Source organism: Pogona vitticeps, chromosome 4 (genome assembly GCF_051106095.1).
Source record: "Pogona vitticeps strain Pit_001003342236 chromosome 4, PviZW2.1, whole genome shotgun sequence".
In the NCBI taxonomy this organism is placed as follows: Eukaryota; Metazoa; Chordata; class Lepidosauria; order Squamata; family Agamidae; genus Pogona; species Pogona vitticeps.
The window spans coordinates 189,791,378-189,863,466 of NC_135786.1; the positions used below are offsets into that span (position 1 = coordinate 189,791,378).

The following is a 72,089-nucleotide window of genomic DNA, read 5'->3' on the forward strand; positions in this document are numbered from 1 at the left end:
GCAATTCATTACAAAGCTGGATGTGATATTTAACGTTAAAGGCAAAAGCTTCTCTAATTTATTAAAAGGAAATCATTAGCTTGATTATTCTCCACATATATCAGAAGGCAAAGAAACTACAGTAGTCTACACTGATGTTCTAGATAAATAGTGGAGTGTTGGCATATATAATTGGCCAAATTATCCTTGTTCAGTTTTCAAAACTAAAATGCTGGGCAAAAAAAACACTCCCATTTCCCTCTTTTGTTATATTTTGTTGATGCTTCAGAGATGACATGATGGGGTTGGACTTTGCTTTTCATGCATTTTCTTCTGAAAAGGCATCCATCACTTCATCATTCAGCAACCAACAAAGCACACAGTGCATTACAGTCTGTCATGGGCTGTCTTATAACAAGAAGAATGAAACACAGTGGTGGAAAACAAGCTCTTAAATAAAGTCTGTGATGGCAAAATGATTTTAATTGAGATCCAAACAGAAGCTGGTTGATGAATTGTGTGGCCTGCTGAGGAAGGGGAGCGTCTCACAATAATCTTTTGTCTCTGCATCTGCATTAAAGTAATTTTGCCATAATAAATGACATCATATATAAAGACGGATAGCAAAAGTTTGTGATTTACACTGACACTGGTAAAATAAAATTAACTAGAAGGCTTACAGTTTCTGCAAAGGAATATATCTATTAGAAGCTGAGACCTATTGTGAATATGAGCCTAGTAAACAAGGCATTAGTTTGTTAACTAAATAGTAATCTAGTTCCCATGCTGAGTTTCAGTCAGGCTTAATCATAAACTTCTTCATTTTAGTGTATCTGTTCTAAACATAAGTTAAGCTAGATCCAGCCCAATGAACCCATCCAAGTACATGCATACAGTGTAGGATAAGGTTGGTCCCTATGGATTTGGGATAGGAAAGACCTACAAAAAGATCAAAGCTTGAACCATTGGGAAGAGTTAAAATTAGTGAAGATTTTTTTTAAAAAAAAACCCTTGCTATTGTTATTTTTAATGAAATCATAGGCAGTGTGTACACCACAGCTCCTGTGCCATGCAATGCCAATCCAATCTGCAAACCATCGTTATTATCTCTTCATGAGAGTTCTGGCTCTATGCAAAATCGTTTACATTTGCAAACAAGGACTCTAGCTGCATTTAAAATCTTGCCAGTCTGTAAATGAGAGCTCCTATTGCATGTATAGGAGTCAATCTGATGTCAATATTTAGAAACCAGAGGTCCTACTTCATGCAAAATGTCCTCTGAAGATGTCAGCCACAGAGACTGGTGAAACGTTAGGAAAAATAACCTTCAGAACATGGCCAAAGAGCCCGAAAAACCCACAACAGCCATTAGATCCCAGCCGTGAAAGCCTTCGCAAATACAAGATCTGATTTATTGTTGTGGGTTTTTTCAGGCTGTTTGGCTACATTCTGAAGAACAGCCCCAAACACTCACAACAACCATCGGATGCCGACTGTGAAAGCCTTCGAGAACACAAGATCTGATTTCATTGCCAAACTTTTCAGGGCTTTAAATAACTCCTTGTTACAGATCACACAGCAAAATATTGATACAATGCAGAAACATATTGAAATAATGAATTAAAGCCCACTATTTTTAATGTCAAAATTGTAATGATCATGGGCTTCATTAAATTAAGTTTTTTAATGTGCATTTGTTCCCCTCATTATTAATTTTATAAAACCCTCAATGATTGGACGTAAGATCTTAACCTTAAAATGCAGAGGAAGATCAAACTGATAATGTAATCAGTCTGTTTAAGCAACCTCTCACCCGAAGTAGCTATTTTCAGTTGTAACTAACTCCTGTGGGCTAACTGGTTTATCAAGGGGGTGAGGAACCTTGAGCTGTACTTGTCACCCTTGTTGGGTTGAAGATTTTTCCCATGAGAGTTCTGACAATGCCATTCAATTTGATAAAAAAGAAATTCCCTTTGAAAAGAATTATGAATTATTATTAATTTCAAAGGAGTAAGCCAGAAAAACGGAAGCTTGTTCCATGCGGAAATGAAAATTTAGAGAAATCTAACAAAAATTGTTTTGATAGACATTAGCCTCAGCTTCTTCCATGAGCTAGACATGATGCTGCCCTTCCTCCCTACAGGTCTTACAGGGAAGGAGCTGTAATGTAATACACAGACAACATGAAGCTGCAAATACATCTCCAAAATATGACATTGCCAAATAGAGTGGTCTATTGACTAGATAGGCAGGATATAAATAAAATAAATAAAAAATAAATAAAAATAAATTTGAAGACTGGCCCAAAATTTCTCAAAAGATATTTTTTCTGATAAATATTCTGAGACTTTCTTTTTTTTTTTTACTTTCCTAGAAAGGAAAGGTTACTTTGCAGAATTATTTTAAATATTTCTCCATATTTTCCAGGGTTCTGATCCACACATAGAGCCCATATGAAAAAAATTAATCTCTAGTCTTCAAACAGATAGGTCCTACTGTATGTGAAGAAAACTGCAACAGAGGAAGCACAGCTAGGAGCTCTCCTCTAAGCATGTCTACAGTGCTGGATTCTATAACACATTAGCAGGGCTCATGTTAGGCATCCCTTGAAATGGTTGCACTTGGTAGCCAGTTGTACCACCATGTTCATGCTTTGTTGAGTGATGCTATGTCAAGTCACTGAGGACATTTTTTAAAACAAACAATAGTGATATATTGTTCGTCCCTCTACTCTTTTCAAAACAAGTTTTTTTTTCATGTTCTCCATTTTCTTCATCTACCCAGTCCTTTTGAGTAGGTGAACATGGAGGGAGGAAATATACGCACACAGAGACCTTCAAAATGAAGGCTTCAGAATAATGCTAAAAATATTTCTTTGCACCTTCTACTAACACTGTAAATGTAGCTTTGCCAGTCTTGCTTATTTTGCAACTTTATAATTGAAATGTCTGTGTGACTATACCAGTTGTTCAGCTCTATTTACTGAATAAAATCCTGAATGTTTCTGCTGCACAACTAGAGGAATTTAACCAAAAATTCAAATCTCTGCAACAGGATCTTGTCCATCTGAACACAGTATGTTGTGATAACTGACATAATTGTAACCTCAGTTCATTTCCTGGAAACTATCTGGTTGTTGACAACAGTGTCTATGAAATCATCATTTTAATTGACCCTTACTGTTGTTAACAATGGCATTGTTATTTTTAAGGAACATTACCAATGTAACTGTCATCCTCTTTTTCTCATCCCACTTGGTCCTACCCGCTAGCTTGTACTCTGTCCATATAATCCTGTTGCCTGCCTATTGTTCTTCAGGTGAAACAAATCTCTCAGCCTGCAAAGATCCACAAATCTTTTTTTGTTGTTACATATGGTGAAACAGACTAACACAGCTGCCTCTTTGAAAACTGAAGTAGTTCAAAACATATTTAATTCAATTAACAATTAGATTGGGCATCCTTCAGTTTCGAGAGACTATGGTAACGTGCTCTGTACGGAGGATTTGGAACAGCGTCTACTGTAGCTAAGAAGGACAGTTTGAGAGTGACAATCCCTTCCACACTCAAGACAAATACAATCTGTCCCCTGTCCAGCTGCCTGGTTTTGCTGCTTTTGGGACTGCCTCTTTGCCTCGGCCTGCTGGACAAGTGTCTCTTCAAAATGGGAGAGGCCATGATGCACCACCTGCCTCCAGGCTGAACACTCAGATGTTAAGGTTTCCCATCTGTTGAGGTCCAATTCTAAGGCCTTCAGATCCCACTTGTAGATATCCTTCTATCACAGCTGTGGTCTCCTTCTGGAGCGATTTCCCTGCACTAATTTCCCATGCAGAGCTTTTGGAATCTTACTTTCAGCCATTCTCACAATATGCCCAAGCCAAAGTAGCTGTCGCTGTTCCAGTAATGTATAGATGCTAAAAATTCCAGATTGTTCTAGGGCTATTCTGTTTGGAACTTTGGAACAATTAACAATAAAACAATATTGATATGTAACATTTTAAAGTACAACATTAAATTGTATCATTCTAAAAACACACCTTTTAGATGCAAAGAATCTCACTATTTCTCATTCACTGCAAGCCATAAGCTTCCCAAGTTCCAGTATGAGAAGAGAATGTCTCTGTCTTTCCCCGCTTTGAGGCAAAGCACAGAATGACAAGTTAAGTTATCAAAAAGATACAAATAACCTATCCAATGCTTCTAATTTTAGACGTCCAGGCAACAAAGCATGAACTACCATGGTTATGCACAATTGCACAAATTGCTCACAATTGTCCATGCATATGCAAGAATTCCTTCTTCAAAACACCTGACAGAAAATATGACAGAACATATCTGTTCTGTCATATTTTACAGAACAAAATGTTCTATCATATGACAGAACAAAATGTCCCTCTGTCTCACATGGAAAATATACTGGCTTGTTCTTCCACAAAAAAACAAGCAAGCAAAGATTTACAATCCTGCTTCGGGTTAATGACTCAGTCATCCTTGTCATGAGCCTGTATAGGAGTTCAGAATTATTTCAGATGTAGTTGAGAGACTGTGGCTTCTCCTATGCCACTTACAGACTTCATAGCTAAGGCAAGATTTGATCCAAGAGACCTCCTGACTGGTTTCTAAGAGTAAGATTACATATTAAGGCAAGAGATACGTCCTTTTGTGTTATCCTTTTCTGCATAGAAATCTTTCACTGCTTCTTGCCTGGGAGATCAGCCGTGAAAACAAAGTCATGCTGTCTCACAGGTGACCAACTACAAAAGCAGCTAATTTGCCAAATGTGGATTGAGGTAGGCTCATGTTTGCCGGGGAAATTCTTTCCCAGTAACATATTGTGCTACAGGACACTTTTCCCAGAGCAACTCTGGCTTGTTTTCTGCTGTCAGAAAGACTGTTAATCAGGCTGGTAAAACTGATCCAAAGCTCACATTCAAACACTCTGGCGACACGGAGGGAAACTGGTGTTCATCACTGAATTCTGGAGAATGGGTTGCCCTTGTAAGATATTCGTGGGGAAACAAAAGGAAAGACCTTTTCTGAAAATATAAATAATTTAAGAGAAAAGGTAGCACTGAAGATTTCTAGAAAGAAGGAAGAGTGGAGAAGAGGGCAGAAAAACAGAGATGAGTAAAAGAGGGAGTTGTTGCTGAGTGAATGACATGATTCTGTGAAAAGGCTATTAACTTCAGGGAAGAAGGAGAAAAGAGAGGAAATTGTGATAAGACTGAGGAAAAGCAGAATAAGAGACTTAAAGACAGGAATTGAAAAGAGACTTTATACCCTGTCCTTCTGCATTGTTTAGTCTGGAACCAGAAAAGGGAAAGATTGTTGTAGGGATAAATTTGTTCTACTTTGGATACCCAGGTGTCTTTGGACTCCAACTCCCAGAAACCCCAGCCAGCACTTGGGTTACCCAAGACTGGGTTAAAAAATGTGTTTTTTTCCTCTCAAGGGAGGTCTGCTTCTAATGATGTGTTAGCTGTTAGCTTGGCCCTTAGCCCCAACTGCTCTGTTGAAAATGAAGTCAATGGCAGTACCTCTGGTGAAAACCAGGTACATGCTGCAGCTATGTTGCTGACACTAAGAATATAAGCAAATATGATTTAGATGCCCTTTTCTTTAATACATATACAGACTGGGGGTTTGTCAATATGCTTCTAGGCTCCTTTGAACGTTTATCAGTCAGGACTGACAGGGGTGACAGAGAAGCTGCTTTGCTTGTTGAATACCAAATGCAGCCACACAAAGCTGCAATCATAAGCAGGTTATTTCTTTGAAATGAGTATTATTTGATATAAGTTTCCTACATACATTTATTTCAGACCTTCTGCCATCTACAACGTCTTGTGGATGTGAAGTACTTTGATGTAAATTGTATCTGTAAGCTCTACATGTAATATTAATGCTTTTCTAGAAGTGCATCTTTGTACTGGAGAAGGAATTTTTATTATTATTATGTGTAAAGCCTTAAGGTATGGGGACATGTCTGTTTACACCACTGTGACTGTGTAAATATTTTGAATATAAACTTCCACAAAACAGAAGTGTGTATTCAAATTGATATATGGAGATTTTCCACCCAATTCACTTCTTTTGTTTTGCAAATTAAAGAAATCCATGCCATTTTTCCTTGTTCTGTCTTCTTTCTATTCTGTATTTGTTCCTTTTATATATCTATTTATGTTCTAAAAGTATATGCATAATAAAAGGATTATTCACTTTCACTGTGCAACAATGTCACTGGGTGCTAAGGTGCAAGGAAATACATCAGTTTATCTTCATAATAAATCTTCAAGGTAGATGAGGCTGAAGAGGGAGTGTCTAGCTCATCCAGTCGACATCACTGTAGACTGCAGATATGAATCCTTTTTATGGAGTTCTTTTTATTGTGGCAAAGCTGTTGAAGGGAGGCAGTTTTTTATTTCTAAAAATCTTCACTGGAAGTAAAGTCATCCCAGTGGTAGGAATTTCGCCCCCATCCCACAACCCCCTCAGTGGCTTATCCATGATGAAAGAGATCCCACAACAGCATTGGGATCTTTGGGGAGGAGATCAGAAATGTTTTGTTCCAAAGGAATTACAGCAGCTGATGTGGTGTAGCTGCACAAACAGGATTTTGGTCCATATATTTTTCAGTTGTATGCATTTTAGTTGGTCACAATTCAATGTGTGTGCATAGTTTACATTATGTTCTCCAAAATGTCCCTCTAAGCTTTGCAAATGGGTGAGCAGTTGAGGCAAGGAGTGTTACTTCACACACTGTTTCTGGAAAGGTGAAAATGCTGCATACGCCAACACTGCTGAATCCCAGGAAATGGCTTTCCATTTCCTACTGAAAATAGTGCATACAACTGTGATTAAACATGAAGGGGATGCTCCCTAACAGGCTGTTCTCACTCTCCCCTGGTGGGCCCAACAGAAACTCCAGCAGCTGAGCACCAGGAGGGTACAGAGAGGGAAATGGAGGGTCCAGGTGGAGGAAAGAAGCCTGAGGCAGATGATCCTCACTTGTGTGAGCGCTATCCAAGGTTGTGAACCACAGTGATAGACTGTCCTCGGAAAAGTATCATGTCTTGCACAACAGAACACTGTGTTCTATGCCACAAACATTTTGGGCCCAGGTGGTATCTCCCCATATGGTCTTTCCCAGCTTTTAAGATCTTCCAAGGAAGCCCTTCTCTCAGTCCCACCGACTCCAGAGAAACATCTGATGGGAAGGTGAGGGAGGTCCTTTGCTGTGTCTGCTCCCAGGTTGTGGAATGCCCTCCCCTGAAACACTAGGTCTTCTTGCTCCCTCTTTCCTTTCTAGTGACAGATGGAGACCATGTTTAGACTGGCTTTTAACAACTAATTAGGCAGTTTTTAATATTATGTGCTAAATATTTTTGTTATTTCATGTGTTTTTGCTGTGTTTAACGGTTTTTTCTTTAGAGTTTTAACTAAATGTTTTAATACTGTTATACGCTTAATTGTTATTTTGTGTCATAATTTGTTGTAGGTTCAGTCAGCTTCCTTTTTTAATTGTGAGCTGTCTTGGGTCCCTTATTTAGAAGGAAGGTGGCATAGAAGTGTAAACGAACAAACAAATAACAACCACAGATTATAGGACCAAACAAATACATATATTAAAAACCTAGTGTGGAACTCTATATGATTTTTCCAAAGCTTGGAAACATGTCTTTTCAACTCCAGTCCTCAGAACCCACCATCCAGAATGATGGAGCATAGGAGTTACACTCCAGAAAAAGCACGTTTTTAAGCTGGGAGATGTTGTTTGCTTGCCTAAAGAGGGGAATGGCAATTTCCTTCTAAGTACTATATACCAGAAAAACCCTGGAAAGGATCACCATAACTCAGAATCAACTTGGTGGCATATCATTGTTAACTAGTTGAGAGAGGGGAGCTTGTGGGTATAAAGGTCATATTCTGATTAATACTTTTCCAGGAGAGCAGACATTTTGATTCCAGGAGGGCTCTTTTGCCTCCAGAGTTGGATAGCAAGAGCAAAAGTAGTTGAAAGCAGTTCCCCTCCTTTGCAAGTAAAGTCCTGTAGAAAGCCTTGTCTGCAGAAATGTCCTCCCGTTAAAAGCACAAAAACCCTTGCCAGCAGAGAAGGGAAAACCTGGCAATTTAGCAGTTATTCCAATATACACTGTGGTTTTAGACACTGCAAAAAAAAAATGTTGTAATAAAATCCCACTCGGAAGATTAATGATGGCAGTTATTGTTAATGCTACTACTGTTGCTTTAACACTGTGGCCATGTTTACCAGGAAGGGAATTGTCCTAAAGGTATATCCGCGATAACATATTGAGACAAATAAATTTCAATATGCTGCTGCTTAATTTTTCACCTGAGGTTATCCGTCTTCACTGTATGACATGTTTCTGGGTGTTAAAGTGCAACTAAAGATGCCTCGGGCAGTGTTAGCGCAGCATTAGACTATGTGAACATACCCTCAGCAATGAGTGGCCTCCTGCATCTTGTTACTAAATTGTCTCATAAATATGCTAAGTATGGCTTAAAAAAAACAGTGGAGCCTGTAGAATTATTTACAATTTAAATACTGTCACCCAAATGCATATTAAAATTAATGACTTCTGGCTAATGCTAATGAATGAGAAATAATCCTTTTTTAACAAAAGAGGGGTGGGAGAAACATCCTAAAGTCTTTGCACTCCTACATCCATAATGGATTACTGTGACTTACCAAACTAAATGGCTTCATCCTTTCTAGCTAGAATGTAGACATCAGTTAGCTAGGCAAAATTACCTCTCATTATAAGTGTCATTGCATACAAACTGCAGCATGCCAGTTATAGCCGTTTGCTTGTTTGCTTACTCGTTTGCTTGCTTTCCTCCAGGCCTAATGAGCATTGTTTTTGGACTTCGTTTGTTAAAAACAACAGAAAGGCTACATTCTGTTTCAGAAGCAAAATGCATGCAGGTCTTTGGAAGAAGTACTTCCTAGTGATAAGAATATTAAAAAGGTATAGCAGAAGGAATGTCAGTACTTTTTTAACTACATTTTCATGGGTAACACTTTCTTTAAAGCTTCTAATTAGCCACTCTTCAGTAATAACCTGTACAAGAAAGTCTGATGATAGCATTCAGCACTTTAAAAATAAGTGCAGGAACAGGTAAGTTCTCATCTGTCAGGTTTTTCTCTTTATCATAATGAATGGCTAAAAGTGCACATTCAGTATTATTGTTTTATAGCAGAGGATTAAATTGCCATAATATGTGTTTGAAATAGAAATGCTTTAAAATACATTAAACATATAGATAGATGCACTAATATTGTTTGTAATCCTTGCCATTTTCTCATCAGCACTGTACAGGTTAGGGTCGCCAACTTTTAAAATAATGCCTGCTGATATTTGTTATTTTTTATTATTTATTTAATTAAAATATTGATACCCCACCTTTCTCCTCAAGAGGACAAAAGGAGGCTTACAATATTAAAACAAACAATATTAAAAATGTAAATTTTTAAAAATCAAATTTTTAGGAACCTTCCTCAAAAGCAGCCATTTACAGGGGAAAGGCCTGCCTGAAATCAAAAGCCTGCTTGTTGAAGGACAGCAAAGGCTGCTCATCAACCCCATGAGAGGGAATTCCACAGCTTGGGAGCAATGGGAGCTTGTATCTTCACCAAATATGCCTGAAGGGGCAGTCAAACTGAGAGAAGAGTCTCCACTTAAGATCTTAAAAGCCAAGGAGGACCATATGAGGAGATACAGTCCTTCAGATAGCCTTTACCCAAGCTGCATCAGACTTTACAGAACATAAGTAGAATTAGGCCCAGAAATTAATCTGCAGACAATTAAGCTGTTGTAACAGGGGAGGTAAATTCACTGTAACTAGCCCCCATCAGCATTTTGAACTGGATGAAGTCTCCAAACTGCCTTCAAAGGCAGCCCTCCACAGAGCATATTAGAGTAATCTAAGTGGAAGGTAACTAAGGCATGTATCACTGTAGCTAAATCGTGCATCTCCAGGAAGGTGTGAAGCTGGTGCACCAGCTTTAGCTGTAAAAATCCACTCCTAGTCACTGCCAACACCCAAGCATCTAGGCACAAAGATGAGTCGAGGAGAACACCCAGGCTGCTAACCTATGTTTACAGGGGGAGTGTAATCCTATCAAGCAGAGGCTGAAATCCTAGTCCCTGATCTACCTTTTGACTGAGGAAGGGAACTACTATCTTTTTTGGATTAAACTTTAGTTTATTCATAACTTACCTGTTACTGACAACAAACATTGATTTAGAACTGAAATAACTTATTTGGAATTAAATGTAAAGAGAGATGGAGTTGGATACTATCTTCATACTGAGAGGGCAATGTACTAGAGATGAGCACAAATTTTAAAAAACTAAATTTGCTCAAAAATTTCTAATTCATTCATTCATATTCATACAAATCAATGCCCCCAATAAATATGAATCAATTATTTTTTAATGATTTTTGATTTGTTGATTCATTTAGCCAGCTGCTAAAGGGCACTTTCTTGGGGGGACCCAATTTGGAGATGTATAACGTGGATTCCTAAAACTGAATAAAACCTGGAGGTCTTCTAGAGGAGGGTCAGTGGAAGCTTCTCTGTGACTTTAGTATGTCTAGTTGCCTGGTAGGAACTTTCTTGAGGGGCCCTCTTTGTGGGTGTATAACACAGATGTACAACATCCTATCTTCACCATACTTGCAGAACCTGTAGAAAAAAGTCAGGGGACACTTCCATTTGAATTTGCTGCCTCTAGGTGTTTGAGGACCTCTTTTATAGGGCTTTAAATAAAAATGAATTGACAAATTGATTTGTTGATTCATTAGAAAAAATCATAATTTGTGATCTGTTGATGTTAATGATGTTGGCTAGTTGGCAAACTTGATGTAAATTTCAAGATATGGAAGGAAGGGCCTCCATCACAGACTAACTTGTTTGCTTGTTTGTTTGCATGCTAACTAATCAGAGGGGCTTGGTTTTGCCAGGCTAGAGAAACTCTGCCCTTGTTTCTTCCCTTCTCCTCCTCATGCGTTTTGAGAGACTCTATTTTGTCTCAGACACTTTTTCACCTTGGAAGATGGTAGATCTCCAGGCTGGATCTCTGAATCCTAGAGATTGTCCCAGCCACATGGGCTGAGAAAAAATAACACCTTATTTTTACTATTTTTCTTTCTATCAACTTTAAGCCTAATGTGTGCCTGTTTTAGAAATGGACTTTAAGTGAGTAAAGTACTTAAAGATTGTCTCCTGAGTCTTATTTCCTGCTGTGCTAGGCTTTGGTGAGGGTAGATACAAAGAACAGTTGGGTAGAAGGAAACCTATACAGCTAATTCTAACCTTAAAGAGTTGCCCTTCCACTGTGCATTTTACTGGAACTTAAGCAAGTTCCCAGAACTCTCAACAGGTTATGAGGCCCAGAGACTAACCAAAAACAGCCAGCTAAAAAGTAAAAGATTAGCTAAGAAGTATTTTTGGGCTTTGTTGTTTTCTGAGTGTATCTGTGTTGTTGTTGTTTTGTCTTCCCCTCCCCCTCAACCAAAACCAAACCTAGCTGAAGAGATTTTGCTGTTGTTTGCTTGCTTGTTGCTTTTGCTTAGAAGGAGGCAAGATTCAGCATGAAAGCAAGGAAGGAAATTCTAGGGAAATTGCCAGTATTTACTTCAGTGAATTTCGAAAGATGGAAGAAAAGATTATTAGTTGATCTAGCAGCTCTTGGTCTTGATGATTGGTTAAATTCAAACCTGAAGAAGGAAGAGCTAGCATAAATTGGGAAAAGAAAGATAGAAATGCAAAATCAATAATTTACCACAGTCTAACAGATGCATAACTAGCCTATGTTAAAGGTTGTGAAACAACAAACCAAATGATTACAATTCTAGAGGACTTTTTTGGGGTTGCAAGTCGTCAGTCTGAAGCAGCCCTGATTAAAGAATTAACAAGAATTCGAATAAACAACAAGAACGATTGTGAAAAGCATACATCTGAATTTTTAAATATCATCACATTCATCACTCATTAGGCCCATCAGGAAGAAACCAAGTTTGGCGGCGGACGAAACTGGCAATTATAGGCTCGTCGCCAATGTTTCTTTCCTAAGTAAGGTGGTGGAGAGGGTGGTGGCGGACCAGCTTCAGGCGCACCTGGGCGAAACAGATGCCCTGGATCCATTTCAGTCGGGCTTCAGGCCGCGCCATGGCACAGAAACGGCATTGGTCGCCCTGTGTGATGACCTACTGAGAGAGGCCGACAGGGGCAACGTGTCCCTGCTGGTCCTCCTCGACATCTCAGCGGCCTTTGATACCATTGACCACGGTATCCTCCTGGGGAGGCTCTCCGAGTTGGGAATTGGGGGCCTTGCACTGGCCTGGCTCCGCTCCTTCTTGGAGGACCGTCCCCAGAGAGTGCAGCTTGGGGAGAGCGTCTCGGCCCCGTGGAATCTCAATTGTGGGGTTCCACAGGGGTCGATCATCTCCCCAATGCTGTTTAACATCTATATGAGGCCGCTGGGTGGGGTCATCAAGGGGTGTGGAGCCCGGTGTCATCAGTACGCTGATGATACTCAGCTCTACATCTCATTTCCACCTTCCGCAGGAGATGCCGTTCTGTCCCTTCAGCGCTGCCTGGGGACCATACTGCAATGGATGCAGGAGAACAGGCTGAGGCTGAACCCGGACAAGACGGAGGTACTAAGGGTGGGCACCCCCACAGTCGGGAGCTTGGGAAACTCCCTCTCTTTTGGGGGGTGACCCTTCCTGCTAAGGATGGGGTCCGCAGCTTGGGGATCCATCTCGACCTGGCACTCACTATGGAATCCCAGGTGGCGTCGGTGGTCCGAACCGCCTTCTACCATCTTAGGCGGGTAGCCCAGCTGCGGCCCTATCTCGATGTCGGGGCGCTCACCACTTTGGTGCATGCGCTCGTAATCTCAAAATTAGACTACTGTAATGCGCTCTACGTGGGGCTGCCTTTGAGGCTGCTGTGGAAACTTCAGGTGGTGCAGAATGTGGCGGCCAGACTCCTTAGTGGGGTGAAAAAATTCCAACACATTTCACCCACTCTGGCCGCATTGCATTGGCTGCCCATCCGATTCCGCATCAACTTCAAAGTGTTGATGCTTACGTACAAACCCCTAAACGGTTTAGGGCCTCGATACTTGGCGGAACGCCTTCTACCACCAAGATCTACCCGTGTCACTCGCGCGAGTCAGGAGGTGAGGCTGAGGAGCCTAACGCCGAGGGAGGCCCGGAAGGAAAAGACAAGAAATCGGGCCTTCTCGGCAGTGGCTCCTCGCCTCTGGAACAACCTTCCCCCTGATATTCGTGCGGCCCGCTCGCTGGGTATTTTCAAAAAGCAATTAAAAACATTGATGTTTTGGCAGACCTTCCCCCCTAGTTAATTCCTGATCCCCTCTTCTTTTCTTTCCTAATGTTTAACCCAATTGTCGAAAGTTTTCTTTTATGTAATTCTGTTGTTTTTATTGTTGCATCCCTTGCTGTAAGCCGCCTAGAGTGGTCTATCGACTAGATAGGCGGGATATAAATAAAATAAATAAAATAAATATAAATAAATAAATTGACAGTTTAGATACTTTTGTTGTTGTTGTTGTTTAGCCATTAAGTTGTGTCCGACTCTTTGTGACCCCATGGACCAGAGCATGCCAGGCCCTCCGGTCTTCCACTGCCTCCTGAAGTTTGGCCAAATTCATGTTGGTAGTTTCGATGATACTGTCCAACAATCTTGTCCTCTGATGTCCGCTTCTCCTCTTGCCTTCACACTTTCCCAACATCAGGGTCTTTTCCAGGGAGTTTTCTCTTCTCATGAGATGGCCAAAGTATTGGAGCCTCGGCTTAAGGATCTGTCCTTCCAGTGAGCACTCAGGGTTGATTTCCTTCAAAATGGATAGGTTTGTTCTCCTTGCAGTCCAGGGAACTCTCAAGAGCTTCCTCAGCACCACAATTCAAAAGCATCAATTCTTCAGTGGTCAGCCTTCTTTATGGTCCAGCTCTCACTTCCATACATTGCTGCTAGAAAAACCATAGCTTTGATTATGCTGAGCTTTGTCGGCAAGGTGATGTCTCTGCTTTTTAAGATGTTGTCTAGGTATGTCATCAGTTTCCTCCCAAGAGCTGTTAACTAGAAGGGAAAAAATCTTTAACTAATAAAAACAACCGAGTGCCACAGCAGACATTTCTGTCACCTCTATGTGTATGGGAACAAGTGCACTTTGTTTGGTGATTGGCCTTCAGAACTTAAGCACAGAATCCATTGCCCCCTTACCCTGGAATAAATACGCAAGACCAGAAATATGGATTAAACATGGGCCAACACTTTATTGAATATAGTCATTGTTACCAATCATTTGGCAAAGGCGGGTCCTGCCATAGTATGGATTCAGGTTTCAAAATGTATAACTAAATGGACCCTGGCCCAAATACTCCCATCCATGAAGACAGTGAGAAACTCTGCTGGCCCAAATTTGACCACCCCGGACCTCGAGCCAGTCTCTCCTTGTTGACTGTTGGTCTGGGTGTGTCCTCAGCGCATCTTTCCCCCCAAGCATTGTAATTGCACGATCCGCAGTGCTGGGAGTTCAGAAGAGCTATAATTGCCTGCTATTGCTATGAGACTCCCCAAAACACCTGTTTAATCCACACTAACCACCAGTGTGACCTAATTTCCACCTCAATTGCCAGCGCAACTTCTCTAGTGTGGGATAGGCAAAAAATCCCCGCCTCCAAGAGCCAATTAGGAGACAGGTCAAAAATTACTATCCAGCCCCAAAGGCGACCAGATAAACTCACGCTAGAATAAAGGGCGGGCAGGTGGGATGCCAGTAAGAAAGAGGAAGTGAAGAGGGGGGAACAGCCCTTAAATAGCCTATTGTTCCCCCCTCTTCTAAAGCTGCTCATGTGAGACTTGACAGAGATCTCGTGTCCTCTTGGGAAGACGGCAAAGGTAAGCTATGCTGCTGAAGCCAAGGCTCAGCAGCAGCTTCTTCATTTGCGGTCTAATTTCAAAAACCCAAAATGACTGTTTCCATCCCTTCTCTGGGACATTATTTGCGTTCTAATTAGAGGTTACCTCTAGCATCTGCTTTTGGCCTAACACAGCTACCCCACTGTTCTTCACTACTTACTTTCCTCTCAGCTGTTGTAGTCAAATCTCCCCTTGCCCCTTTTCCAAAAAACAATAGATAGGAGAGCCATTTCAAAATAAAAAGAATGTATACTTCCTTTGGCTCTCCTGTACATAAAGCAGTGTTTGAATTGGTTGCATTACAGCTGGAAACTGTTTCTGTCTGTTTTTTTCCCTTGGAGCTCATGCAAGAAAAGGCAGACTGGATAGATAGTGTTAAAAGGAAAGGAACAGATTCTATATTCCTTTGTTGTCCAGCCTGATTGTACTGAAAGGCAACAGCAGTAGCATACCCATGCATAACACTTTTATTTATTCTCCGTAACATCCTCTGTTGTGCCAAACTAATTGAAGTATTGCCCATCCATCTCATCTTAAAGCCTATCCCACAGCAAAAGACCCCATGTAGCCCAGTCAGCTATCCGTTATGTGCTTTCCCTGATCCTCTGTGGAGGGACAGGGAAAACGTGTCCTTGTCCTCTTTTCCCATGTTACAGATCCATACAAAGCAAGGTTCACCTGGTTTCCTCATGAATAAGGAGACAGTAGCAACAGCAGCTGAAGACAGCTGCAGTACAAGAGGAGAACATTGTGGTGAATGTTGGGAGACAGAAGTGAGGTAACCTTCCCCTTTTCCTTGCCTTTCTCCTCAGCGGAGGGCTCTGTTGGAGCTGTGCTGCCTTGTTTGGGGGGAGCCCGTTGAGTCATCATAGCCCCTTTCTCTGATTTTTCTCTCAGATTTCATTCAGGAGGCTGGGGTGATTTCTGTGATGTTTGTTTGGTTGGTTGGTTAAAAACTTAGTGGCATATTGAAATGACAAGGCATCAACCTAGCATGATTTCAGAATATCACTGTGTTGGTTAGGGAAACAATGAAAATAAAAGAAGACAAAAAAGAGGAATGGGTTTCTGCAGTCTCCTTTTTAATGAAACAACACACCTAATACAACACAGGGTTGTCTCCTCAGTAAACATTGCCTCCAGTGTCATTTTCATGAAAGTAGCTATCAACAAAGGTGAAAGAGATATTTTGCATCTCAATGAAACATGCCAAAAAAGACTGAGCCTTAGCCTTGTACCAGGTTGATGTGGGACAGCTCTTAAATAGGGAGGATGTATTGTTCTAAGCAGAAACACAAGTGAATGAAGTCATTTCTTTCGTGCCAAAGAGGGTTTCACTTTTCATAACCATAAGGCAGTGTGGACAGGCTCTTAGATGTAAAATGACTTATTTTCCAAAAGAGAAAAATAAAGACCCTTACTTCAACCTTCTGTCATATTGTTAGGGGTTTGGATATTGCCTTAGATACTATATGTGGTGAATATAATTAGTATTGCATATTTGGCATTCTATATTTGGTGAATATAACTTGTTAAGCCAATGTAAAGCAGAAACAATGAAAATAAAAACAATGTGTATCAATTTGGAATATGACAAAATTCACACAGCAACAAATTCCACAGTCCACATAATATTTCATTGTGCAATCTGTCAGTGACTTGTCTGTTGCTATTTTATAACTTACTGAGTACTTCAGATTCTTCTATGTCCTGCAATACTTTTTAAAGATTACTGAAGCACTTTATCACCAACCAAATCAAATTCAAAAGCTTGGTTATCTTTCCCATAAGTTGGCAAGTAGCTCTACAGTAGTTTACAGATATTTATTTTCATTTCCAAAGACTGCACTCTCCCCAGTCAGTTTTTTACTACATCATTTTGAAGGATTGTAATTTCCCTCTTAAGAACTTAACAGAAGTTTTAAGCAGATGTCTGTTCTTTCCTCACAGGAAGAATGAATAGATCCTAAGACAGAGAAATTTCCTAATCTAAAACCTTGCTGGACTTGGAGGAGGAGGGAAAAGAAGGAGGATTTGTATTTACCTTTCTATCCCTTCCTGTTGCCCACCCAGCCTGGAGTGATGAGGCTTGACACAGGAGATGGATTAAACATGGGCCACACTTTATTGAACATTAATACATTAACACAAAATTCCCCTTTCAAAGGGAGGCCTAATATAGGGTGGAGTCATGCTGTCTGCCTGGGGCCAGCCTTGCCCCAGATACAGGCCTTAACTGTTGCATTCCGGAAGCCCCCCAAGATGCAGCCCAAATGAGCCTCGGGACTCAATATGATCCATGCCCCAGGGGACCCCCACCTCCTCCCTGTCCCAGCACTGAAACCAGCGGGCATTCAACGCTGTGAGGTGGGACAGCTCACACCCCTATTGGGTGCCCGCTTGAACGCACCTTCAGACTCATGATTTCCTCTGCTACCCGCCAATGTGACCATAATATAAACCTCGCCTCGCCTCGCCCTTAACAATAACGAAAAGTTAAGAATGTGATGGGTGAAAACACTCCAGCTCCTAAGTGCCAATCAAGAACAGGCCAAAAATTCCCATCTCGCCCTGAAGCAATCAGCAAAGCTCACTCTTAACAAAGGGTGAGTGGGTCAACGACTTCTGGTGAAAGGTAAGATGGCAGGGGCAAGCAGCCTCTTAAAGGCTTGCCTTAGTCCCCTCCCCATCACACCACTCTGGGCACTCTCCTACATGTGCCTTACCAGAGCAAGTGGGCAAAAAGCTCCCGCAGATGCAAAAGTGGTCGAGAAAGGAGCATTCCTTTAAGAAAGAAAAATCCTATTAGGACCAAGATGTGGTATTATGTATGCCGGCTCCATACTTTTCTTTCCATGTTAAAGAAATAGCTTGGGAAGAGGGAGCTATGAATCCTGTGAATCCAAAGACTTTTCCAACTGTCCATTGCTTATATTGACATTATTTTGAGGGTGGCTAGATATACAAAAGGGTCACTGTCTCTGGGGGCAGAACCTTTGACATGTTACTTTGGATAACTTACCTGATGCTCTATTGGTTGATTTTTTAACATGATAAGTCATATCTGCATATCAACACTTTAAAAGAAAATGTTACAGAACTTCAAGAATCTAGTTCTGCTGAACTAAATATTCAAAGTCTCCCTACCAGCACTGAAGTCTAAAAATGGAGTTTTTCCACCTCTGATTTGTCAGGGAATGTTATGACCTTTGTATGCACTTCTTTCACTCTCTCAGTCTTTCTTCTCTCCCCCAATTCTTCATCTTCAAAACTGTCTTCAAAAAATCTGGGCAGGCTCTCAAACAGAGAAGATCTTCAAATAAAGAACCATTATCTGAGAGCCTCTCAAACAAGACTCTATTCTGTCAGGGGGACATGCGGCCACCCTATTGAAATCCAACACCATTCTTCTGCACAGGTAACATTTCACTGTTGTTTACATTTAATCTGTCTGAAACAGTATTTTCATGATCCAAGAGCTGGAAATTAATTGTTCATGGAAAGCCAGCAATCAAAACTAATAAATGGAGAGAGGCACTGAGAAGTTAATGAACATGCAGATAGGTTTACAGCTGTGCAAAAAAGAAAAAAGTGTGCACAGTATGATTTATTGCACTGTTAAGCCTCATGCAGGTAAATAAATGCTGTCTTCCCATCCCTTGGGGATCAATTAAAATGTTTCCCAAATTATCAAATGAAGTTCTTTCATAATGAGTTCAGACTCATACAACATTGTCATTACATATGAGTGCTTTAGATGCTACAAAATGAATGAGAAAGCATATTAAAACTGGTAAGTATGTTTGTTTCTTTGTGAGTGTGTGGGAGGGAGAGAGAGAGAGAAAGCACTTATCTACACTGAGCTAGGTGTATGACTCTAAATGCTTCTTGGTTCCACACCTTTCTATGTGACTTTTCTGCTTTTTTCTTTCCTTCCTTCTCCAAGATTTCCCAACCAGAAGGATGCTCTCAATTTATTCGCGAATGCTTTCACGGCCGGGATCTAATGGTTGTTCTGGATTTTTCGGGCTCTTTGGCCGTGTTCTGAAGGTTGTTCTTCCTGACGTTTTGCCAGTCTCTGTGGCTGGCATCTTCAGAGGACAGCAACCTGGTACAGGTTGCTGTCCTCTGAAGATGCCGGCCACAGAGACTGGCGAGATGTCAGGAAAAACAACCTTCAGAACACGGCCAAAGAGCCCAAAAAACCCAGAACAACCATATGCTCTCAGTTTCTTCCTGTTCTACCTATATACCTTTTTCCAGGCCATTCTGTGGTAAGGATGGGGGAGAGGAGAAACAGCAGATATTCAAATATAGCTCTCTGTTGGTGCTGAATTGCAGTAGGAAATAGCTAATCTTTGGACTGAGATCAAAGAAATGAGGAAAATTTAGATCCTCCATTGCTGCAAAAAAAAAATCCAGCTGTGACTTTTTTCCTATTTCTGTCCTACTTGAAGCTCATAGCTCCTTGTTAGAGGGAAATCAGGCAGAGAGGGAGATGGGCAAACTCCATATTAACAAGCCTGGAGAAAGTGTAAAACATTGCACTAGATAGGAAAAAAGTCAATAGGTCAAATTACATGCTGTTACTTAGTGATTAAAGTCTCAGCTCCCAGCACTCTTCCCCGTGCCAGGACTGACAAATTACTAATACCTTCACGACTGGACAGGGAACAAATTGCAAATATCTAGTTATGATAATGAACTCCTTCCATGTGAGTAGCAACCACTAACAAGCCTGAGATCAGTCAATGGCTGTATAATAATTATGTAAGAGCTCTGGAAATTGTGTCCATCCCACAGCTGAATTGGGACATCTGAAAGATGTGTCACCAATTGCTGCAACAGAAATGGAGAGGCAGAAGGGAGTTCTCAGACAGAGGTTCCTGTCCCCAAGGATAGTTTGACAGCTGAAGAGGAAGATGAGGAGAAAATATGGAGTGGAAGAGACACAAGGTGTTCCCAGTTTAGTGGTCGGTAGAGGCACATTGATTTTGTTGAAATGGGGGGCTGGAAGCAAGCTTTGTGTATACCCTGGGCTGCCAAAAGGATGAACAAGTGGGTCCTACAGCAAATCAAGTCTGAACTACCTCTGGAGGCAAAAATGTTGAAATTGAGGCTGTCCTATTTTGAGAACATCCTTGAGAAGGCAAGAAGCTTTAGAAAAAGCAATAATGCTGGGAAAGGTTAAAGGCAGCAGGAAAAGAGGAAGATCACATATGAGATGGACTGAATTCCTAAAGGAATCCATAGCCTTCAGTTTACAAGAGCCGAGCAAGGTTACTAAGAGCAGAACATTTTGGAGATTGTTTGTTCATAGATTCACCATGATTCAGGGGACAACTTGATGACACATAAAAACAAGAGAGGCACACCAGTAAATATAGTTTCATGTCCGACTCTTTGTGATCCCATGGACACCAGGCCCTCCTGTCTTCCACTGCCTCCTGGAGTTGGGTCAAATTCATGTAGGTAGCTTCAGTGACACTATCCAACCATCTCATCCTTCTCCTCTTGCCTTCACACTTTCCCAACATCAGGGTCTTATCCAGGGAGTCTTCTCTTCTCATGAGATGGCCAAAGTATTGGAGCCTCAGCTTTAGGATCTGTCCTTCCAGTCAGCACTCAGGGTTGATTTCCTTCAAAATAGATAGGTTTGTTCTCTTTGCAGTCTCAAGAGTCTCCTCCAGCACCACAATTCAAAAGCATCAATTCTTTGGTGGTCAGCTTTCTTTATGGTCCAGCTCTCACTTACGTACATCACTACAGGAAAAACCATACCTTTCACTATGTGGACTTGTGTCGGCAAGGTGATGTCTCTGCTTTTTAAGATGCTGTCAAGGTTTGTCATCGCTTTCCTCCCAAGAAGCAGGCATCTTTTAATTTTGTGGCTGCTGTCACCATCTGCAGTGATCATGGAGCCCAAGAAAGTAAAATCTGTCACTGCCTCCATATCTTCCCCTTCTATTTGCCAGGAGGTGATGGGAACAATGGCTGTCATCTTAGTTTTCTTGATGTTGAGCTTCAGGCCATTTTGGAGCTCTCCTCTTAACCTCCATTAAGAGGTTCTTTAATTCCTCATCACTTTCTGCCAACAGAGTGGTATCATCTGCATATCGAAGGTTGTTGATATTTCTTCCGGCAATCTTAATTCCATTGTGGGATTCATTCAGTCCGGCCTTTCGCATGATGTATTCTGCATATAAGTTAAATAAACAGGGAGACAATATACAGCCTTGTCATACTCCTTTCCCAATTTTGAACCAATCAGTTGTTCCATATCCAGTTCTAACTGTTGCTTCCTGTCTCGTATATAGATTTCTCAGGAGATAAATAAGGTGGTCAGGCACTCTCATTGCTTTAAGGATTTGCCATGTTTGTTGTGGTCGACACAGTCAATGGCTTTTGCATAGTCAATGTAGCAGAAGTAGATGTTTTTCTGGAACTCTCTGGCTTTCTCCATAATCCAGCACATGTTAGCAATTTGGTCTCTAGTTCCTCTGCCCCTTCGAAATCCAGCTTGGACTTCTGGGAGTTCGCGGTCCACATACTGCTGAAGCCTACCTTGTAGGATTTTAAGCATAACCTTGCTAGCATGAGAAATGACTGCAACTGTGCGGTAGTTGGAACATTCTTTGGCACTGCCCTTCTTTGGGATTGGGATGTAGACTGATCTTTTCCAATCCTCTGGCCACTGCTGAGTTTTCCAAACTTGCTGGCATATTGAGTGCAGCACCTTAACAGCATCATCTTTTAAGATGTTAAATAGTTCCACTGGAATGCCATCACCTCCACTGGCCTTGTTATTAGCCATGCTTTCTAAGGCCCACTTGACTTCACTCTCCAGGATGTCTGGCTCAAGGTCAGCAGCCACACTATCTGGGTTATCTGTGACATCCAGATCTTTCTGGTATAATTTCTCTAAATATTCTTGCCACCTCTTCTTGATGTCTTCTGCTCCTGTATGGTCCATACCATTTTGTCCTTTATCCTCTTTGCACAAAATGTTCCTATAATATCTCCAATTTTCTTGAACAGATCTCTGGTTTTTCCCTTTTCTGTTATTTTTCTCTTTTTCTTTGCATTGTTCATTTAAGAAGGCCCTTTTGTCTCTCCTTGCTATTCTTTGGAAGTCTGCATTCATTTTTTTGTAACTTTCCCTATCTCCCTTGCATTTTGCTTCCCTTCTCCTCTCTGCTATTTCTAAGGCTCGTTGGACAGCCACTTTGCTTTCTTGCATTTCCTTTTCTTTGGGATGGTTTTTGTTGCTGCCTCCTGTACAGTGTTACAAGCCCCCATCCAAAGTTCTTCAGGCACTCTGTCCACCAAATCTAGTTCCTTAAATCTGTTCTTCACTTCCACTGTGTATTCATAAGGGATTTAGTTTAGATTATACCTGAGTAGCCCAGTGGTTTTTCCTACTCTCTTCAGTTTAAGCTTGAATTTTGCTATGAGAAGCTGATGATCAGAGCCGCAGTCAGCTCCAGGTCTTGTTTTTGCTGACTGTATAGAGCGTCTCCATCTTTGGCTGCAGAGAATATAATCAATTTGATTTCGATATTGCCCATCTGGTGATTTCCATGTATAGAGTCGACTCTTGTGTTGTTGGAAAAGAGTGTTTGTGATGACCAGCTTGTTCTCTTGGCAAAACTCTATTAGCCTTTGCCCTGCTTCATTTTGAACTCCAAGGCCAAACTTGCCTGTTGTTCCTTTTACTCTTGACTCCCTACTTTAGAATTCCAGTCCCCTATAATGAGAAGAAAATCTTTCAGCAAATATTACTAAGCATCTAATTCTAAAAACGGGGCAATTGGAATGGTGAACAATGACACGACGACTAATTTGCCACTTGGTAGTGCACAGTATCCCTTGTCATACTGCTGCTGGAGGAATTTTGCACAAGGAAGACAAATCTAGACTTTGTGTTAAAAAGGAAGCCTTGGCACACTCTCCAGAAGGGTGAAGAGGGACAGCAGAAGTGCTTAAATATCACAAACTGTTGAATACTCCAGAAAAGCAAAAAATATAAATTACAAAATGTATAACATGGAAACATTGCAGGTGAAAAAAAAGAAAAGAAAGAAAGCTAACATAACTAGGCAGCTGATCAGAAAGGGTGGGGTGGAAGTACCACTTCAATCCCCTGATCATACTTACTGATCTAAGCTTGCTGTTGAAACAGAGATATGAAGCCAGCTAACCTTATGGATATAAAAAAACATCAAAAGTAGGGAAAGGTCATGCCAAGTTCCAAGGAATGCTTCATCTGATGTTAACAAAAGAGAAACTCAGAAAGCTTAATTCTTCTGCATGACTATCTTGGAAATAAGCTTTCAAAATAAGCCAAACATTGAAAGAAGGGCTTCAAAGGCAGAAAGTCAGTCAGTTAAAAATCAGATTGAAACAATGTAATGAATTAAATTCATCCCTTAATTAAATACGGGAAGATGGGTCAAGCTGCAATTTTATACATCTCTCTCTCTCTCTCTCTCTCTCTCTCTCTCTCTCTCTCTCTCTCTGTGAGTAAATGCATATCTACAAGAAGAAGGGTGGGTAGTTTAAAAAAGTGGGAACGACTCCATAGATGTTGACATCAAACATAAGTATAGGGATTTGGAAAACAATTTCATGTAGAGATGCAGTTTTACCAGCAAAAATATATTAAATGCTGGCACAAGGAAAAGAAAAAAGCTCATTATCACAGAGAAGCTTTGAAGTACGGGACTGTGACAGAGGTACTAAAGTGGATGAAAGAAAATTACATTCACTGCTTAATAATGAGCATGTCTCTGCAAAGCACTCTATAAAGACGTATTGATCAAAATAATTTTTTTTTATTTAGAAAAAGGGCTACAGATGTGTGGGAAGAGTCCAAACGTGTAGCTGGCAGAGGCTATGAAGAAAAGACAAAAACTATGAGTCACTGCTATGAAAAGAAGTTCTTGTCTCTTTAAACATGGTCATTCAATGCATATGACACACTCAAGTTTAATTATACTTGCAAAATGAAAGTGGGAGGTAGGGTTTATTAGTATTCTTTTATTATTAACTATTGGATCCACATTGCCTTCTGCTTATTACTCTGGATTTTGATGGAAATGGTTGTTGGACAGAAGCAAATATAGTTTTGAAGGCCATGCCAAGGGCACCCACTTTTTGTTATATGCACATACATTAGCAATATAAACAATGCATAAACCCTATCATCCATATAGATACAACACATGAGGAGGGGAACACCCTCAGTTCCATACTTTCCTCTACAGGGAGGACAATCAGCCTGAAAAGAGACAGCCTCCACTATCCATGACAGCTGTCCATATGAGTCATACCCCTGGAAAAATTTATTTTCTGAAAAACAGAAACCTCTCTTCTGAAAGTATTATTTGTAGTTTCTAAGAAAAGTGGGGAAAATGAATTGATTGATTGATTGATTCATTCATTCATTCAATCGCCCGATTAGTGTGATGCACTATTCTGGGTGGTTTATAGCATGATGAAATAAATAGACATGGAAAAATAAAACTATAAATAAACATTAAAATAAATAAAATAGATGTCACCAAAAGACACATTATCTCTGTAACAGCCAGGACATGAGGCATGAAGTCAAGAAAGGTCATGTGGAAGGACTCCTCAAAAAGCAATGTTTTGATATGCCTTCTGAACATTAGTAGGGAGAGGGGCCAGGTGCAGCTCCACTGGAAGCTGGTTCCACAGTGTTGGTGCCACCATTAATGTTCTCTGACTCATCTGGTGACAAGGCCAAGAAGCTGGGTACAGGCACCACAATTTATATTTCCCAGAATGCCTTCTGGTGGCATCAACTTCAGGCACCGTGGAGAAATACAGTGGCAGCAGCTCTGTTTGCAGTGAATGGAATGGAATGGAGAGTGGATGCATGTGACCCTGAGTCACTTGAAGGACACTAAAATCACAAATGCACATCCATCTTTGATCATCAGTATTGGTGGTCATGGAACAAAGGAAAGGCTAATTGCCCTGGAGAGTCGACAGCGGATGTCTGAGCCAGCAGAGCCTACTGGCAACACTCTGAGGGCTGTTTTTATTGACTTAGCATGATTACATAGTATGTTATGAGAGAAACAGATAGGATACTAGTTACCTAATTGTAACTAGGATTGGCTAAAATAACCCTTTGATCTTATGCTCTACCTCCAAGCAAAAGGGCAGAAGAAGGGGCTACCCCGCCTGCTGGCAGCTGCCCATCCTGCCAGGAGTGTATGCACGTCACTGAAACAGAATGCAGCTACAACCTTTAGGCAGACACACATCAGCACCTTTAAGGATTTGGGAAAAGAGAGACAAAGGCATATACCAATAAGGCCTCCCCTGATGTTCTTAACACATAGAGGGAAATGTGGTCTTTTAAATAACTCGAACCCAAGCCACTTAAGGTTTTATAGGTTAAAAACAGGGCTTTTCCAGAAAAGAATAGAGTCAGGTTGTATACCCTGCTCTTAAATGAATATTTTCCTTTAGGAATGTGAACCTCTTGGTCTTTGACTCCCAGTGAGAAACTGGAAGTGGGGTGGGCGTGTCTTTTCTCCTCATACTGTATTGACACTGCTCTAAGCAGTTTCTTGTGCAAGAGAAAAGGTGAAAAACAATCAGGAAAAACAATTTGTGAGTGTGTTATTTTCATGGGATGCTATGAAATCCTGCTAGTGGGAGAGGAAGTCTTGATGTGACAAAACCTAGAAGATTGTTAAGAACTAGATTTTTAAAACTTTCTTTCTTTATTTTTTATTATTATTTAGTATTCAGCCCCATTCCTAACTTTCTTTATTCAACTTTCTTTTGCAGATGGTTTTAGAATTCACCAATATTTGGAATATTATTTTAGTAAGAAAAGATAATTTAAGCAATTGTCTGAAATTCATGTTTTGAATGTGATTTTTAAAAAACAACAACAGGAGTCTCATTGAATCATGTAGTGCAGACCTATGCAAGTATATAGAAAAGTGAGTTGCTTTAGGGAGTCCGTCCATCTTGTATTTGGTCTTCCTCTTTTCCTGATACCTGCCACCTTTCCCAGCAATATTATCTTGTTCCAGAAAATTCTGCTTCCTCATTATGTGCCCAAAGTAGGACAGTGCCACTAGCGAATTATCACTAATTAAAGTCTTCTCTTTGGCAACAGTAAGGTGCATGTGACTTTGTCACATTGTGTTTAGGTGACACACACCCCAAAATCAATGAAAGGAAGCCTTTAAGTCACAATTTTCCTCTATTGATGACATCATTCTTGTTGCACATGCAGACCTGTGCAATAGGATTTCAGCCAGTATGTGTAGGTGGGTATGCATGTGTGTACATGTGGGGATATGATTGCAGCAATCCAATGCATAAATATGCAAGCCTCTGGACTGTGTTCCTGTGTGCAGTCTTCAATCACTCATTGAGCCTTCTATCAAAGACAAAATATTAATTCCGGCAGAACAGAAATTGAGAGGTTTTCCTTAATTGACATGAAGAGGCAACCAGAATCCACTATGAGTCAGCCAGAAATTGCTAGCATATTAATCTTAACAACAGATGACTAGAGAATCCATGCGGAGACTATACAATGGCCATAGGTGAATGATGGCTAATGGGGACACTAGAGAGATGAATAAAGTCAATGACTTATGATTAGTTCCTTTGGGAGGAGCAGGAGGAGAAGGAAAGGCAGAATGCAGAGGAGGAATATTCAAGGGTTGTTTTCTGGTCTTTTGTTCTTGTACAAGAAAACTTGGAGCATGTGACAGTTCATTAAATATAAAGCATTCAATGAAATATAGATGTGAAACAAGTAGTACTGTAGCTACCATCTTGCCTTACCTAACATTAGACTCTGATTAATTTTAATAGTGCCTGTTTCTGTGCAAGAAAGGTTATTAAAGCTGCTTCAAAGCCCAACAATGGGTACACAGAATGGAAAGGTGGCAGGTGATCCTGTAACTCCAACTTGAACCTGAAGTTAGGTACATGAGTGTTCATTAAAACCAACCTCCTGTTGCTGAATTATATATCCCTACATGATTTTTTTTTTCTTATGCCAGATTTCTGATGTTGACGCTGCAGGAGCAACATAACAGCAGTGACTTTGCCTTCTGCCTGTCACACTAAGAAATCCCCATTACATAGGATTCTTCTTTCACCCAAAACAAAACAAAACCTGAAGAGCCTCATCTAATGAGTCACTGTGCAGCTTAGTAAGAGTTGTACTCAGACAAACTGGCTGCCATGCCTACATGGCACTGTGCCCCTATTCTGTATTGTAATGGAAATACCACCCCAGGGCAGATCTACCATGTTTTTTGAGCCAGATTTACTGATCAAACTGGATTTGGCAAGGGTGAAGGATTTCTGTCTCTATTTTTGTACCCTTTTCGTCTAGTTCCAATAAATATGCATTAGGACAAATCAATGTGCTTTTTGCTCGAGTCCCCAGAGGAGGTCAAGGAGTGGGAAAGAATGTATCTTGTATGCTATGATCAAAGTATATTAAAATAATTGTGTGCATTTGTGCGTCAGCCTTCTCTCTCTCCATCCCTCCCTCCTCTCTCATGATCCCTTTTTAAAATTTATGTTAGCACTACTTGCTTTTTCTTTATTTTTTTAAAATCTGATTTTCCTGAAAGAACAGGGTTTTTTTTTATTCCTCTAGAGGGAAATTCAGCACCTCCTTCCCTGAAACATAAAGTGCTTTAGAATTATTCGCAGGTACATTCCGATGGCCATTTCATCAAAATAATACTTTCTCTTCTTAACAGATTTATTTTTTTAAGAAGATTATATGTCTTAGGTTTTATAGGTATACATTTCTCCTGAAGCCTGCTAATGCTCTTAGAATACTTGGCTATCTGCTCTTTGTGACAGGCAAACTTCCTTTAACAGCTTAACCTCTTCCCCCTCTTTTTTAAAGGAAGGAAACAGTGCAATCCCATCCATGCAAATCCCCCTTCCAGATGCAACACTGCCTGTCATACTACCTGGAGTTCTCCTGATGATTGTCAACTTTTACCAATAGAAGACATTGGTAAAAGTTGGAGCCATTTTCCTTGCTCTCATTAAACTTTCTCCTGAGCAGCCTGTAGCACTGCAGGTAACAAGTTCCACCTGTGTGTCACCATCCTCATTGACATAGCAAAAGGAGTCAGGTGACTGAAGCAAGATTCAACTTTTGAGGGCTCTGAATTTCTGGCTAAAAATAGCCCCTCTGTATTTTGAGTAGCAAGCACAGCTTTGCTATAGCCTCAGATGAAGTCTTGTTACAAACAGAAAATGATATCTAGCAACAGATAATCCTAGTTAGATAACAGAGATAAATTGGGAACATGTTTATATAGGGCTTCCTTTCCATTAGTCCTGAAATTGCCTATTCTATAGTGTAGTAGCAGTTAGTTATACTGCCAAGAGAATTTAGTTTGTGTGCATTGAACAGGAATTAATTATTGAAACAGAAGGTTCATACAATCAACTGAGAAGTAACAGTTGCCTTTACAGCAAACACAGGAGCCCACGTCTGTTGTGTTTTCATATTTTAAAGGCTTTTAACAATTTTCTGAGTAAGCAGATAAAGAGTTCAATGGATCATACAAATTAAGTCAAAACTGCTTGAGTTTAACAACTGTAGCTCTGAGTGCAATAACTCCCATTCTTATCTATAATGATGTTTCAGAAGATCCACTTTACAACTTTGGAAAATCCTTGCCTCTCATGTTTGATTAATATTCTGGGTCTCTTTTACAATTTGTTGTTGGGCTTTCTGAGAGCTGATTTCAGGTGACTTGTTTGGTGATCTGTTGGCTAACAGCTCCTCATACTTCAGACCCAAATCCTATTTGTCTTTTCAGCTTGTCATCATCATCATCATCATCATCATCATCATCATCATCTTAGAACTGCAGAGCCAGAAGGGACCCTATGTTGCACAGTGATATCTAGAACACACATTTGAAGGCCTATTCTGTGGCAGTGCTGCATCAAAGAAAAAGTTATTTGCTGATACCATTGCATATGCACAAAGTCATCCAGCAGAGTTGTTTCAAGTGGTCAGGGGCTTTGTACATGTCCCACCAAAAGAACAAAATATTGACCACTCCACAACCCACTGTGGGGAATTTGCTTGTCACTTTGCATATAAAGTTGCTTGGATCTGCTCTGGGTCCACTGTACTTTTCAATTGGTGCAGCCTGATGATGTGGACAGGATTCTTGGAAAGGTGAATGCCACTACATGTGTGCTGTACCTTTGCCCTTCCTGGCTCATAAAAGCAGCCAGATGAGAAATGGCTGATTGGGTACATTTACCTCCTCCTGCAAGGAGGTAAATGCCTCCTTGCAGCAGGGTAGATTTCTTGCTTAAAGAAGGCAGTAATAAGACTGCTGTTTAAGAAGCCCTCCCTGAATCCCAGTATACTGGATAACTACCAGCCACTCAAACATCCCATTCCTGGGCAAGGTACTGGAGTGTGTGGTGGTTTCTCAGCTCCAGGGATTCTTGGAGGAAGCAGATTATGTAAACCAATTTCAATTTGGTTTCAGGCCTGGCTATGGGAAAGAGATAACTTCGGTGGCCCTGGTGGATTACCTACTCTGAGAATTGGACAGGAAGAGTGTGTCCCTGTTGGTTCTGCTGAACCTCTCAGTGGCTTTCGATACCATCGACCATGGTATCCTTCTGGTCCATCTCTCTGGGATGGGACTTGCAGGCACTGTTTTACAATGGCTCCAGTCCTTCCTGGAGAATTCAGAAGGTGGTGTTGGGTGACTCCTGCTCAACACCCTGGCCATTGGCCTGTGCCATTCCTCAGGGTTCTGCTTTGTTACCCATGCTTTTAAATATCTACACGAAACCACTGGGAGAGATTGTCCAGAGTTTTGGGGTTCGATATGCGGATGAAGAGGGATGTGGTGGCACTGCAGGTTAAACCGCAGAAGCCTCTGTGCTGTAAGGTCTATAGATCTGCAGCTGTAAGATCAAATCCATGTGACGGAGTGAGCGCCCGTTGCTTGTCCCAGTTCCTGCCAACCTATCAGTTCAAAAGCATGCAAATGCGAGTAAATAAATAGGGACCACCTCGGTGGGAAGGTAACAGCGTTCCGTGTCTAAGTCACACTGGCCATGCGACCACGAAGATTGTCTTCAGACAAACGCTGGCTCTACGGCTTGGAAACGGAGATGAGCACCACCCCCTAGAGTCAAACACAACTGCACAAATTGTCAAGGGGAACTTTTACCTTTTATGTGGATGAAACCCAACACTATCTCTCCTTTCCACCTAATTCCAGGGAAGTTGTCTTGACTCTAAACCAGTGTTTGACATCAGAAATGGGCTGGATAAGGGCAAACAAACTGAAACTTAATCCAGACAAGATAGAAGTGCTCCTGGTTAGTCGGAAGGCAGATGAGAGAAAAGGGATATTACCTGTGTTGGATGGGTTACACTCCCCCTGAAAACTCAGGTCCGCAAATTGGGTGCACTCCTGGATTCATCTCTAAACTTGGATGCCCAGGTCTCGGCGGTGGCCAGGAGTGCATTTGCACAGCTAAAGCTGGTGTGGCAGTTGCTCCCATTCCTTGAGATGTCAGATGTGGCTACAGTGACACATGCCTTCGTTACATCCCATTTGGATTACTGTAACATGCTTTATGTGGGGCTTCCTTTGAAGATGGTTCTAAAACTTCAGTTGGTGCAAAACTCTGCAACCAGACTACTGACTGGGTCCAGCTACAGGGAGCATATAATGTACCTGTTACAAGAATTGCACTGGCTACCAGTCTGTTTCCAGCACCAATTCAAAGTGCTGGTCATTGCCTATAAAGCCCTATACAGCTTGGGTCCAGGCTACCTGAAGGACTGTATCTCCCTATATGTGCCTTCTCAGTGATTAAGATCAGCAAAGGAGGCCATCCTCTTGGTCCCATTGCCAGCACAAGAACAAGTTATGGGGACACGGAAGAGGGTCTTCTCTGTGACAGCTCCCAGGCTATGGACCGCTCTCCCTCAGGAGACCAGGATGGCCCCTTCCCTGTTATCCTTCCGAAAAAAGCTAAAGACCCATTTCTTCAGGCAGTCTTTTAACAATTACAACTGAATCCCTGAACCCCATTTTAGCAAATAGTTTTAATCTTTTCCATGTTCTAATCTTTTCGTTTAATTTTAAATCATATATTATTTAATTTTTCTTTTAATATTTAACATATTGTGTTTGTAACTGTGTGAATTTTAATGTCTTGCGCTGCTTTGGGTCCCTTGTTGGGAGAAATGTGGCATCATCATCATCATCATCATCATCATCATCATCATCATCATCATCATCATCATCATCAGAACAAGTTTTTCCCTTACAATGATGTGACTCACATTTGTCTTGCTGGACACTTCAGATTAACTGCAGTACTATCTTACTGATGGTTTTTCGAATATGCTATATATATTGGTGTGAACTAATCTTGGTGAAGCAAGAGATAGATTCTATAAACAACAGATTACTGCTTAGTCCTCTTTAGCTTTTAATAAGTCTCACTAGTTTCAGAAGGCCTTATTCAAATATGATTGGATTAGAGATGGGCATGAACCTTGGTTCAGAAGTTCATGCTGGTTCGTAGATATGACATCTTCCCCCAGTCTTTTACCAGGCAGCCTTATGCATGCCTACTCGGAGGTGAATTGTATTCAGTGGGCTACATTTGAATTTTGGTGTCAGCTAGAGTGGTCCCATTGAATAAATGGTGATTGTATGAGTAAATTGATCATTCCTTTTATTCTCATTGGGATTAACAATTCAATTTAGCTCCATTGCATTTACTTCCAGGGAAGTATTACAACTTTAAACCACATGTTGGTAACCTGCAGCCCTCCATATGTGGCTGGACTGCAAGTTCCATTAGTCCTAGTTAGCATAGCACATGGTATGGGGGAAGCTAAAGATGAACAACATCTAGTGCAAAACAAAGTACCTATCTGTGCTTTAGTTCAGTGTTCTGAAATTTGGGTCCCCAGATGTTCTTGGACTGCAACTCCAAGAAATCCTGGCCAGTACAGCAAGTGGTGAAAGCTTCTGGGAATTGCAGTCCAAGAACATCTGGGGACCCCAGTTGGGAAACCATTGCTTTAATTAATAAGAAGGATAATTCAGATAATAAATGTAACTACTGGCCACCCCAATGAAGATTGCAGCCTTAGATAATGTTGGTGCCTCCAGTTTATGGCGACTCTATGCATGAGTGATCAGTTATACAACTTTCAGTGAAAAAGGGCACTTTTTTCCCAACTGTGAGATGACCATCAGTCACCCCCTAACAAAGACCTTTTCAGAAGTCACTGGCAGAAACAATACACATTTAGATTATGGCTGAGCCAGTGACACAAAGCATAAATATATCAAATTTACTGAGTCATTAATCAGGTTCACATTGGATCTTTCATATGACTTGTTTCAATTGTCGACCCTTAGCGGTTTAAAAAAAGTTATGTTTCTCTTGTCTCTGTTCTCCATGGTTTATACCTAAAAGCCAGCAATTTTTTTCCTTTTGTAACAGTGAAGAAATATGAGTCAGAAAGAGCTTACCTAAATTCCAAGCCAAGTTTCAGCGCTGATAAGCAGAAGATGCAATAACTGTTGTAAGGGGGAGGGGGGACGCTTTTTCTGGCTCACATGTTTTCTTAGGAAACAGAGCGAGATCTGTGAAGATAAATTTTCACTTACCGAAGAACTTGAAACTGCTATACCTTCCATTTTCAACACATTTTTGTTGCAAACCATCTTCTACTTACAACATTTTTAAAGAAGTCCCATATTTCTATAACTGTTTTCCATAGCAACAGGGAATGCATAATTCTATATTAGATAAATGTATTACTTGTACCTAGGTAAAAACATACACTACCAAAGCAATAAACATTTATATCCAAATTACAAATCACAGTCTTTGAGTTGTTGCTAGATACCACACCTATCCAGCATAAACACTGTTGAGGACTGATGAGAACTGGACTCCAGCAACATCTGGAGAACTTCAGATTTCTGATTAGAGATGAGCACAAACCTCTGGTTGTTTATCAGTTGAATGGGTGTTTGGTGTTCCCCTGGGGCACAGCCCAGATAAGGTGGGGCAGGGAAGCTGCCTCTGAGTGGGCACTCACTGGAGGAGGCAGGCCTGGAAAGCAATGAACACCTGTTCAGCCAATAAACAAATCAGCAAGAATAGTAGAACCAGCATTTCATTTCCATCTCTATTCCTCACTCTTGATGTCCTAAAGGTCATAGCAACATTGTACCAACCTTATTAAAAAAAACTAGAGAATCACTGTCATACAGCTATCAGGTTGTTGTTGTTGTTTGGTTGTGTGGGTTTTTTAAATTTATTTTTTTAAGTTACAGGTGACTGGTATATATTTGTGTTGTTGTTAGGTGCCGGTGACCCTATGAATGAGTGACTGACTTCCAGAATGTTCTACCACCAACATTCCTGTTCAAATCTTGCAAACTCAAGAACACGGCCTTCTTCTAAGCAAGAAATCCTCTTGCTTAGTATAGTACATCTTCCTCTCATATGGATTCATTGCTTTTAGATATAGAACCAGTGCTTCTTCTATGAGGCCCTAGGAAGCAAAGAACAAAGATAGACAATTGTGTCAAAGTTTAAAATATTTCATGTACAAAGTGTTAAAGTAAGTAAGAAGACTGTAAAAATGCAATACTGAAAATAAATATTGTGCTTTAAAAATTAGGTTTGAACAACTGTGTAGTAAAAGTCACTGCAAAACAATCCCTTAGCCATCTCAGGAAAAGCAAGCTCAATGTAAAATAACATCTCTTTCATAGCTGAAAGTGTAAATAGCAGATAAAAAGGTAAAGGTTCCCCTTGACAATTTTTGTCCAGTCGTGTTCGACTCTAGGGGGCGGTGCTCATCCCCGTTTCCAAGCCATAGAGCCAGCGTTTTGTCCAAAGACAATCTTCTGTGGTCATATGGCCAGTGCGACTTAGACACGGAACGCCGTAGCACCACCACGTCCCTAAACAGCAGATAAGGAAATACAAAACAAAGGAGAAAATAGCTCCTAGATTGTTAAACATTGCAGTGTGTTAACATGACCAATTAAGTGTTGTTTGCCAATGTAGAAAATTGCTGGACCGATAACTTACTCCTTTGGTAATTTACACTCGCAGCATCTTGCTTAATAGAGGTATTCTCTGCTGTTTCAATTTGACTTTTTAAGACTATAAGCGCCTACATTTTTAGAATAAAATTAAAACATTATTTTTGATCTTGTTATTGCATTTTTATGCTTCTCTCTTTTGGACTGAAATCTGACTTAAGCAATTGTCTGTAACTTAAGTTTGGTATGCCTATAGTTCTTCATAGCCATAGGAATGACAGACATACATGGTTTTAACAACTTTAAAATGAACTTTTGTGCTTATGAAACATAGAATCAACATAGATGAATAAAGTTTATAGAAATACACAAGCTGATGTTGCCTGGAATCATTCCAACAATGAAGCAACTTATTTTACTTCGATAGCCAAATGAAGTTTGATATAATAAAAAAAGTATGTCACTACATATCACAACAATAAAGGTTGTAAAATATTAAGTCATGCTCACTGTAGAGAAAAACTCTTTACTGCTCACTGGATGTTAATAACAAATCTATTATAAACTACCTTCTCTTTTTTCTCTCTAGTTCTCTGGGCTTTTTTGATTATTTGTTTACTTGCTTCCTGGCTTTATATATCTATATGAAATATATATGAAATATTATTTCCTGCAGTTGTTTCCTTGCACAGTGCTGCACCAAATGAAATTCCTTCATCTGGGAACCTAAATGTTAGAATTACATGAATAGTAAATAGCGGCAGCAAGAAAACAGCAATGCAAGTGTATTTATTTGGATATAGTATTTGCCAAATCACTATATGCCACCACGACACAAATCTAACATATACATTTAGATAAAGCTATACAAATATATAAAAACCCAACCCAAGGTAACATTTGTGATACAGAACATTCATATATCAGTGTAAGAGCCTATCCACACTGATGTATAGAGCTTGTCCACACTAGCATATTGTGTAGTTGTGGTATATGTTTCCCTGACAGCAGTGTTTGGCATTGGGGAGGAGGAGACACGTTGCCTACTTCTGTTTCTATTTAAAATGATCCATTCTTCCCCTTTAGAGCTGGCCTGTATCTTTCTGGCAAAGGGCTAGGGCATGCAATCTTTTTGGCATGCTTCATCGAGGTGCAAGATAGCTCTTTGTTCTGCCTTTATGAATGGGTACCAAGAGTTAAAATAGATTGCTCCGAAGATAGTCCTATACCCTTATTGATACATTCCAACTAACCCTGTGTCCTGGGCACTATGTGTACATGTCTGCACCTGATTTTTTAAAAAGAAAGAATCATGAAAAGCTATGACCAATCAGGATCAATGCAGAGCTCTAACTGTGTTATCTATCCATTAAAAACTCACACAACAATTGCACATATACTGAAGGGAGCTGCACACACGTTCAACGTTAATAATGTCCTTAAAGTCTGACAATCTCTAGGACAGAGCATGTGATCAGGTGAGCATCTGTCCTGTGATTCAGTCTGGGCTAGAGACAGGCTGCTTCCCTATTTTCCCTAGTGACCATGTAATCCACACGCCATCACAAACCAACTTGTCTCTGATCAGTTGAAGTGGTGGGAGAGTGTATATGATTTGACACAGGAAAATTATAGAATGAATGGTCCAATTAGAAGATCAGTCTAGATCATGCTAAACAGAGCCACTTTGAGGTGTGTTGTGTCATTTAGGTCAATCCTTGCATTCACATGCAAGAATCAACCACACAGAGTCTCAGAGTGACCCTGTTTAGCATGATCTAGATTGGTCTTCTTCCCTGCAATAATTAGGCCATTGATTCCTGTGCCAAATCATAACATTCTCCCACCACCCCAAGGAGTGGCAATATAGCCTGATATGCCACAGAATATTGAGGATGTTGATTCAGACAACATATAGTACGAGCAGCATGCCAAATTACAACAAATCACATAACACAATAAGATGGCTGGGTAAGTAGGAGAATGTATAAAATCACCATAAGAATATCCTGGAGTTAAAAGAAGAGTGGTTATTTCAGTGTGGTGTAGCAGATAGATAGATGCACGAACCACTGGTTCAGTGGTTCATCCTTTGTCACTTCCCAGCCTTGCCTCCTCTGGTGGGCATCCATGTCACTACCAAGGGTTCCCTAGAGAACACCTGGAAGGTGGACAGAGAGTAATCAGGAATTTGTACACCCTTAAAAGTGCTGAGAGAGTCCTGGAACTCAGCAAGGCATGTACACAACCCCCTCTCACAAGTTTGCCCTAATAAGAACACTCTTGTACCTTAGGATATTTCAGATAGAAAACCATGTGGGTTTTGTAGTCATTAGACTTACTATGCTCCACCAGCAGGACTCATTAAGTAAGCTAGGCCGAGGCAATACCATCAGGTGACCTATGACAAGTTTACTGTTCAAGAAACCAATTGATTTTTATAATCATTATTTTATTAAAGAAAAAAGTAAATTCCATAAAGAAAAAGTCAGTTTACGCAAAAGCACGCAAATAATCATTCTGATGGCTAATTACAACATTGTAGTGAAGTAAAGAAATCATGAAAAATATACAAGTATCCAAAAATAGTAAAAAGAATTCCAAAATCCAAAAAAAAAAAAAATTAAAAACTGGTTAAGAAGGCAAATAAGAGGATGCCTCCCCTCTAATCCAATCAGGTAATCCATCAGGAAAAACAAAATGAAGAAAATAATCCAAATGAGTAAGAAAGTCCAAAGTTCAACATTATCCAGTAAAAAGCAAAATTCTGTACAAAAGAGAAATCCTGTAAAAGAAATATCCTATTCTATTAACTTAACTATTGCTAATAATTACATCTCTCTAATAACTAAGTCATCTTATTCCCACCTTCCTCTTCTTCAAAACTACCAATCAAGAAGCATGAATCCATCGGTCCTTGTCCATAGGTAAAAGTTCCTTTTTCAAGCGTAGCTGGCATATCCTTATATTCTTCTTCTCACGGTGACATCCAATCACGGCACGTTGTTAGGTAAACAGTCCTTCTGTACCACCTGACTTCCTTCCCATGGGTAACAGATGTTATTTGGGTTTCAGTGGTTTTGCCATGAGTCACAACAAAGTCCATCTATCTTTTCATGGAATGTCCTTCTCATGCCCTCAGAAAAGCATTCTCCCATCTCTTACCAGCAGCTACTTTGTCAGCATTGCAAAAATCATTTATGCAGAGAACCAAGATGGAATCCCTCTTGCATTATTTACCTACTACACAACCCATCTTCAGTACAAGATCTTAACCAAATATCCCATCTCATCATAACTCACTCAGAGGAAGTGCCGAGAGGAGTCAGGGCAGGGGGACCTGCCTCTGAGTGAGTACCTGCCAGAGGCGGCAGGGCTGGGAAATGCTAAACACCTGTTCGTCCAAAGGATAAACTGGAATGAACTGCTGAATCAGCAGTTTGTGCCCATCTCTAGGAAAGGGTAATAAACTAGGAGAGCTGGCTTTAAATCCCTACTTGGAAATTCACAGGAGATCGAAACTGGTAAAATCACTCCTTAAATATCTGACTTACTTTGAAGGCTCTATTAGGATGGCTCTAAGCTGGTTCCTTCCAACAAAGGTCCGCATAGTCAAAGCTATGTTTTTTCCAGTAGCAATGTATGGAAGTGACAGCTGGACTGTAAAGAAGGCCGATTGCCAAAGAATTGATGCTTTTGAATTGTGGAGACTCTTGAGAGTCCCCTGGACTGCAAAGAGAACAAAACTATCCATTTTGAAAGAAATCAACCCTGAGTGCTCACAGGAAGGACAGAACCTGAAGCTGAGGCTCTAATACTTTGGCCATCTCATGAGAAGAAAAGACTCCCTGGGAAAGACCCTGATCCTGGGAAAGTGTGAAGGCAAGAGGAGAAGGGGACGACAGAGGAGGAGATGGTTGGACAGTGTCATGGAAGCCACCAATATGAATTTGACCCAACTCTGGGAGGTAGTGGAATACAGAAGGGCCTGGCGTGCTCTGGTCCATGGGGTCACAAAGAGTCGAACATGACTTAAGAATTAAACAACAACAAGTTGGTTCCAGCTTGACAGCACATAATACACACACACACATGCAAGAAAAGAAGAGCTTGTCTGATCTGTAATGATTAACCAGTCTTTCTTATTCTGTCCATGCACTTACATGTACAATTGTTTATCATTTCTATAGTATTTCAGAGAAATGGTTTCCAAGAGTATGACTGAAAGTTTGAAAACAGATTCACTGAGCCATGTGCCACAAGTGATAACAGCTTCATCTATCTGTCAGATAACAGAGAAGTTGGTTTATGGGACTGATGGGGATGAGAATTATAAAACACTGGGAAAGATGCTCTGGACTACATTTCCTCAGTGATATACATCACATAGTAGTGTACCAAAACCAGTTTTAAGCATTTTAGACAGCAGGGTGTGCGGTGTTTCTTTGGTCTCATATGAACTCATATGATTATTTAAGAAATCGAAAAGCAATGTTTGGTAAAGTTTGGACACTGAAACTGCTTACATCTCTGTTATCACCAACAATGCTTGTTGGGCACCTGTGTTGTTATAAAAATTAATCAGTACCATGTACAAGCAAAACAATAGTATCCTTGTAACAAGAAATCTGGATATTGTCTTGAAATTTTGAACAGGAACAAGGATATGGAATTATAACCTGCCCAGAAAAAGAGAAAAAATGTGCCTCCAGCTACTTGGGGTGGGGGGGATAACAAATGACAATTTGTTGTCTAGTTCCCTCTTTCCTTCAAAGAAAAAAAAACTCATCCATAAAAGCAAATATTTATTTTCTTCTCAGCACCAAGTGATCTATTACTCTCTGAATGTCTAGCCAATGTACTGAAGCAAGGCCTTTTCTGATCCCACTGTTAATAGCTGGCATACAGGTTTTTATGGTCTAAAGAATGCAAATTGTAACCTAGAACTACTGTGTAAAAAGTACAGATCTAGAAGTAACTCCTTCTTAATTGTTTGTGGATAGAAGCAAAGCAAATGTTTATTATTATTATTATTATTATTATTATTATTATTATTATTATTATTATTATTATTATTATTATTATTATTATTATTATTATTAAACACAGACAAATATACAAAACAAACACAAAAACATATATACGGGGAGAATATATCCATCTAATATATAAACCTGACTACATAAACCATATTGCCCTACTAAGCATCTTTAGGCCATATCCATTTAATATATAATTCTGACTACATAAACCCTAAAGATTAACATACTTAAATTGTCTAATATATAATCTTAAGCCTGTATTGATCTTATATTCAAGCCATTCTTAGTTGCATAGATCAACTATAGTTCACAAGTTACTTAGTATCTTCATATTTCTAACTCATCCTCAATAACTTCTAAACAGTTGTGATCAGAATACGTAATCTAATTTGAGCATTACCTATATTTATCTACCATTTAAGACATTCAGCAAGTAACTTACCAATTTTTATTATATTTCTTTGCTCCATGTATAAATCAGGGATTTTTAATTATTTATAGCCTTGTGAATCTAGGAATTCATTTCTTTCATTCTTTTTACTGGCTTCTAAAGTGCTATCTATATAGTTTCTATATATTCTCTCACCTGCATTCACCTCGACCAGTATTTATCATTAGCAATTCTAATTTCATCATAAAGGTAGCTTAGCCATGCACACCTCCCCACATAGAAGCTCTAGGCCAGCTCAATATATTTCTAAAAGATCCCCACTTTTACTGGTAAAAAAACATTGTAAATCTCATCTTATCTATATAATCAATATAATGATTCAGTCATATTTAAGCTCTTTATATAAACCATAAGAGCCCAAGCATCTAGTATTATTAGTCTTCATTGATCTTTATGAAATTTTACCTTTTAGCTTCCCATCTGGCCATATTTGTTCATAATGTAATGACTCATATTGCTTTCTGTGTGAATATATATATCTCAGGACCAAGAAATTTTATCATTTAATCTGCAGGATTCTTTCCCCTCTTTTCACTTTTGCTTCTCGACTCCAGTATCAAACTTTTAAGATTAATTTCTTACTCCCCTTTTACCAGTTTTAAAATGCCATCTATAAAATTTCATTAAGACATTTTCTATGCGATTTACTAATTTCCTCTCAATATAATCCATATCTTGATTTCCAAGCAACACAGATCCATTCGACCTCTGATCATAAATTCCTGCCTCTAAATTCACCCATGTCTTCTCTTTAACATCATTTTCCATCAGGATAAAATCATGTGCTCTCCCACCTTGTCCCCGCCCCTCCTTTCCTCATTTTTAAGTGTTTTATTCTGCTTTTTAAAAAAAGAGTCTCTGTCTCTCTGGAGGCCATTGTTCGATTAGTTCAGAGTAGTCAATAATTTCATCTCCCATCTCCTCCTCAGGAACAGTGGTCTCTCCCTCTCTATCTAGCGATGATAGTTGTTCACTTGATTCAGAAGATACTGTCTGTTTGTCTCCTGCTATCATAGTGTCCAAGCCAAGAAGTATTACTTTAATATCTGTCTTCAGTTCTGAAATTTGAGCCTTAAGATGATTGATGAGATTAGATTGAAATTCCTGAAGACAGAATATCAGATCGGTTTCCATTCAAAATCTCAAAGATGTGTCTCACCCTTAGAATTTTCATTCAAAAACCATTAGAGTCCGACAGACAAAGTTGCTCAGCTTCCCTCCTCACTCCTTGGCCAAAGCTGATTCAGAGTCTAGCGGAAAGCACTCTGGTCATAAAAGTGACTATTCACTTGCTATAGTCCTCCTTTATGGCTCAAGGTAAAGTTCCTTAAATTAATCATTCACAATTCTCAAGCTTGTAATTTATAAAAAGCCAAACCTTAGGAGGGGGGGTTGGGGTGGGAAAGACAGATTGAGTTTCACTTTCTCAGTTATGGCATAGTAAGAAAAACCTCCAAAGTTTGCCAAAATTCTCTGCTGCTTAAGAGATCATCTCCACACTCAAACTTCCCAGAGAGAAACAAAACATCTGGTCTGTTACTTGCTGTAGAGATAGCCGATCAGCTTCTGTTCATGCAGTCAGATCATAAATCTTCCTTTCTCCCCCTTCTCCGAGCAGCTATGCACCAATTCATCATGCGATTTCACGAGTCAGTTGCAACTGAGGAAAGGAAACTCCTCCGAAAAAAGCAGATTGCAGTCTGGATTCTTCAGCGTCTCCGGCTCCCCTGCTATGGTCCCATGTCCCCTGTGCCCCCCCTTTTTCTTGGGGGGTCCGCTGACTCAGAATAAACCCAGGGGTTCTCAGAGCCCTGAAAATTCCCCTGTTCTCACTGCCCGTTGATCCAACCCCCCCCCCCCCCCCGAAGCAAAGCAAATGTTTTGAATCAGTTTCAACACCAGGTATTTTCTCACACATTTGAAAATGAGCATATGAATTGAGATAGGCATTCTTTCCAACATGTTTTCATTCATTCTATTCATTCACTCTGCAATTCAATAGAGGAGAAGGAAAATAAACCTTACCCCAAAATTGGAAACATTTTTACTGGCCAGTGCTTCTTTTTTGTGCCTGGTTTCAAAGCTGGGAAGTTTGCTCACTTACATCAATATTCTCATTTTCTTTATCTGCTGCCACCCTCTCGCAGAAAACTGTGGGGCTGGGGATTCATTCAGAAGGGAATATATGTGGGACCCTAACCCTCAGACAGGGAGGTTGACATCAGATCCCCCATTTTGGCCTCTCCCAGGGATTTCTGCTGTGGCCCTTCCCACCAAGAAGGTTCTCATGAATGTTAACATAATTTGCACCCACAGTATGTTGTAGTGGCACATCATATTTCTGCGTGCCTTAAGGCAATACAGAAAATTAGGATTTTGAAGGGGGCCCTGGCACCCAGACCTTCCACTCCCACTGAAACTTCAAATTTCGACAGAAGCAAAATGAGTGGGGTGGGTGTGGCGAGGAAAGGAATCTACTGGATCCACACCCTTTTCAACTGGTTCACTGGCAAAGAAATGTAAACACATCTTAAGAGTTTGTATAATTCTTTCTCATTTCCTCCCATTGCTTGTAATGGAGTATTCCCCTCCACTATAGAAATAGCAAAGCTAGCAGAAAGGGGGAAAAAGTCCAAAATAAATTCCAGCAAAACTTTCACACCACCAGCAAAAAACTAGAAAGGTTTGGCCCAGTCGGAGGCTAGAAGGCTCCCTCTTCCACCTCCCCCTTTTAGGATTGTCACCTTAATTTCTATTAAAATCTGTATTAGGGGTGGGGATGCGTGACAGTATTAATACAGTCCAATGGTCACAAAAATGCATAAGCACCAAAATGCATAAGAGGGAGATCTTTTGAAAGTTTTCCTATAGCTAACATGGCTGCATAAAGGACTCCATAATTAATTCCTTGTGAAAACATTAAAATGCATGATTCTTATTTGCTTGCTTATTTGTTTGTTTAGTATCCTAGCTTTCTACCTTGCAGGACCCAAGATAGCTGATATCATATTAAACTCTAAATTCACTTTGATACCTTAATTATTCAGATCTGGCCATTTGGTCCTTTAGAGTCTTTGTTCCCCGTTAGCCAGTGGCCTATTCAAAGTCTTGTCATAAAGTTCACCTAGTCTGCCAATTTGAAATAGCAAAAACTGTCACAGGTGTGAACTATGCTTCAGATACTTAGCTCAGTCCTAATTAGACTTTTTGTCCTTTTCTTTCTTCCCCATACCTAACCTTTCCACAGAACAATACAAAATATTTGTTTATATGTCTCTCATTGCATGCAAAGCCTTGCTGAGGGAGGGGGTTGAAAAGGGCAGAGATCCCCACAGGTATGAAGAATTTCTTATTTTGACTGACAGTTTCAATAAAGGACTTATAATTAGTTCCCTGGTTCCTTGTTATGGTGGTCTCCCTCATGTACTCAAAGAGGTAAATCTAACCATGCTTTAATGTGAATAAATAATCTAAGAGAAAAGTGTTATTACACACTTTCTACATGTTTTCCTGCAGAATTTACTGGGGCAAAAGTATAAAGAATATCATTTCTCATAATAAAGCAATTAAAATGATTCCATCATCCAGCATAGTTTTGGTTTCATAGCATGATAACAAAACAAAAAAACTGAAAAGAATGTAAGCTTTGATTCTATGTTCATTGATTAATTGCCCTGACAGTAAGCCCACTGAACTTAGTAGGGGTTATTTCTCAGTGTGCATGCATAGAAGTGTACTGTAAAGGTAAAGAAACATCAGTTTTGACAATGTGTGTATATATGTTTGTGTGCACATGTGCATTTGACTCATTGTTGAAACTAAATTTTATGAATAATTCCAATAACAAAGCAATAGGATTTCTCCCTAATTTACAAGTGAACAAGAATTTATATGCACTACCTAGGCATGACGTACAATGAATTATACTATCTTTTTGACATAAACAAAGCTGCTTAGGAGACACTAAGAAAAACCATAAATCATAACACCTTTGACATCCATTATATACTCATAAATCTGACTAGATGTACACACCTTACCACATTAAGAGCTTTTAGAGATGTCTACTGTTAAGAGTTTTATTTGCAACCTTGCACGCTGTCTGTATTTGGAGTAACTGGAAGGGATTTTTATGGGCTGGGGTGATTAGCTATCTAGCACTAACCAATGGTTTCCTCCAGTTTTTGAAATTCAAAGAGAGCCTTGCAGCTCTGCTGAATGTTCTATCCCTCTCTTTTGTCAGTTGATGGCAACTGTTTTGTTTGGTTGATTGCTAGTATATGTGCAGTAAAGAAAGCAATATAAACAAGTCTAATTTCCAGCAACTGCTAGTTAAGAAACATTTTTATTGTTTCTCTTAAAAATGTCTTAAGGGTTATTGAGACTAAGTACCAGTTAATGAGAAAGGGGTGGATTCTGGGAACTTGTAGCTATTCTTCCCTATGAATATCTGTACTTCTACTGTGTAACAAAAACAGAATATTACTAGAAATGTAAAATTCTGCAAAAGCTACAGCTGTAAATTACATGCAATACAAACCTAGATTTAAAAAATATATAAGAGCCATTCTGGAGCAGAACAAAGATCTCTCTAGTCCAATATAGTTTCTGAAAGGGCCAACATATGTCTTCTAGGAATTCCACAGACCAACATGGACATGGTTACACCCTTTGGATCACATTCCCTAGCAACTGATACTGAAAGATGGACTGCCTCAGACACAGAAATCAATATATCATCATTAAGACAAATACCCATAGATAACCAATGGATTTTGTCTCATCTCTTACCAAACCAATGTGAGTTGATGGCCATACTGTATCTTGTGGAAAATAAAATATTAAAGCTCATGGAAATGTCCTATTTGGACTGGAGAGGGGAAGCAGAGCATCAGGTGCCGATGTGAATAATAACTAATGTCATGTTGCACACACCCCGATTCAGAAACTATGGATCGGATACTGCTATTTTGGAGGGCTGATCCAATCTTCAGCTGATTAGCCTTGCATTTGGCATAGGCAGGAGGTGAGCGTGCATGTGGGAAATCATTTTGCTGTAGGATCTAGTCAGAGAAAAGATACAATTAGAAAGACAAGCATGTGGCAGCCAGGATAATTCAGACAGTAGAAAATTAAATGCCTGTTAACAGTTCCCTGACAGGCATTAACAATAAGCATGAATTAAATAATTGCAGATTGTTGTTAAAATTATTCTGCACAAAATGTGTTGTGGCATCCCTGAAGTCTTTGCTATGTAGGCATGCCTTTACTTTGTCAATATTGTGCCACGATTCATTTTGTAATAGTCACATTTGTAATTAAAAGAGGCTATGTTTTTTAGTTATCCATTTGAGTTAAGAAGAATCACTTCCTGAAAAGTATGCTTAGAATTGCCATCTTAGATATATTGGTGCCTGTTTGCATTCCATTCACACAGAGATGGCTTTCCTGACTCTCACCAAATAATCAAGTTATCACTTTGTATTAATCTTGGAATGGAAGCACTAATTGATTAAATGGTACAGCTAAACAACTAAATGGTCATAAAATATCTTCAAAATACCACCTGCTGTAAAATCAAGTAGTCTTTATGTTAAAGTGTTTATTAATCACTGGAAGCAAACTTTATACCTATTGGCAGCCCTAAACAGTTATTAATTGTACTGTAAATGCAAACTGAGTTCTGGCCTTCTTTTCTAATGCACAAAAAGTAGGGCCCAGATTTGGTCATTTACAGTAAATCTATTGAAAGTAATGGAACTGAACTTAATGATATGAACATATTTGAAACTAACCTAATTATTTTAATGAAAACATCATCCACAGATAATATCAACTGCTTGCTCAAATTCCAGATTAATTTGAAAAATTTGAAAAAGTGTGTATAAGATATCTCATGTGCCAAATCATTTCAGTATCACAATGCACTCATTCACACAGTAGATACAGAAGCAGCAGCTTTCCCTCTAGAATAATGGGATTTTCATTGTAAATGTATCCTTCTGATGCCACAAACCAATGGGATTTCTGCATAGTATCATTACATCACTAATACTAAAATAAACCTTATTAAACATACATCCTACCATGCTATTGCTATTCAGAACTGGATACAGTTTTAAAACAATACATAATATGAATCTAGGTGAAGTCGTCATCATTTAGTTGTTTAGTCGAGTCCGACTCTTCGTGACCCCATGGACCAGAGCACGCCAGGTCCTCCTATTTTCCACTGCCTCCGGGAGTGGTGTCAAATTCATATTGGTTGCTTCAATGACACTGTCCAGCCATCTGATCCTCTGTCGTCCCCTTCTCCTCTTGCCTTCACACTTTCCCAACATCAAGGTCTTTTCCAAGTAGTCTTCTCTTCTCATATAATGGCCAAAGTATTGGAGCCTCAGCTTCAGGATCCGTCCTTCCAGTGAGCAATCAGGTTTGATTTCCTTTAGAATTGATAGGTTTGTTCTCCTTGCAATCCAGGGGACTCTCAAGAGTCTCCTCCAGCACCACAATTCAAAAGCATCAGTTCTTCAGTGGTCAGCTTTCTTTATGGTGCAGCTCTCACTTCCATACATCACTACAGGAAAAACCATAGCTTTGACTATTCAGACTTTTTTTGGCAAGGTGATGTCTCTGCTTTTTAAGATGCTGTCTAGGTTTGTCATCGCTTTCCTCCCAAGAAGCAGGTGTCTTTTAATTTCGTGGTTGCTGTCTCCATCTGCAGTGATCATGGAGCCCGAGGAAGTAAAATCTGTCACTGCCTCCATATCTTCCCCTTCTATTTCCCAGGAGGTGATGGGACCAGTGGCCATGATCTTAGTTTTTTTGATGTTGAGTTTCAGACCACTTTTTCCACTCTCCTCTTTCACCCTTATTACGAGGTTCTTTAATTCCTCCTCACTTTCTTCCATCAGAGTGGTATCATCTGCATATCTGAGGTTGTTGATATTTCTTCCGGCAATCTTAATTCCGGCTTGGGATTCCTCCAGTCCAGCCTTCCGCATGATGTATTCTGCATATAAGTTAAATAAGCTGGGGGACAATATACAGCCTTGTTGTACTGCTGGCATATTGAATGTAGCACCTTAACAGCATCATCTTTTAAGATTTTAAATAGTTCAACTGGGATGCCATCACCTCCACTGGCCTTGTTGTTAGCCAGGCTTTCTAAGGCCCACTTGACTTCACTCTCCAGGATGTCTGGCTCAAGGTCAGCAACCACATTATCTGGGTTGTCCAGGATATCCAAATCTTTCTGATATAATTCCTCTGTTTATTCTTGCCACCTCTTCTTGTTGTCTTCTGCTTCTGTTAGGTCCCTCCCATTTTTGTCCTTTCTCATCTTTATCTGTCTTTGCACAAAACATTCCTCTAATATCTCCAATTTTCCTGAACAGACCTCTGGTTTTCCCTTTTCTATTATTTTCCTCTATTTCTTTACATTGTTCATGTAAGAAGGCCATCTTGTCTCTCCTTGCTATTCTTTGGAAGTCTGCATTCAGTTTTCTGTAGCTTTCCTATCTCCTTTGCATTTTGTTTCCCTTCTCCTATCTGCTATTTCTAAGGCCTCGTTGGACAGCCACATTGCTTTCTTGCATTTCCTTTTCTTTGGGATGTTTTTTGTTGCTGCCTCCTGTACAATGTTATGAGCCCCCATCCAAAGTTCTCCAGGCACTCTGTCCACCAAATCTAGTTCCTTAAATCTGTTCTTCACTTCCACTGTGTATTCATAAGGGATTTGGTTTAGATTATACCTGACTAACCCAGTGTTTTTTCCTACTCTCTTCAGTTTAAGCTTGAATTTTGCTATGGGAAGCTGATGATCAGAGCTACAATCAGCTCCAGGTCTTGTTTTTGCTGACTGTATAGAGCTTCGCCATCTTTGGCTGCAGAGAATATAATCAATCTGATTTTGATATTGCCCATCTGGTGATTTCCATGTATAGAGTCGACTCTTGTGTTGTTGGAAAAGAGTGTCTGTGATGACCAGCTTGTTCTCTTGACAAAACTCTATTAGCCTTTGCCCTGCTTCATTTTGTACTCCAAGGCCAAACTTGCCTGTTGTTCCTTTTATCTCTTGACTCCCTATTTTAGCATTCCAATCCCCTAGAATGAGAACATCTTTCTTTGGTGTCAGTTGAGAATAGTATTTTTATTTCATACATACAAACATACAGAACCGAAAACTGAAACCAAACAGAAATAACACTAAATAACAACAAAACATCAAAACTAAACATCCAGACTACACATATAGATCAGAAATTTTGCCATTGTCTAGACATCTAAATATCATCAAAGGATTCTAGTAAGCAATGATTCGAGATAATGGCTGCTTTAGGTGATATATTTTGCACCAATTCACTTTCCCACAGACTTCTGTTTGTACTAATTAGAGGTATATATGAACTTTGTACGTTTTCTTACTTTACAATCAGAATTATTTTCATATTGGAAAAAAGAAAAAGAAACAAATTTTAGCATGGAATTAGCTACTGCATCCTCCTCAATATAGTGGACAGTAAGGACAAACTGATGTGCATTCAGAGGTAAATCTATTATGGAAAAAAACCTTGGATTCCCTTAGCCTTAATCCAAAAAGTGGTAGTAATTAACAGATGAAAGAGAAGGTTCAGGAAATGAATATGCAGTGTCATGGAGTTAGAGCTGTTCATTGATCACTGTTAACATAAAGGTTCTTCTTTAGCCAGGAAATTCTGACACTACATTTGTCATTTGTTCTAATTTTAGAATTTTAATTAGCAGATCACCAGACCTTGCCTCATTAAATCAGTTTCTGCAAAAACATTATTCCTGGAGATAATAGGTAGGTTAAAATAATCACCACTCCCTATCCCTTAAACTGCCAAGAAACATGAGAGTTTTATTACCTGATGAGGCTGTGGGGGGGGGGGGGAAGATGACTGTGACTTTGATGCTTTTGCAGCTTCTTACAATTTCTGAACTGTTTTAGTGGCACTGCATTTCTTTGAATTCATTCCTTTTGCTACCTGCATGTTTTGATGACAACCCTTCCATTTCTCTAATTTATCTTAAAAGTGTTTTTCTAACTAGGTTTGCTTACCTGATTATTAAGTTAATGGTCCTGTGGAATAGTTTCCTTTGATGCTGAACAGGATATTTCTATCAACAGAGAATTTTTTTAGATATTTTGGAGTCCATTGGCTTGGAGAGAAAATAGTGAAAGCAGAGATAGAGGTCAGAAAGCACTCAAAAGGAAGAAATTTTCACATTTGTGACACTTGAACTATATTACATTTTTAAAAAAATTGTAAGTCACCCATTGACAAGCTAGTAAAGTGAATCTTGGCCAGATGTTTCCTGAAAATCTGAAGCAGTTAAAGTCTGAAATACTCATGATAGATGAGAAGAGCAATGACATTGTAGTGTTCCACAACTAGATGATTGTCTTCATAATTCTTCTTCTGAAGATATAAAATGATTCTTATTTGTAGCCCTCATGGCTAAGTCACTGTAGCGGGACAACAATGGTAATAGCAACAATGAAAATGCAAGGATTTGCCCCAGTTATTTCCACATGTTGACAAGAGAATTAGATGCCCAAATAATATTTGCACCTATGGCTCTTGTCTTCAATTATAATTGTTATCAAGCAAAGGAATTGATTAGGCTTTCTGAGCAGAGGAGCTTGTCTGTGCGTCACACAGAGAATCTAAATAATTTACATTGGGACCTTTAACATATTTCAAACGCTGTCACCACTGCTTGGTGAAACAGTTCAAGCCACTACAAGCTTTGCCTTTATTACAAACCCTAATTATATACTTGGTGGCATACTGAAAGTTCAAGGCACAATCTAAGAAAGTCAAAGTTCTGACATGAAAACCATTGTGTGAAAAGGTCAGTTAATTATTTTTGAGTTTAATGATATCTATTGCTAGGCTGTGGTACATACCTGGGCATGTGTGATCTAATTAAAGCCCTAATACCAGCTTTGTCATGAAAACAATCCATTTGCAAATGCAGGGTCTAATCTTTATCCTTAGTGATATTTTTGAGTTGGTTGGGAAATGGGAGACCAGAACCAAGGTGTTTTGATGAAAAAGCACCAGAGTCAGGAGTTCATAATCTGTTTCTTAGGTAGATTGCAACATAAATATGAGGAGAAAATGTAACAATTGCTATAATTGGAACAAGGTCTTTAAATACAATGATTTGATGAAACTAACAATGTCATTCTTCTTGTCCATGTTGGTCGTTTGGAAATGGCAATTTGAGGTTTTTTTGGTTGTTGTTTTTTTGTTGTTTTAAAAAGGCTAATCAGTGAAGAATGGACATTGTTTTCAACTTTTGTCTGGAATTATTTTAAAAATGATATGATTCTTGTGCTGCTAGTGTTGAAAAAAGCTGGAAACCTTTCTCATTTGAATGTGATACAGTAGAGTAGATGAGAAAATATTCAAAATGGAATTTTATCATATATTTCTATAAGGAAGACACTAGCAGTGTAACTTTGGTGGTGAACTACCAGAAGTCCAGAAGTCAGAACAGACATTTCCTATCACATATTGCCCTAGCCCCTCTTGTGTAACTATTTAAATGGTGTAACTGCACAATACATACAACTGGAACATGAAATGTGAGAAATATGAAGCAAGGTAAACTGGAAACTATAAAGCAAAAAATGGAATGTAGAAACACTGCAGTACTTGGTGTCAGTGAACTAAAGTGGACAGGAATTGGATATTTTCAGTGAGACAACTATAAGATACTCTACTCTGGAAATGACAAATCCAGAAGAAATTGAATGGCTCTAATACTGAGACAAGATGTAGCACAAGCAGTTAGGATCATATTGCAAATATCATTTGGCTACTAGAGTAAACCAAAAAAATTCAGAAGAAAATCAAATTATGCTTTATAGACTACAGCAAAGCCTTTGACTGTGTAGATCATAGATAATTTCTTAAGGGAATTCATCTCAAAAGTTACACCGTATGTATAAAACCAACATAACTAGGCAACAGGATTTGGGCCACTCAGTCATGCAACTGGCATATGAAAGGAAATGATACTGACATCTTAACTTGAGACAATTTGCTCCTGAAAGTTGTACTGATGGCATTAAACATGAAAGCATAACTAATAAGATTCTTGCCCCAAACTTACTTATCCTATGGCTGAAATGCTGTGGTTAAGCACAGTAAATTCCAGCTAGGATAGGCCCATTGACTCAGTGGGGATTTGGTTTTCCAAGTCCTCCATGTTGTTTTGTTTAATCGTTAAGTCATGTCTGACTCTTCATGACCCCATGGACCAGAGCACACCAGACCCTCCTGTCTTCCACTGCCTCCCGGAGTTTGGTCAAAGTCATGTTGGTAGCTTCAATGACACTGTCCATCCATCTCATCCTCTGTTATTCCCTTCTCCTCTTGCCTTCACACTTTCCCAACACCAGGGGCTTTTCCAGGGAGTCTTCTCTTCTCATGAGATGGCCAAAGTACTGGAGCCTCAGCTTCAGGTTCTATCCTTCCAGTGAGCACTCAGGGTTGATTTCCTTCAGAATAGATGGAAAGTCCTCCATAGATTCAATTAATTCACTAATTTCAACTTACAACACTAAGCAACAGGATTTCAGCCAATATATTACATATAGGGAATATGATTTACTCATATTCCAGCAGAGCACAACAGCAATCAACTATAGGATATAGAAATGATAGCCCCTCCTTTATTCCTAGTTCTAAGCAAAGGTTCATGCTATTATTCAGCATATATATCAAATTCACATTATGTGCCTAGCCTTGAATTCATTGAACTCTGATCATGCTGGCTAGAGCACTGCGGAAATGGTATTTCCCCCAAAAAAGTAACTATTCTAACCTGCGAAATAGTTCACCAACAGTATTGTGCTTCAGGAAAACTATGTCCTCTGGAAAGGGTAGAACTGATTCTCTAGAAACTTGGTTCCCAACCTTGCATCCCCAGATGTTCTTGGCCTAAAACTCCCAGAAGCCTTCACCACTAGCTATGCTAGTCAGGATTTTTGGGAGCTGTAGTCTAAGAACACATAGGGACCCAAGGTTGGGAACCATTGCTCTATAGAATGAGTAGGCAATGGTTGCTGATCACCTGAAGAGAAGAAGGGGCTCCATTACTGGAGTGTCTGGGAAATCTTGGGCTTTTCATTGATACTTGAGCTGTCAATCTCCTCCTGCTTTGGGCTTCCTGGCTCTGTTACAGTATAAATTTTGTTTTCCCCAGTGAGCGTGTGTTTTTGTTTTTGTTTGCTTTCATTTCTCAGCTTTTAAAACTCTGAAGCATCTAATACTGACCAACATCAAGTGCTTTGGAGAGGCCTGCTTTGATTCAAGCACTGATTTGGGCTCTCTTGCTTCATTTTCTATCAGTTTGGAAATGGACAAGTACCCTACTTCACTTGAATTCCAAATTCAAAGCTGAAGCCACCATGCTCTTCACTCTTTCAGTATCCATGGTGTTTCCAACCATCTTCCTTGCTTTCTGATAATTGTTGAAGGCACACAACCAAGAGTGGGAAATGAAATTATGGATAATCAGCGCTTTTCTCCTTTCTGGTATTTGTACCCACAGTAAAGATGATGACTTACTCAATAACATTGTTGCACCAGATCATTCCTGCAACAATGGAGAAGTGTAGCATATCTGTGTGCTTTCAAAGTTGCCAGTGCCTTCTGTAGGGGGAAAGCCATTACGATGAGCTGAGTATAGATTATATGCAATTGCAACAGAGGACAACCAACAATATCACTGGTTCTACCTCTGCAGATTACATTCAATTTATCAAAGGCTTATATGATTTTTTTTTTTTAAATGCTTTTCTCAGAGTGAATTTTCTTTGACTTACATTAGACAGAATTATTGAGAATTGAATAAAAAGAGTGGTAAATTATTGGCTTTTATGGTTTAAATAGATGCAGATGTGGTGCTTTTTAAGTAATTAAAGGCACTCTGAGATAGCTTCATGTTCCTCCAAAAGCAATTAGTGACTGATTGAAGGAGTTTTGTTCTGCTTTTTGTTGTAGAGAAAAGTTCTCTACAACAAAAAGCCTAAGGAGGCAGTTTAAATCTTTGGGGCAAAACAATAGTCCCATGTTTAGATAGTCAGCAAAAAAGATGTTTTTGACTGCTCAGTTTAGTATTTTAGAAAACAATACAGCAATTAAACCTCTTGGAAACATTAAAACATCAGACCAATGTAAGTATGATACTGAATGACATAAAGCCTATAACAGAGCATTGAGCAACTCAAAAACAAAGGACTTTTACCAGAGCCAATGTATAAGGTACCCAACTTATTGTTTTCACTCAGTAGAGATCTCTGTTCTATCAACCACGAAAGAAAGCACAGAAATTTGCATTAGCAAAAATGTTCATGTATTTATCCAATATATGATTTATGAGAATATTGAGTATACACCTCCTGGTGTTATATGACTGCAAAGAAATCGTGAAAGTCAGATTCTCTTTTATCCCTTTTTAAACTTACACACAAATGTACATGACTAAAGATGCATATATTTATAAAATTGTCACACACACTAGTAAATCTGAAAATGTATTAAAATATGTGCATTAAGAGATATCCATAAAAACTGTATATGATAGAAAAATGACTACCAAAACATGCTTGTATACAAAACAGTTCCACAGGGATATGTCATACAACACACCATAGACTTTGGAAGAGTCAACAGTGCTGGTGAGATCTTCAGAAATTTAATCAAAATTACAACAAAAATTGGTAAAAAGTGTGTTCTTCACCATTTTCCTAATATATTTTAAATAGGTATTGCCCAGCTTCCTTCATCCAAACCAAGCAGGATTTGTTCCACAGTGAGAAAATATCCATCTCACACTTCTTAGTAACAGTACTGCTGTAACTAAACTTCCCCCCCTAAGGTAAGACACTAGTACTTAGTGTGGTTCAGTGTAGTCAGTAGACTGACTGACTAGACCTCAGGAGATCTGGGTTCAAATACAAGCTCAGCCATGTAAATTCCTGGAGTGGAGATGTGGTGTAGCACTAGTAAAACCATTCCTTAAATGTCTCAGTTATCTTGAAAACCCTGTTAGGACTGGTGTGAGTCAGATGGGCCTTGACATTATATAACACACAAGACAGAGAGAAGAATTTTAGCCTGTTTCTTCCGAAATGCCATATGGTTCTTTGGTATGACTTAGAATTTGTTTTTTGTAAAGGCTCTTTAAAGAAAATAATGCTCTACAGACACTTATGTCCTCTAACGTGTTGTATAACAAGTCTAATCAGACTCAGTTAGCAGAACCAAGTGCCAATTGTCTTGATTTTTATCCAAATACAGCTGGCAGAGAAGAGTATAATTAGGCCACAATCCACTATGAAGTCATACATCTTCTGTGAAAACTCATAGATCTGAATACAGGGCTCTCATACAGCGGCCCTAAACTTCAGTACACCTACTGCAAGAGAATGCCATGGTGAACTGTGGCCATTGTGAAATGCATCTTGTGTGATTTCTATATGAAGTCACTTTTGCATAAAACCACTGGTGGATGTTGCAAAATCATGTAGGGGTTAAGCTACATGAAGGTTCTCATCAGTAACTTGAGTCTCAGTAACATGCTTAGAAAGTAACACTCAGCCACTTCATAACCACTCTGGCTACATTGCAAGTGATGCATCTGAACAGGTAAAGGTAAAGGTAAAGGTTCCCCTTGACAATTTTTGTCCAGTCGTGTTCGACTCTAGGGGGCGGTGCTCATCCCTGTTTCCAAGCCATAGAGCCAGCGTTTTGTCCGAAGACAATCTTCCGTGGTCACATGGCCAGTGCGACTTAGACACGGAACGCTGTTATCTTCCCACCGAGGTGGTCCCTATTTATCTACTTGCATTTGCATGCTTTTGAACCACTAGGTTGGCAGGAGCTGGGACAAGCAATGGGAGCTCACTCCGTCGCGTGGATTAGATCTTACAACTGCTTGGTTTTCTGACCCTGCAGCACAGGCTTCTGCGGTTTAGCCCACAGCGCCACCACGTCCCTTCTGAAGAGGAGAACGGCACTATTTATGTGCACCATAGATCAGGACACTAAGAGGACATCTTAAACATCCTTATGCATAGTTTCTTGAGAGGTTGGAAGGAAGTGAAGCCTATGGATCTTTTTCTACATCCTAAGGATTGGCCACGTTCCCAAAGTTGTGGGGCCTGCAAAGCAACCCTCCCTCCCAAATCATAACCCTTTGTCTTCTACATTTTTCACCCCTCCCTGATCTAGAAACACACAATATATACAAACATTTGCAAACATTAGCAAACAGGTTGGATAGGTCACCTCCAAATCAAATTGCAGCAAGTTGGGTCATATTTGTATAGAAAGTATTTAAATACAAACCAAGAATTTGCATATCCCTAGTATATGCTTGTAGAATCATAAGCTATTGGAACTATCAAGGAATGTCAAGGCCTACATTTGCTAATTGTAATGTATTGATGGATATTTGTGCATCCTCGCAGAGAATTGCAATGTTATACCCTTGACTAAAGCATTTATTTCTGGGCTCTGAAAGTGGAGCAAATCATGTACATGTTTAAATCCTAAAGTTATTAAGAACTATTTGATACTCTCTTCAAAAAAATACCACAGTCATTGTCCTATGGACATTCGAGAACAACTGCTAAAAACTACATTTCCTTTCCTGCCTCATATGCATAAGATTGTTGTTTGCTTCTCCCAAGGAACTTCAAAGTTCTACATAGTTTTTTAAAAAATTGCTGTATTTCCATTAACCTTGATGATGTAGTAAGGGAGAGATGAGAAGGTGGTAAAGAAAATGAGAAAAGAAATGCTTTTATTTTGTTGATAAAAATATATTACACAGGAACAATGCACTGCTGAGAACATTTTTATGTAAATAGTTTCTGGGAAACCTTAAAATGCGTACATACTGCAGGATCACATCATGGCTGGAGCAAAGAGATATATATGATACACACACACACACAAACACAAACACACACACACCTCATTAAAGTAACCCTTTGACACATAATGACCTCTGTAAAAGTGAAACAACTGGATGACTAAGACCAAGAACAACAACAAACAAAAGTGCAAAAACAGTAGTCTATGGTGTGTATAAAATCTCCTTGATATCTTTTTTAAGTTGGTAAAGCCACTTCTAGAAGGGCATTCAGGACTGGAGAAAAGACAGAGGCAGGATTCGTCAACTTCTGTCTGTCTTCCACTTCCTCATTTAAAACTGCTAGTTTTCCCTTGAAAGATAGGAGATTTAATGAGGAAAAAATGCAAATGGAAGAAGGATTGATCGCAATGGAAATCCCATTATCAATCTGTGGGGAATATTAAGAACTAATAACTCAGTATATACTTATTTGTTGTTTGTTTTAACTCAGATAGCAAATCATTTATTTTGAATTGTTTTGGCATGCATGAATACCTTTGTCATTTTAAATTCTGTCTGTGAGGTTGTCCACTCACCTATGTGCCTTCTGAGCTCCCTCTCCTCCACTCCCTGTGGGTCTCTCCCTCCTTCACAAGCCTAGGAGTGTCCATCTAGTCAAAATATCTGGTCACCACCACAGATTGCATTGAGAGCTTGCATCCATAGTGGAGGCTCTCCTTTACAGAATATTGCTCTCTACAAGAAGGGAGGGGCAGGCCAACCTGACCCTTTCCCTCATACATTCAAGCTGCCCTATCATCAGTGCCTGAGCAGCCTGTTTAGATATTACATTTTTAATATAATCTTAATGTATTTGTTTACAGAGGGCTTAAGAGCAATGACAAAAGATTCCATACGCAGCAAGATTCTGTTTGTGCCATGAAAGCTGTACAAAATCCAAAAAGGAACTGCAGGAATGTCTCAATCACATTCTGTGTGCTACCATTCTCTTTCAGTCAGTCAGCCTTTTATGGTCCTGTTGAGGGGAGGCTGCAATTTTCACACAGCAACATTTAGCTCTCAGCATGTGAGCAAACCATAAAAACAGCACTGGCATCTAATGCTATAATTTTACCAGAATATTTTCCTACAGGGCTAGGATCACATCCCAACATTATTAGCCTAGGCTCACAGTATGCCCCGTTGTAACCATGTATATTTGGCACAGCACGTGCTAGGGATTCTCTGCTGTTTTCACACTGCAGTCCCAGTCCCTGAAAGGGCTACAGCTGAACAGCTTAAAGGGAAGACAAATTGAAGAAATTATAGAATCAGAATTAGATTGTATTAATTCCTGTCGAGGACACTACATGTGGAAAGCCCACAGAAATTTACAGGCATGAGGGAAGGGGATGACGGGAGGACAAGAAGTCTTGCAGTTCTTAATACCTAGTTATTTTGAGATAAATAAAAAATAGATTTTCAGATTATTTTAGTCTTTATACACCAAAAATCTGAATAGGGAAAGGGAATGTTACTAAAGAATTAGGAAAATATCATGTGGTTCAGGATTACACAAATGCAAGTGTTAGGTGATACCTTTATTGAACCACTTTAAAAATTACACAAATTGCAAACTTTCATGGGTAAAATCTCACTTCCTCAGGCTGTTACTAGTATGTGATGACCTTAGAAATCATTTGATCATATTTCTGATGGAAGATTTGAGATTACAAGAGAAAAAGAAAGTTGGTAAAACAACAGGAAAGATTACTTCTTTCGGCCATATGGAATATTAGAAGGCTGGGTTGTTGTTTAGAGTATTCAGAGTTATTCCCTCATTGCAGCTGCCAAAAGTCAAATCATAACTTTCAGCCCTTTAGCTTAAATTGATGCCAAAGGACTGGGTTCCTGGTATTTCTGAAAAACAGCCTATTCTTTTGTGTAAAGTGAAAATGGCTGAACATTGTTAAGTCAAGAGCTATCGAAATAGAATGATGGTAATTAACTGTGGCCTAGTGCACTGTATAAATCATTTTTATGCTTAGAGACTGGAAAGAAAGGAATCTGTGTTCCAGTAGAGACAATAGGAATCTGGGTCTACTTTTTTTGCTAAATTAGAGCATCTCATCTTTGGAATTAACATATAGATGAGCAATGAAAAGTACATTAAGAAAAGAGCATTGGATCCGTTCTTCCAAGTTATATTGATATTTTATTGGTAGATAACTATATGCAGAACTCAGGGAGCAACCTCTGCAAGTTTCACAGAACAGTTTCATTTTTTTACAGATACTTTCCAGTATTTTATCTAAAGCAGATGTAGATTTGACTGACAGGAGAATCTTTCATGACAGCATCTACTAGATCTCAGCTTTCTGTTTAATATTTCCATAGATCTAGGACTCAGATCACAAAGAAGTGAACTATCTTTTTTAAAAAGGGGTAAAATACAAAAAACCCAAATAAAATAAGGAAGGAAGGAAGATACAGTGCAGAGGGTACAGTATATATGGGAAGTCAGTTTCTCTGAGGAAGTGCCAGATCTTCACTATTGTAAAGAATGATTTTCTATTGTGGTCAAACAGAGGGCTTTAGAGAGCCCTAGAACTCCCCCCTTTACCTGTCAAGATGTGACAACTTGTACGCATAAAGTACTAAACTAATTAAGATGAGTGTAGAAAAAGCCTTGAAAATGAAAGTGCTTTTAGAATGGAGGCTTGAACAATAGTTTACTATAGTCATTGCAAAACAATGAGCCAGCTCTCCAGCTAAGCAATGTCATTCTACATAATGTTCCTGAGAGTTGAATGTTTTTATGTTGCAATGTGTAAATATGGAGGTTGTATACATGTATAATCTGCACTCTTTGTCATTCCACTGCCTTGGTGTTACAATAATCTGGTGTTTCAGGACCTTGGTGCATTAAATTATTCTTCTTCCAGGCTTTGCAAAATTTCAGTCAAAACAGTGATGTTATCATCATGATAGCAGCTTGCCAGATTCAAAGATACAGGCCCTTGGAGTCACAAAGTCTGGAGGAACAATAAAAATGCCTATTACAATTTTTTTCTTGGTGATCCAGGCCATTGGATTTCCAGGGCCCTGGAGAAAGTATTGTTTATAATTGAAAAGGAAAGAGAAGCAATTGAAAGAAATATAAATATCAGAAAATAAGACACACGTACATGAATACATCACATAACTGCAACTCCACATCACTTTGGGCACCAGACTACAAATAATATAACAGCCAAGCAGGAGGCTTCATTTTCAGAAGCCAGCAATACCACCAACATGGATTTTCCTCCATAGATTCAAGTTGGTTTAGCTGGATGAACTATTAAAATTATTTTGTGTGTTGTTCTTAATATGCTTAGGAGCTAAAATAGTCATTTTATTTAATATATTTTTAATTTAAAGAACTTTGATATTTTGGAGTTATATTCTTTGTTTTTTAAATATGCCTTTGTATGATACAAGTTCCTTTATTTTTTGGATTCAAATATCATTTAAGTTTTTTACTGTAACTTTTATAGCTAACAGCTTACAATTGAAATATATTTTTCCAACTTAAGCATCTGTCTGCAACTAAATTTTAGTTTTCATACATTTTAACTACTTGTGCCTGTACTTTTTTCTATAGCTGGAAAATAGAATGTTATGAATGTTGGGGATTTTATTTTTATGCTTATGGAACACAGAAGCAATGTAGAAATAATGCTTGCAGAATTATACAAGTTGATGTTCCCTGCAATTATTGCAAAAGTGAAAGTACATATACCTTGATACTCAGATGAATTTTGATATGATTGGAAATGATTGATTTCATTCTGGAATTAATCCTTAATTGGGATAAATGCCAGCTGTGACAAACACAGGGTTCTGATTTTTCCCTAGAGATCTATTAAATTCTGTTGGGCTCTTACAGAGATATTTAAATGTCAGAATCCCTGACCTGTTTATTTTCTCAGATCTACACTCAGAGCCTAAACATTATATCTGCATGAAGTTGGTGAATGCCAATATAAATCTGTTTTGTTTGTTGTTGCTGTTACTGTTATTATTTTTTTATGATTGTTTTCTTCTCTGTCTTCGTTGTTTCTTCCATTGCATTTTTTAACTGCCTAGAATAGTGCCCAGCACTAATGGGGCAGTACAGTTAATTAATTAATAAGGAATATTAACACAACAAGGAAAATGTATTCTCAAAGGTGTTCATGTCCAGGATCCAGGGGTTGTTGTAGGATTTTTGGGCTGTTTGGCCGTGTTCTGGTAACTTCTGAGAGATAGAGAAAATATTTAGGGTTCACTTCTGAGAAACAGAGAAAATATTTAATCTAAAGGAATATTCTACATTGTTGTAGACGTCAATACTGCTTGTGTATTTTTTGTTACCAAAATGATTATTAATTCTGAGCTACCTTTTCAGCTATTTTGCATAATCAAGTGTGAGCAACACTTTGCGAGTTATGGCAGTAAATAAACAGGCAAAAAAAATGTTGTGTTTTCGGGCTCTTGGAGAGTTTGTGAACACACAGTGCTTTTTGATTCTGATGTCAAACAGATCTTCTGAAGATTAAATGAGGACACTGACTTTCTCTGAATGTTTCTGCAATGGAAACACTAGATATATATTTTCTAACATGCAGGTTCATGGAAGAGAATTACTGGCTGAAATGCTGTTGCTTAACACAGCAAGTTGCAACTAGAGCTGGTCCATTGAATTAGTGGAGATTTGGTGAGTCAGCTCCTTTGTAAATTCTATTGCTCTAATGGGCCTACTCTAATTGCAATTTACTACACAAAGCAACAGGATTTCAGTCACTGTGTCGAAATCCCTTCTCCTGCTTCTTCCTGCATAGAGAAAGCTTTCCTTTCAAAAAAGAAACTCATTTTCAAAGCCATTTATAATTTCTTTCGAATTTGTTTTAGTGGTGTTTCTGAGCTTACCTTGTCATTGCAAGGTGCCCAAAAGGGATGTGTTTTTGTTCTCTTCCTATTGTACATCTTTCAATTGCTCTGCAACCTCCACAGGTGTCCGTGCTTCTGGCTCTGGAAAAAAAATATATCATGCTACACTATGTTGTCTTCTCCTGGGTTTCATTTCCATTGCAAGAAACCAGGGAATTTGCAAACCACTTCACAGATGGATATTTAATAAAAGACAGAGCATGACACCCCATAACCACCTCACAATTACTGCGAATTTACAAATCCCAGAACTCAACTGCAAGTAACTCATCAAACGTCTTTATTGCTTTGATTTTTAACAATTGAAAACAATTTTTTTCAATCCCAAAGAAAGTGTCTGTAAAAATACAGAGGTACCAGTCTATTAATTGATTTTCATCTGTGAAGTCTGGGTACCTATAAGGATGACACACATAGGGATAGCTGAGGTTATGCTACAGATGGTTGCATTTTATCAACGGATATCTCGTTTCAAAGAGATTCTAATTCTTACTCTGTATGTACACTGTTCAGATATCCAACTTAAGTAAAATGTCTTTCTTCATGTTTTAGAGCAGAGAAACATCAAGATTCCTTAAAGAACAAGGTGTTGCTACTTTGTTGTTGTTGCAGTCAATCCTCCCCACAAAAAAACCCAGAGAGACCTAAGCCATCAACCAATGTTCCTAAAAGGGACTCTTATATTTATAAGGCACTGATTTAATTTTTTTTAAAAAAAGAATACACAAAGAACTGCTACTTTGTTTTAAAGTAGTAATTATAAAGTGTCTATTCTAAATAACAACAGATGGTCTCCACATAGATTCAAGAGCGAATTAATTCCTGAGGCTCTGTTGTCATTCATAAACCTCTCCTGGTTTATGACTGCATCTGAGCTCCTGAGTGAAATACAGCCTCACATTTACTCCAGGGTTATGTATTATCCTCCATATTATTCAAATGTATTCCAGGGTTTATCATCTAGTTTTCATTTTGAAAATTTCCTCCATCCACCCACCCTATTGCCTTCCCTGTCCCCTGTCTTTGCTGGTAACAAAGCATTTATCATCAAATGGTATTCATGGCTAGTGTTTTAACTAATTTGATTTCAGGACTCATTTGCAAATTGTGTTATTTTTTTCCCCCACCAAGTGTCTCAGCCAACTTTATAACAGAATTAAACTGAAATAGGTTTAGTCAAACTTGGCTCCCCTGAGTCAAGTTCAATTACCTTGATTTGTATCCATTTTTCCCTGTCTGTCTCCCTTAAATTTGTTTTAAACACTGTAGCGATATTCTTATCAATGACTTGAAAAACCCAGTGTCTATTTTCGAGCTTCAAAAAGTTTAGAGTTTAGGGGATTCCAACTCTCAGAATCCTTTAGATGGTATGGCAAGTTGCAACTCCAATCACAGTCATGGTGGCATAAATGATCAAAAGTCATCTCACCACAGCACTGTTTTACTATGGCTCTCTGCAATTACTATTTATTAAAGAGTAACCAAAGACCAGAGCTCAGAACATTACATGATAAAACAGGACTGCTTCCATCACACTGAACATACCTAATCTCATCTAACTTGGAAAGTAAGCATGATTTGTCATGGTTAGTGCTTGGATGGGAAACTACCAACAAGTGCCAGGTAGATTTCCAGGTAGGACTAAGAAATCATCTTGCTAGACTCACAGAAGAGCCATTGCCAATCAGAGTTGGTGTACTGGTGTCATGCCTCACCTTGTTGAATTGGGTGGTGAGGAGGAGGAAAACCTCATGCACCCAGGGAGGCTGAAGTAGAAGGGGAATTCAATGCTGCTACAGTCCGTGTTGTTCCAAAATCTCCTGGAAGCAGGACACTAGACAGGAAAGTATCAGAGGACAAGTAGATAATAGCTGATCTGAGACCCAGTTGTGCCAGTGAGAGGAGCAAGTTGAAAAGATGAGAGCAAAAGTGTAAGCAGCATTTTGATGCTCTCTCAGAGCTAATTAGAAACAGGTGTATGGCAGTTAGAGGCTGTCTGGGAGCTATAAATTCTGCATGCGCTTCCAGCAGAGCTTTTGTGTGGAATGTTGCTATTCTGTGCTACCTAGTCAAATTCCTGGAACCTTGGATGAATGGTCTGCCGATGATCTTTCTTCTGCCTGCTGCCTGTGTGCAAGTGACTGATATATTTGGACTGCACTAACAGATTGATCCACGGAGAGTATAGTCCTATGGCTTTATGAATAAGGATACAGTTAAGATGACACAATTCCAATGCTTGCTGCCTGACATAAAACAACTGGGCTAGGTGGGCCAATTGTCTGATGCAGTAAAAAACAGCTCTCTATGCCTCTATATCATTTGGCCAACTTGCTTTTATTAGATATATCTTTAGAAATTAAGCTGGATTGCTGCAAAAATAATTTTGAACTATGTTTATTGTTGCATTTCAAATAATTGTATTATCAGCTTTAATTGCATTTTATAATCTATGTTGTGGTTTTCAGTTGTATTTGTTTACTTTAAGCTCACCACAGTTAGCTACTTTGAGTGTCATTGAAATCCAATAGACAAATGAACCAAAGATCTACTACCTCCTGAGATTCCTCCTATGACTTGCAGCTGAGACTAAGTTGCTTCCTTAGTCATGTAATTATTATGCTGTCATTGGGAACAATGGTTCACCTCTGTGTATATCAGATTCTATAGCTGCTCTCCTATGCATGCTAACTTAACAGTGTAAATCCCTGTGAGCCATTTAGAGTATGTGTCTTGTTTAGACAGATGTCATTAAGAGAAACCCTAAGGTTCCATATTTATTTATTTATTTATTTATTTATTTATTTATTTATTTATTTATTTATTTATTTATTTATTTATTTATTTATTTATGTATTTATGTATTTATGTATGTATTTATGTATTTATGTATTTATTTATTTATTTATTTATTGCATTTATTGCATTTATTGCATTTATTTATTTATTTATTTATTTATTTATTTATTTATTTATTTATTTATTTATTTATTTATTTATTGCATTTATTGCATTTATTGCATTTATTGCATTTATATGCTGCCCCTCTAGACATAGTCTACTCTGGGCGGCTCACAACATATAAAATAAAAACAAATTAAAATATTCACAGTTTTACATAGTTAAAAACAAGGCAATATAACAATTAAAGTAAACAGTTCCAAGATGGCATAGATCAAAAGGAAGAAAAAAATAAGAGTCACTTAGTTGTCTGAAGGGAAGGCCTGCTTGAATGGCCAAGTTTTCAACTGGCTTTTGAAAATGCCCAGTGAGGGTGCCAGCAGAATTTCCGTAGGGAGGATGTTCCACAGCCGAGGGGCCACCGCCGAGAAGGCCCGGTTTCTTGTTTTTTCCTTCCGGGTCTCCCTCGGCGTCAGACCCCGCAGCCATCCCTGCTGGCTATGTTGGGTGATACGGGTAGATCTGGGTGGGAGAAGATGATCTGCCAGATATTGAGATCCCAAACTCAGATATTGAGGGCTTTATATGTAATCATTAACACTTTGAAGTCAACGCGGAAATAGACGGGCAACCAGTGCAAAGCAGCCAGAGTGGGGAGATATGTTGGTCTTTTCTCACCCCATTAAGAATCCTGGCTGCCGCATTCTGGACCATCTGAAGTTTCCGCGTCAGCCTCAAAGGTAGCCCCACATAGAGTGCATTACGATGATCTAATCTCGAGATTACGAGCACATGAACTAGAGTAGTGAGGGCCCCCCCATCAAGATAGGATCACAGCTGGGCAATCCGCCATAGATGAAAATAGGCAGAGGACCACAGACGCCACCTGGGTTTCTATGGTAAGTGCTAGGTCCAGATGTACCCCCAAGCTGCGGACCTCACTCTTTGTGGCAAGGGTCGTCCCCCAAAAAGAAAGGGAGTTACCTATACCGCTGATGGAAGGACCGCCTATCCTCAAGACCTCCGTCTTGTCCGGGTTCAAACTTAACCCATTCGACTGCATCAATTCCAATACAGTCTCCAGGCAGCGCTGAAGGGACAGGATGGCATCCATTGAGGTAGATGAAAAGGAGATGTAGAGCTGTGTGTCATCAGCATACTAGTGGCACAAAGCCCCACGCCCCCTGATGACCCCACCTAGCGGCCTCATATAGATGTTAAACAGCATTGGAGAGATGATCGACCCCTGTGGGACCCCACATTTGAAACTCCACAGGTCTGAGACATTCTCCCCAAGTCCTGTTGCTCCTGTATAAATGTGGAAGGCACTGGGCTGTTGGTTACCAAGAGTTCTGTTTTGTTTGTTTGTTCAGTCGTTTAGTCGTGTCCGACTCTTCGTGACCCCATGGACCAGAGCACGCCAGGCCCTCCTATCTTCCACCGCCTCCCGGAGTTGTGTCAAATTCATGTTGGTTGCTTCGATGACACTGTCCAACCATCTCATCCTCGGTCGTCCCCTTCTCCTCTTGCCTTCACACTTTCCCAACATCAAAGTCTTTTCCAAGGAGTCTTCTCTTCTCATGAGATGGCCAAAGTACTGGAGCCTCAGCTTCAGGATCTGTCCTTCCAATGAGCACTCGGGGTTGATTTCCTTTAGAATTGATTGGTTTGTTCTCTTTGCAGTCCAGGGAACTCTCAAGAGTCTCCTCCAGCACCACAATTCAAAGGCATCAATTCTTCAGCGGTCAGCTTTCTTTATGGTCCAGCTCTCACTTCCATACAATACTACAGGAAAAACCATAGCTTTGATTATTTGGACTTTTGTTGGCAAGGTGATGTCTCTGCTTTTTAAGATGCTGTCAAGGTTTGTCATTGCTTTCCTCCCAAGAAGCAGGCGTCTTTTAATTTCAAGGCTGCTGTCTCCATCTGCAGTGATCATGGAGCCCAGAAAAGTAAAATCTGTCACTGCCTCCATATCTTCCCCTTCTATTTCCCAGGAGGTGATGGGACCAGTGGCCATGATCTTAGTTTTTTTGATGTTGAGTTTCAGACCGTTTTTTGCACTCTCGTCTTTCACCCTCATTACAAGGTTCTTTAGTTCCTCCTCACTTTCCGCCATCAGAGTGGTATCATCTGCATATCGGAGGTTGTTGATATTTCTTCCTGCAATCTTAATTCCAGCTTGGGATTCCTCCAGTCCAGCCTTTCGCATGATGTATTCTGCATATAAGTTAAATAAGCAGGGTGACAATATACAGCCTTGTCGTACTCCTTTCCCAATTTTGAACCAATCAGTTGTTCCATATCCAGTTCTGTTGCTTCCTGTCCCACATATAGGTTTCTCAGGAGACAGATAAAGTGGTCAGGAACTCCCATTTCTTTTAGGACTTGCCATAGTTTGCTGTGGTCCACACAGTCAAAGGCTTTTGCATAGTCAATGAAGCAGAAGTAGATGTTTTTCTGGAACTCTCTGGCTTTCTCCATAATCCAGCGCATGTTGGCAATTTGGTCTCGAGTTCCTCTGTCCCTTCGGAATCCCGCTTGTACTTCTGGGAGTTCTCGGTCCACATACTGCTGAAGCCTATCTTGGAGGATTTTGAGCATAACCTTGCTGGCGTGTGAGATGAGTGCAATTGTCCGGTAGTTGGAGCATTCTTTGGGACTGCCCTTCTTTGGTATTGGGATGTAGACTGATCTTTTCCAGTCCTCTGGCCACTGTTGAGTTTTCCAAACTTGTTGGCATATTGAATGTAGCACCTTAACAGCATCATCCTTTAAGATTTTAAATAGTTCAACTGGAATGCCATCACCTCCACTGGCCTTGTTGTTAGCCAGGCTTTCTAAGGCCCACTTGACCTCACTCTCCAGGATGTCTGGCTCTAGGTCAGCAACTATATTGTCTGGGTTGTCCGGGATATCCAAAACTTTCTGATATAATTCCTCTGTGTATTCTTGCCACCTCCTCTTGATGTCTTCTGCTTCTGTGAGGTCCCTTCCATTTTTGTCTTTTATCATGTCCATCTTTGCACACAATTTTCCTCAAATATCTCCAATTTTCCTGAACAGATCTCTGGTTTTTCCTTTTCTGTTATTTTCCTCTATTTCTTTGCATTGTTCATTTAAGAAGGCCCTCTTGTCTCTCCTTGCTATTCTTTGGAAGTCTGCATTCAATTTTCTGTAACTTTCTCCATCTCCCCTGCATTTTGTTTCCCTTCTCTTTTCTGCTATTTGTAAGGCCTCATTGGACAGTCGCTTTGTTTTCTTGCATTTCCTTTTCTTTGGGATGGTTTTTGTTGCTGCCTCCTATACAATGTTACGAGCCTCTATCCAAAGTTCTTCAGGCACTCTGTCCACCAAATCTAGTTCCTTAATCTGTTCTTCACTTCTACTGTGTATTCGTAAGGGATTTGGTTTAGATTATACCTGAGTGGCCCAGTGGTTTTTCCTACTCTCTTCAGTTTAAGCTTGAATTTTGCTATGAGAAGCTGATGATCAGAGCCACAATCAGCTCCAGGTCTTGTTTTTGCTGACTGTATAGAGCTTCTCCATCTTTGGCTGCACAGAATATAGTCAATCTGATTTCGATGTTGCCCATCTGGTGATTTCCATGTGTAGAGTCGCCTCTTGTGTTGTTGGAAAAGGGTGTTTGTGATGACCAGCTTGTTCTCTTGACAAAACTCTATTAGCCTTTGCCCTGCTTCATTTTGAACTCCAAGGCCAAACTTCCCTGTTGTTCCTTTTATCTCTTGACTCCCTATTTTAGCATTCCAGTCCCCCAGAATGAGAAGAACATCCTTCTTCGGTGTCAGTTCTAGAAGGTGTTGTAAATCTTCATAAAATTGTTCCATTTCAGTCTCCTCAGCAATGGAGGTTGGTGCATAAACTTGGATTATTGTGATGTTGAAAGGTCTGCCTTGGATTCGTATTGACATCATTCTATCATTTTTGAGGTTATATCCCATTACGGCTTTTCCCACTCTTTTGTTGACTATGAGGGCTACTCCATTCCTTCTACGGGATTCCACAATAGTAGACATGATAATCATCTGAGTTGAAATCACCCATTCCCATCCATTTTAGTTCACTGATGCCCAGAATGTCGATGTTTATTCTTGCCATCCTGTTTGACCACCTCCAGCTTCCCAAGGTTCATCGATCTTACATTCCAGGTTCCTATGCAGTATTTTCCTTTCCAGCATCGGACTTTCCTTTCACTTCCAGGCATGTCCACAGCTGAGCGTCCTTTCGGCTTTGGCCCAACCACTTCATCAGCTCTGGAGCTACTTGTACTTGTCCTCCGCTCTTCCTCAGTAGCATGTTGGACGCCTTTTGACCTGAGGGTCCCATCTTCCAGCGTCATATCTTTTAGCCTTTTGTTTCTGATCATGGGGCATTCTGGCAAAGATACTGGAGTGGATTTGCCGGTTCCTACCCCAGGTGGATTGCGTTTAGTCAGAACTCTCCACTATGACCTGTCCGTCTTGGGTGGCCCTGCACGGCATAGCCCATAGCTTCTCTGAGTTACTCAAGCCCCCTCGCCACAACAAGGCAGCAATCCATGAAGGGGACCAAGAGTTCTATGTCCCTTAAAACCGCTAATTGTAATCTGATTCTCTGATTATGGAAAAGTTGCATTCTTGGGTGAATTGGGCAAACTGGCAACATAAAGACCTGCTTTCTCTGTTGGAACAGATTTCCCAATTCAGCTGCCAGAGATGGAGAGCGAATTTAATGGCAATTCACTCCTTCTATTTGTCTGCATCTTCATTTCACAAAGGGATAATACCCCTTAATTAGATTGTCATGAGATCTTATTTTCAGTTGTACTTTAAGTGCTTTTCACTTCCGAGGCTTTGGAGATATGGTGGCTCCACTGCTGAATGACCTGAGAATTAAATGGCTGTACAGTATTAATCATTAGGAGAAGTAAGCTTTCAAAAATTCATAAATTCACAAGAGAAGTCTGTTTTCAGGACAATTTACCATTCAGACTTCACGTTCACACTGTGAATGATTGTAATTACATGCTGCGACAATAACACATTCATAAGATGAAACAGGAATGAACTTTTAGTGCATTATTTTAGGGCAGCAATTCACAGCCAGCCACAAAATTAACACCTTGCAGAGATAGCCATTTTGCTGCAGAGTATGCTAGTTGAGGAACAACATAATTCCACAAAGTTCCTGACCTTTGCTCTTGGAAAGAATCTGTTAGCAGAGAAACAAATCTCTTTAAGAACTCTTCAGATATGTTACAGAGACTCTCAACGTGATTACCCCAAAGTGGATGGTCACAGAATAGTGATTTCGGGTGGGGAACAGGGTGAATTGTCCATTTGGAGTACTTAAAATAGTATGAACTGTCTTGAACTATCCAACATTCTGATCATGACAAAATGAGTAGCAGCAAGAGCATGCACGAAATCACTGATTGAAGTCACATTTACCATGATGAATCAGGCAAGTAGGGCATTAAATCTTCCTATTTATGCTCCTCAGGAGAGCTTTGTATAACAGGAAAGCTACTGTTAATATATTTTGTGCAGCTAATTGCTAGAGCTACTTCAAGACAATGGCTAGACCAGACATTTTTCTGGGATTCCAGGACTGATAAAAGGTCTCAAAGGCCATTCTCATGTTGTACCATGCTCTGGAAAAAGTCAGGTGTTTAATAAGAAAATTTCAAGTTGACAGTTCCACTGTTTTCTCTCAGTTCCCTAAATGTAATAGAAACAGAAATAGAACTGTATATTTCACCATAGTGGGGGAAATGGCCAGTTTACCCATGGGACTGCTCAGTTTGCTGTCCAGATGCTAACTATTGGTGGGGATTTCAAGGCCTTGCCTCCACAATGGATCTTTGTCTTTAAACTGGACTTGTTCTTGAGCAGCTTGTTAGAGGATGCTTTTAAACAGAGAAGTGCCATCTGGAACCCTTTTCAAAAACAAGTTTAACACTATGAAGCAGGACTCGCCATTACTCTAATCAGGCCTAAGGACCCTCCCATCAATTAATAGATCAGATCTCCTTTTCTTGTGCCTCATACCAGCTACCCTTCTGTGTTTGCTAGCTTTAAAAATGACCCCACAGCTGCAAAGCCTGCTTCCTTCTTTGAAGACGCTTTGAAACATGAATTGTTTTGTTTTTGGGTCCCCAAAAGTGTTATTTCACGCCTGTCACTGAAGTCACTTTCTGATAGCGAAAGCTAAACAGCCACCTTGGGTTCTTTTATAAGGAGAAAGGTGGGATAAAAATAGTTTAAATAAATAAAACTTCATTGGCTGCTTAAATTGAAGGAAAGTCATTGTTTCTTAGGCCTGAATTTTGTTAGCTTTCAATGCTGAAGTTACCAAATTCACATTTCTCATTTTATATATATTAACTGGAACTTAGTCAGACCCCAGTATATTTGTTGCATACGATGGGATGCTGGATGTAAACATGTCATGTAACTCTATCAGGGTAACTTTTATTGGTGAATTGCCAGCAATTCAGAAGTTGGAACTGGTTCCTCTGATTGTATACCACGTTGTATGACTGCTGTGTGATGAATGAAGACTGGCAACTGAAGGTGCACTTAGAGGGGTTATAACGGTAGGGACAAGTAACAGGATTCTTGCCAATGTGTGTACTAAGGAAAATTATATAATAATAATAATAATAATAATAATAATAATAATAATAATAATAAGAAGAAGAAGAAGAAGAAGAAGAAGAAGAAGAAGAAGAAGAAGAAGAAGAAGAAGAAGAAGAAGAAGAAGAAGAAGAAGAAGTGTGTGTGTGAGAGAGAAGACATCATATAATGTTAAGCATGCATGCTAAATAAGGATGTAGAAATGTATATGGTTGAAGACATGTTCATGAAAATGCTTGGGGTTGTTTGTGAGTGTCACAAACTGATGTGAAAAATGGAATGGAATAAACTAAAGACTACAAAAGAAGACTGAACTAAACTGAAATGGGCAGATCCACCCAGCCCCACTATCTCTCATTCAAATTTACTTCACAGGGTTGTTAAAAAGCTAAAATGAGGAGAGGAGACAGCTATATGCATCTTATACTAGATTAGTTTTTAAAATAATCTTCTGGACAAGTGAACACCTGTTGATAGTTGATTCTACTTGCTAGCTAGGGATTTGGGGAAGAAGTGACATTATATTTGCCAGAATCAGCTTTGATTTTTTTCCTTTAAGAGTTTTCAGCAAAAGGTTCTATTCCTTGTCACTTCATTATGTTTCAAAGGAGTCTTTGAAGAGTTCTGTTCTGCAGCTGAAGAGAACTTCATGTTGACAGATAATAAAGATGTCATATGTGAGCATCTGTGTTTGCAATATGTCCGTTAGCATTGGGGCAAAATATGGATGAGAGAATGGCCATAATAAATAGAAAATAGTACACAAAGGAATGAGTAGATCATCAATGCCTTCATCATAACTAAAGCAGTCTGACAGTTCACTCAAGTTGCATTCAGTTATGTGACTGGCATGATGTTAGCAGTTCACCATACTGATGTGAATCATACTGACACATGATGAGATTACAAGCACATCTAACTGACAACAAGTTGTCATTAACAAGCTAAAAATATGTTGCCCTGCCACAGTAGTGTCCAGCAGGGAGGAGGAAAACATGTTTTGGACTAGAATTCCCAGAACACCCCAAGTGATGTGGCCATTACAGAATGTAGTCCAACAAATAAGGAAGTTACACAAAAGGGTGCTGTTGAACCAATGAATATTTCTCAGTCAAAGCGTAACCCATAATAAATGTCCAATGTGGTATGACGTTTTCAGCTTGGATGTGGGAAAACAAGTCTTGATTGACATTTATTACAAACACAGTTCTTGTAATAATTCAGTGAGTTTGTCTTACGCACTACCAATGTGGCATAGTTGCCAGAGAGTCATATTAGGACTTCAAAGACTTAGGTCCAAATCCCTGCTGGGCTATGAAAATTCATTGGGCAGTGACAATGGTATATAACTCCTTGAATATCTTGCGTTCCTTCAAAACCCTGCTTGGGTCACCATAAGCTGGAAGCAACATTATTGTCTAGAACAACTAGACTTATTCTCCCTCTGGTTTCTCAAACTGATCTATCTGCTAAAGTGCCTACTGCTAAATATTTTGTAAACCATTCAGCTTGCCAGTGTTTTAAAGAATATATTCACACTACAACAAAATGTACTCCAAATTTACAGGAAAGGTATGAATGTCTGGTAATGTGAACTGATCTGGCATAGAACTAAATTCAGAAGAACAACAATCCCAGCCCCTGAAGGTTTAGGTTCTCAACAGAAAGAGCATTTGGAGCCCCTGGTATTGACAATACATTAAATATCTTCTGTTTAGATGCATGTATAGATTTCTTTCTCTTTCTGAGGAGAACAGGAGGAATATGTTAGCTAGTTCCTCTCATGACTTCCCTAATGCCAGCATGGTCACCTTCCCATGTATTGGACGGAAACATTTTCAGTGGGTAAGCTATCTATTATGTCCCTCACTATAATTTTGTCAGTTCTGTTAGAATCACGATTATGCAGTGCTCTAAAATGCATGGAGAAACGACACAAGTACAGCAAGCTTCCTGTTGCAGATATTTGTTCTCCAGTGCATGAAGGAGAGTGGGACACATGAACTAGTGCGTCCCTGGTGTGGTCCCCTCTTGGCAAGTCTGACCATATGAGGAGAAGAATGCTTGCCTAGATTTTCTAATAATATATTGGGTATCGGGA

General features: G+C 39.5%; 1 long non-coding RNA gene across 1 annotated transcript; it reads right to left on the bottom strand.

Moving 5' to 3' along the window:
• Positions 1–21,232: 21,232 nt before the first annotated feature.
• LOC144589315 (uncharacterized) lies at positions 21,233–32,674 on the bottom strand. Its single transcript, XR_013545369.1, has 2 exons — positions 32,544–32,674; positions 21,233–30,567 (listed from the first exon to the last, which is right to left on the bottom strand). It is a non-coding gene; the product is annotated as an uncharacterized LOC144589315 (long non-coding RNA).
• Between the last annotated feature and the right edge of the window lie 39,415 nt (positions 32,675–72,089).